This window comes from Bos mutus, chromosome 2 (assembly GCF_027580195.1).
Source record: "Bos mutus isolate GX-2022 chromosome 2, NWIPB_WYAK_1.1, whole genome shotgun sequence".
Taxonomy (NCBI): domain Eukaryota; kingdom Metazoa; phylum Chordata; class Mammalia; order Artiodactyla; family Bovidae; genus Bos; species Bos mutus.
This window is the reverse complement of record NC_091618.1, coordinates 105,380,838-105,443,330: the sequence shown is the minus strand read 5'-3', so window position 1 is coordinate 105,443,330 and position 62,493 is coordinate 105,380,838. Positions and strand designations below refer to the sequence as shown.

At 38.2% G+C, this 62,493-nt stretch overlaps 1 protein-coding gene across 2 annotated transcripts; it reads left to right on the top strand.

Moving 5' to 3' along the window:
- Window positions 1-9,882: 9,882 nt before the first annotated feature.
- Window positions 9,883-61,891, top strand: GALNT3 (polypeptide N-acetylgalactosaminyltransferase 3). Of its 2 annotated transcripts, none has more exons than XM_070357841.1 (11): window positions 9,883-10,300; window positions 38,469-39,091; window positions 42,885-43,057; window positions 47,677-47,826; window positions 49,528-49,762; window positions 50,235-50,352; window positions 51,780-51,980; window positions 54,034-54,165; window positions 54,364-54,465; window positions 59,454-59,606; window positions 60,332-61,891. In XM_070357841.1, the coding sequence occupies exons 2-11, from the start codon at window positions 38,577-38,579 to the stop codon at window positions 60,452-60,454; spliced, it is 1,902 nt and encodes a 633-aa protein (XP_070213942.1). In that variant the 5' UTR covers window positions 9,883-10,300; window positions 38,469-38,576; the 3' UTR covers window positions 60,455-61,891. The 2 variants fall into 2 exon arrangements, with proteins under 2 accessions (XP_070213942.1, XP_070213939.1); XM_070357838.1 differs by lacking the exon at window positions 9,883-10,300 and adding an exon at window positions 10,336-10,620.
- Window positions 61,892-62,493: the final 602 nt, after the last annotated feature.

Genomic DNA, 62,493 nt, shown 5'->3' with positions numbered 1-62,493 from the left:
GAAGAGATAGATTGAGCTAAGAATCATTGGTCCAAAAGTATAAGTATTTCACTTGCAACTGAAGTATATGTATCACTTAAAAGTAAGAGAGACTCTTATCTTTAATGTGAAAATAGAAACTGTCAATGAATGCTTAAAGACAAGCTAAAGATACTGAGTTATTCACCCTCGGATTCAAGGCAAAATGATTTTATAACTTCTCTCATATGATGTAGTTTATAGAACACAGGTATTTGGGTCTGACGGACCTGCTTTTAAATCCAGCTCTCTCAACTGTGCATCTTTGAGCTATTTCCCAAGATCTCCTCACCTGAAAGACAACAGGGATTTTATGGAGACTCAATTAGATGATGTAGGAACAATTCCTGGTACAAAACTATTACTGAGTAAATGTTATCCTTTCCCCACATTGCAGGTCAAAATAGGAGATAAAATGTTTTCAGTACAAGAACATCAAGTCATTGCAACGGATTATAAGCAAATTCCTTATCATCCAAAGCACTTACCAGTGTTTTTTTTGTGTGTGTGTGACATAAACCACAGACTTATGGATTCCTGCCCCATTATCTCCTCCCACTCGCTTCACACATGGTTTCCTATCCATCATTCTCTTTTATTTGGGGGAGTCGGGGTAAGAGAGAGAAATGCCATCTCAGGAAATGGAAAAACTTACTGCGAAGGGATGTACATCATCATCATCATGACCGCTGAATAAAGTTTATAAAAGACATGAGTTGTGAATAACATACTTTTTGACATAAATTGGCAATGACAGCATGCAGTTTTGTAAAATAAGAGACCAGAGAAAATCCCATGGAGGCTGAACATTCAATATAGATTTCTTTTGCATCATTTTATGCTTATTACTATGAAGGCTTTGTAGTGGATGCTAGTTCTGAAGAGAGATTCAGATACATAACAAGCAACATAAAATTATTTTTCCATGTCTGTTGTTGTTGTTGAGTTGCTAAGTCATGTCTCTTTTTTTCACCCTGTGAACTATAGCCCTCCAGGCTCCTCTGTCCGTGAGATTTTCCAGGCAGGAATACTGGAATGGGTTTCCGTTTCCTTCTCCAGGGGATCTTCCTGACTCAGGGACAGAACCTGTGCCTCCTGCATTGGCAGGCAGATTCTTTACCACTAAGCCACCTGGAAATCCCTTTCCATGTCTATACCTAAGTAAGGATAATTTCTTTCTCACATCCATTCTTACTTACACTGAAAAATGTTTTGTGGCCTCTCTGAATCTTTCTGGGGCACTAGAGGGCTTGGGGGCTGTCCTACATCTGACTGCCTCAAGAAGGCTTTTGGAAACGTTTTCTGTTCTAACTCAACATTAGGTAAGGAATAAACTTAGGGTCTTTCTGCTCTCCACGTTAGAGCCTATGAGGCCAGCTTCTTTTCTGCTCTCAGAGTTCCCTCAGCAGGCTGGCTCTTAGCATCAAGTCTGCGTTCCTGCACATCTTATTCTGCACACCATTCTGTGAATGGTGGCCCATGCAGTTGAGCAATATGGCATTCCTGCACAATGAGGTTACAGGACTTCTTCTCAAGCATCCTTTTAATGCCCTTATCCCCACCCCACCTTGATTCTCTTCTCTTTCCTCACTCTTAACACATTTTATTAAGATTTGGGGTGGGGAAGAGAAAACTGTCTCTGACTGAGCACATATTCTTTAAAATATATAGTTTATGGTGTATGTTTTGTGCAGTCATTTTAAGCTTAGACTTCAAAATTCCAATAAATCCAAACTTTGCATGTCAGAAGTTTTCTCTGTACGATCAGGGAGAGTACAAAGGGAGCACAAACATAAAACAAAAGGTGCTTGCTCTTGTTGAGAGACCAAATTTAGATGAACTTGTTAAATAAATTAAAAAACTCAAAAAAATAAAAAATAAAAAAACTCCCCCCGAAACTTAAAAGAACAAATTAATCCTTTTCATGATTTTGTGGTTGGTCAGGAGAGTAAAAAGGCTGACTTAAAACTCAACATTCAAAAAACTAAGATTGTGGCATTTGGTCTCATCACTTCACGGCAAGTAGATGGGGAGACAATGGAAACAGTGACAGACTTTATTTTGCTGGTCTTCAAAATCACTTCTGATGGTGACTGCAGCCATGAAATTAAAAGACACTTGCTCCTGGAAGAAAAGCTATGACAAAACTAGACAGCATTTTAAAAAGCAGAGACATTACTTTGCTGACAAAGGTCCTTCTAGTCAAAGCTATGGTTTTTCCAGTAATTATGTATGGATGTGAGAGTTGGACCAAAAGTAAGTTGAGTGAGGAAGAATTGATGCTTTTAAACTGTGGTGTTGGAGAAGACTCTTGAGAGCCCCTTGGACTGCCAGGAGGTCAAACCAGTCAATCCTAAAGGAAATCAGTCCTGAATGTTCATTGGAAGAACTGATGCTGAAGCTGACGCTCCAACACTTTGGTCACTTGATGTGAAGAACTGACTCATTGGAAAGACCCTGATGCTGGGAAAGATTGAAGGCGGGAGAAGAAGGGGGACGACAGAGGATGAGATGGTTGGGTGGCATCACTGACTCAATGGACATGAATTTGAGCAAGCTCCAGGAATTGGTGATGGACAGAGAAGACTCTCATGCTACAGTCCATGGCGTTGCAAAGAGTCAGACATGTCTGAGCAACTGAAATGACTGACTGACTGAGGTGATTCTTTAGCTGGTATCTACCTGGGCTCTGACACAGAGTTACATTTAGCTGATGGATGGCTGGAGTCTGAGCTCAGCTGGGCCTCTGGGACATTTGGGCCTCTCTCTCCCCCCATGGTTTTCCATTTCAGGCTTCTTCATGATATGAAGAAGCAACATTCCAAGAGACTAAACACAGAATGTGAAAAGTCTTCTAACGCCTAGTCTTAGAAGTCACAGAACACCACCTCCACCATATTCTGTTGGTCAACACAAGTGGCATAATACTCCATGTTTAAAAGGTGAGAAAACAGATTTTACCTGAGGGACACCAGGTTGTGTGAGCTGAGCCCTGCTTGCATCATGGAATCCTGTCAATAGACAAGTAGGGCTGAAATGCACCCTGAGCTCCCTTCAGCCACCTGGATAACCTGGAGTGAATTTACATCTACTGGGAGGATAGGCTCATCCCCTTGGCTCATCACAAGCCATGAGCCTGTGAACTCTCTCTGCCCATTAGTGACATTCTCTAATCCACACTCGCACACACACACACACAAGACACTGTTGAGGCTGGTAGAGGCCCAGTTGAATATCATCTGAGTTTGAATCGAATACACACTAGGTCTTGATGAAGGCTAAAGGCTTTCCCACATAATTAGGTGGTTATTCCAAGGCTGCATAGAGTTTGCAATCGGGGGAGAAAGGGAGAGGAAAAGAAGTTGGACATTGTTCCTGATTTACCTCCTCTGCTCCCTGTTCACTCCCAGGAGTGAAGCCACATTATTAGGCCTTGGGAGGAACGTGTCCCCAAGACTGTTCTTAAGCCTTCAGAGGATGTCCCACATGGATGAGTCCTTTGTCCTCTACTCCTTCTTTATCATGTCTATGCTATTTAATCCCTTTCTGCAGTATCTCCATCTCCGCTTGCCTTTTCTCTGTGGTCCATCAACTCTTCTAACAGAAATAAACACATTTCCTTCCCTAGCAGTGATTTTGTGTGTGTGTGGCCTCAAATGTCAGTTACTTGTCAGGGACTCCTGTTATTGAAGTTTTGCTGAGGGGAGGATCGGGCTGTTTTAGAGTTGGCTGACTCCCTCAGGAATAGAGAACAGGTGCATTCCAACTCTGTGATTGGACATATGTAAGGAGGAAATGACTTTTCTGTTAATCAACTAAAAACAAAGCCACTTAAAAATATAATTTCCTTCAAAGTTTTCCTTCTAGTATGCATGAAAAATCAATATTTCTCTCTTAAACTTAATTATAATGATGCTATTTCTTTTTGGTATAATACCTTAGACCTATTATGCTAAAAGAGCATCCCTATCTTCAATGATTAAAATTACTGGATAGATTTTATAACTATTTAGCAATAAATGATACCACACCTAGGTAGCATCTCTCAACAATTCTCCCTTTATGATACTGGAGTAAGGAGGAGGGAAGGACCAAGAGAGGAGGGAGGTTTATTTTATGCCATTGCAAGGAATGGAAAAATATCAAGGTGATTTGGATTGATTTTGGAGGCTTGCTAGTAGACCAGGGTCTTCAGCTGTGTTAAAGAGTCTTTGGAGAGATGGAGGGAAGAATACTGTATCAAAAGATGTACAAATTTTCAAAAGTGGGAAGCTAAGTGTGGTATGATCAGGAGACCCTAAAAGATTTAATTTATTTAAAATAAGGGGGCACATCCATATTTCTAAAGTAATAAGGTTTTAATTACAATGATCATCCTTTACATAAAGGCTTGGTAACTAAGATTCTTACAAATAGAAAATGCTAATTTGTTTCTATATTTTACTGTTTGGGATAAGATTCTTCTAGTGATATCATCATTGTTTAGGATCTTGAATGGCTGATATAAAAGTCAGAAGGAAATCATTACAAATGTTTCAACAGATGAAGACAGTAGTGACTAGATGAAGAGCCTGATCATCATAGTACTGTTTGCAATGACAAAATTTGGAGACAGTCTTCACTATCCAGTAATAAATGACCGATTAAGTACATCTACACAAAAAGAAACAATGCTGTAATTTGTTGCAAATTACAAATACAAAATAATGTTGTAGAGAAGTGAATTAATTGATGTGGAAGTATATGTTAAGCAGAAAACTTTACAGAACAAGATCCCAAAATGACCTAGATTTTATTTTAAAGACATGTCTCTATCTCCCTTCACATCTCACATTCCTCTCCCCCAACTTTTTCCAATAAAATACCTTTGGAAAGATATACAATGAAAACAGGTCTGGTAATTAGTACTGATTTATCCTCATGGCAGAAATTCTGGATTTTTCAAAATTCATCTGCATTTTCTGATATTTCTATAGTGAACATGAATTGCTTTATAATTTATTCAATCATTTTAAAGAAAACAGAGAGATAAATTGTGGGGAAAAACAGATCAAGGATACTTGGAGAACTTCTCTGAGGTTAACGTCATGCAGGACTATCACCATCTTTTCCCACAAAACATCCTTTGGTGCCACTGTCAGAATTTAAAATCAGCTCGATTGAATTTAGCCTGACTCAGCATAGCATTTGTTTTTTTTGTCTTATGCTAATGCTGGAAAGCTTGAAACTCTGCACTCTATTCAATCCATTTCATCAAATATTTATTGAGCACCTACTATGTGCCAAGCATTAAGGATACAAGATTAACAAGACATAATTCTGTTGCAACTTAAGTCAATAAGTGCCCTCATAGAAATCTGTATGTCTTAGAAAGTCCCAGATGGTTGTTCTGATGATATTCTTCAAGGGAAAAATCATAAACAATCCTCATACAAGACAATGTCCAAGAGACTTCATACTAAAAATAATCTATCCATGTTTTCACTCATAATATTTTAAGCACAATGTGGAATTATGCTGAATCACTATTTTTAAAAAAACACTCACATATTTGTGGCTCTTCACTATGATACCAGCACCATTCTCCTTTTAAATCAATAGCTTTTCAATTCTTTTAGTAGAAATTATTTCAATCTTTTTAGTCTTTGAGTCAAAACTCTCAGTTTGACTTTGATCCTGAACTGGAGACTCCAGTTTCCACACAAGGAAAAACTGTTTTTAAAGTTTAAATCAGGCAGTATGTTTCAAACTAAAGTTGTTAAGTCCAGGAAAACTAAAAATTAAACAGTTAGCAAATCCAAAACACTTAAAGTTGGACTTGGTGAATCTGAACAATTTCACTAGTTATATTACATAATTAATTTTTGAATTAAAATTTCAGTCTCAGTTAAGTAATTTATGTGTTTTCATTTTTGTTTTCTTTTAGAGGGTTTTTTTTTTTCCCCCTGACAATTTTCATGGCATTTACATGAATCAGTGTGTAAAGGAACTTGGAAATCACATTATACCATTGTCTTATTTTGTGGAAAAGAAAATGTAATCCCAGAAACAAGTAACTCATAGGAGTGTAAGTTTCTTTGCATCAGTTCAGTTCAGTCGCTCAGTCGTGTCCGATTCTTTGCGACCCCATGAATCGCGGCACGTCAGGCCTCCCTGTCCATTACCAACTCCCGGAGTTGACTCAAACTCATGTCCATCGAGTCAGTGATGCCATCCAGCCATCTCATCCTCTGTCGTCCCCTTCTCCTCCTGCCCTCAATCCCTCCCAGGATCAGAGTTTTTTCCAATGAGTCAGCTCTTCACATCAAGTGGCCAAAGTATTGGAGTTTCAGCTTTAGCATCAGTCCTTCCAATGAATACCCAAGACTGATCTCCTTTAGGATGGACTGGTTGGATCTCCTTGCAGTCCAAGGGACTCTCAAGAGTCTTCTCCAACAGTGCCTTTGAAATATAAGTATGTGATAACTGGTAACTACTGTTATTAGAAACTTGTCCCTCAGATTCCTAGTCCATTACTCTTACTTGCCTAAATTATTTCTCCAAACTGTTTGGTTAAAGCATTCTTTTGGGCTTGTACCCAGCTCAAGACACTCTGATTATTGTTTTTTTCATGATATTTAGTGGATCTATTTATTAATTTAACAAATATTTATTGAGTACCTATTAAATTTCAGATACTGGTCTTGCCACTACTTTATATATTAACAGAAATTATTAAATAGTGAGTATTATTTTGGGAGTGGTTTAGTTGCTAAGTGCTGTTCGACTCTTGCAACCCACGGACTGTTGCCCACCAGGCTCCTCTATCCATGGGATTCCCCAGGCAAGAATACTGGAGTGAGTTGCCATTTCCTTCTCCAGGGGATCTTTCTAATCTAGGGATTGAACCTGCATCTCCTGTTCTGCAGGCAGTCTTCTGCATTGCAGGTGGATTCTTTACAGATGAACCACCAGAGAGGCCCAAGTATTATTTTAAACCCATATAAATGAGCATTTTGTGGTTAGTCTTGTGTGTGTGTGTGTGTTTTCCTGTGGCAGAGGGGAGTGGAGGTGAGAGAATGTCTGTCTTCCTTCCTGTGTAAAATCTGCTTGGTTTTCTATCTTAACTGACATTTTATACCAAATATGTAGTGTTAAGATAAGCTTGTTTCAGGAACTTCCCTGGTGGTCCAGTGGTTAGGACTCAGCATTTCTGGTTCAGGAGATGCAGGTTCAATCCCTGGTCTGGGAACTGGGGTCTGCCTGCTTCATATAGTAGCCAAAAAAAAAATAAAAAAATAAAGCTTATGTATGTATATATAAAATATGCTTGTTTCTGAGAAGCATGTCTACACTAAGTCTCCTGGGTTTTATTTTATGATGAAATACTGATTTCCTCTTTATAAAACAAATTCTTTATTCCATAATTTTGAATAACATGATACTTTCAAAAACCCTTTGTCTGATTAGATTTAGGACATTAAACATTTCAGCATAACAGTATTTTCCTCTGGGCCTGCGGCATTTTAATTTTATTGTTAAGGAATAACTTTCATTAATTTTAAGACTTTGCTTCAGAATGAAATGCAACAGTATGTGTAATGCAAATAGTAATGCCAGACAAAGAAATACTGTTTTTCTTATTTAAATGATTTGTCTTCATTGTAAAAGTGACCATCAATTTTTAGCTCTTTCTGATTTTTCCTGGTCTTTTTTCACTCATGCAGCATTTTGGTCCTATTTACTTGTTCTCCCCTAGCTTCTCTTTCGGCTTCCCAGGTGGCTCAGTCAATGGAGGAGACTGTCTGGAGTACAGGAGACAAGTGTTCAATCCCTGGGTTGGGAAATTCCCCTGGAGTAGGAAATGGAAACCCACTCCAGTTTTCTTGCCTGAAAAATCCATGAACAGAGTAGCCTGGCAGTTATTATTTGACTTAGAATTGCCGTCAAAGAATTTCAGTTCTTGGATTCCAGGTTGCTTTTCTATATTCATCTGCTCTATCCTGCCCTGTTAGTGAAAATTGCTTGTTGCTTGGTGGGACATCAAAAATCTGATAGTCTTTGGCTCCTGCCTCATTTAGGGATGAGGAGTACCAGATAAGAAACATAGACTCCTTGGTTTAGGATTTCTTAGTTTATTAATTTCTCGGTTCAAGTTTATTGCCTTCGTATTTCTCCCCAATTTCGCAAAGGCTGACACTCTAATATCTGCTTAAAAGCAAACAACAAAGAAAGTAGCGGAATTTTTTAAAAAGGAACTGGGGGATGTGGAATTTAGGTAGTGTTTTTAGCTCTGGATCTAACAACAAATATGATCAAGTTGGTATGGTAATACACATAAGTAGCTCCTGAACTTTTGTGGGAAGAAAGGGAGAGCTTAAAAAATTGCAGGCAAGTACTGATATAAAAGGGGCTTTTCAGGTGGTGATAGTGGTACAGAACCTGCCTGCTAACCCAGAAGACATAAAGAAACAAGGGTTTGATCCCTGGGCAGGGAAGATCCACTGAAAGAGGACACAGCAACCCAACTCTAGTATTCTTGCCTGGAGAATCCTTTGGACAGAGGAGCCTGGCAGGCTGCAGTCCATAGGGTCACTAAGAGTCAGACATGGCTGAAGCAACTTAGCACACACACACACACACACACACACACACATATTAAAATGTCATAAACATAAAATGGTTTCTTGATGCTTGCAGTTCAGTTCAGCCGCTCAGTTGTGTCCAACTCTTTGCGACCCCATGGACTGCGGCACGCCAGGCCTCCTTGTCCATCAACAACTCCTGGAGTTTACTTAAACTCACGACCATTGAGTCAGTGACGCCATCCGACCATCTCATCCTCTGTTGTCACCTTCTTCTCCTGCCTTCAATCTTTCCCAGCATCAGGGTCTCTTCCAGTGAGTCAGTTCTTCACATCAGCTGGCCAAAGTATTGGAGTTTCAGCTTCAGGTAACCACAATATACAAAATAAACAACTAACTAAAGTTTTAAACCCGATTTATGACTGTAATATAAAATAGTACTGTGGATGCTAAAACCAATGTTAGATGAACCAAGTCCTAAAACTACACCTGTTGATACTGTACTGACCAGTATTTCTAAGCCTTTACTTTTCAGTTCAGTTCAGCCACTCAGTCGTGTCTGACTCTTTGTGAACAAACCTTTACTTTAGTAAAGTAAAACTAGTAAAGTACTTTAGGTTAAGAGTATGTACCAAAATGCTGGAGGAAGGCCACAGGTAAACTTTATGGAAAAACCTGCCACCAGGTAATTAAGCATGCCACTGAAACATTTTCAGCTATTTTTCTCTTAATAGTCCCATGTACATTCAAGATACAGCTAAATAAACGAGTAAGTTCATAGGAAGGTAGAAAGGTCATTTTAAGTCCTGGTTTCGGGTGTGTCAATGCTTGTCAGAACAGCAGCAGGAAGACTGAAACAGAAAGTTGTATCTATCATAGAAAGATTTAAAATTTGTCTTTCTTTCTTTTTTTGGTTTTGGGAAGAACAGCAAATCCCACCAGTTCCTTAGAGACTGCGTTCTCACTTCCCGATAGACGTTGGGTTTAAGCAAAACTGCGGAGAAGCAAGCCCTCTCTAGGAAACCTCAGCGTCTTTGCAAACAAGGACAGCGGGTTGTTCTCTACTGTCGCTGCTTTCCCTCTCATCTGGCAATTGGTTTGCCTTTCGATAGCAACCCAGGAAGGAGTGGCGCGCCCCAAATTCGCGAGGCTCTGCCAAATACCAGAAGCTCTTCTTTGGAAGACAGAGGCTCCTCCTTTGGACGTGAGGCGCCCCTACCAGAGCGCGCGCTTGCAGAAACGGAAACCACTAGCTGCGCTGAAGTGAGTCAAGTGATGAAATCAAGACTGCATGGGAAGGAAGCTCACCCAATAGCTCACGAACCTAAGTGGTGACAGACGCTGCTGAACTCTGCTCGTGGAAACCCTACGAGCCAACCGTCGCTACTGTCATGAGGTGGTCCTCGGAGGCACGGGGCACCCCGATCTCCGGACAGCCCACCCCTTCATTTTGGCAAAACGCAGAGGAAGACAAGTGTGTCTGAGGGATATCTAGATCCTCTGGTTCCCTAAGGACTCAGACTGTGTCCCGGTTACAAGGTGACCCCTGACATCAGGTCAGCGCAGGACTCCTCAGGGTAGACAGGCTGAGACTCGCCCGGAACGGAGAACCAGCCTCGCCTCTCGCGCGGACAGAGGAGCCGCGCGGCGGCTGCGCGCGGACAGGGACTGCGCCCTCGCCCCGAGCGCGGACCTCGGTCCTCACCTGGAGCGCTCAGGTAGGGCTTGGGCGGGGCGGGAGGCTGGCGCGCAGGCGCGGGGCGGGGGCCTCGCCCTTGCCGACGTCGCAGGCTGGAGCTCACCTGGGAGACTCCGAGAGGAAGCGGAGCCTCGGTTCGGCCTCTCCTGGCAACGCCGGAGGCCCAGCGGGAAGGCAGGAGGCGGCGGCGGAGGAGGAGCTGGACTAAGCGGCAACTGTAGCGACAGCAACCGGAGCCGTCGCCGCCGCCACCTGCACCTGGCGCCCGGCCCACGTCCAGCGCCCGCCGTGCCGCCGCTTCCCGCCGCCCTGCCCTGCCCTGCCCTGCCCACCCGCCAGGTGAGTCGGCGGGCCGGCGCTGGTGTCGGGGCTGGGGACCCGTTGTCCCAGGGCAGCATCGGAGGTGGGGAGGGGGTCGGATGGACGCGGAGGCTCACGTGGCGGGGAGACCGGGACGGTCCTGGTGGCCGGTTGGAAATGGTCTCGAGAGCGGTGTTTCAGTTGCCCTTCGGGAGAGGCCGAAAGAGGTGCCCGAGGCCGGGGGAGGTGACGCCCCGGGGGTCACTCTGTCACCCGCGGTGCCCTCTGTAAGGAGGCTCCAGAAGATCCAGCCCCGGGCCGAAGTCCCGGGGGCCCGGAGCCTGTCCCTTTGAGGGTCGCGGACTGGGGGTGGGGTGGGGAGGTGGGAAGGGCAGGGACCCGGGCGGCCGCGCTTCCTCTCGGGCTAACAGGTTGTAGATCTCCTCCCTCCCCGGTGTGGGTGCCGGAGCGGCGAGCCCGCGGCGGGAAGGGCCGAGCTTGGCAGACAACTTTCCCAGCCGGACCCCAGACAGTCCTAACTGGAAACCGCGGCCGCCGAGCCATTCGAATGGTTTCCGAGTGGTTTGGAAGGCGCTCTGTGGTCGGGACGCGGACATCCTTCTCTCTCTGTCTGTTTGGTCTCTGCACTTTTCCGGGTGCGCTCCCTAAGCCAGAGCTGCGCCCACTTTCCGGTTTGATCAAGAAGCTATTTTCTTCGTGTCAGGAGGAAATCCAACTGCCACTCACCGACCGCACACCATCTCGTTAAAGGACCTGTTGACTTAACAACCTGCATATCGCGGGTTTGGTCTGCCTGTGGCATATGACTCAAAGGTTCAAAAAAACTTTGTTTCAGGAACCTGCCACGTCTGAACCTGGGTGTGCCAGGCCCAAATTCCTTTCCCTGCCTAATTAGGCTTTTCTGAAGCCCAAGAAATGAGGGTAAAACCGGTGCTTACCTTAGATTTTTATTTTCTTTTCTTTCAAAGTCCATCGAACACCTTATTTTAAAATTGATCAAATAACTGTTTCTGTTTTAAGAACTCCATGGAGTTACCAATTCTTCTGGTTTTCAAAATACCTTATCAAGTGAACAGTGAACATAATTTGCTATAGAAGTTATGCTGCAATATTGAAGACATTTTAATTCAATTTGTATTATTAAAAATCAAAGTTGCTGCCTTTATTTGAGAGTTTCTGGTTGTGGGGAAATCTATTGCTTTTTTTACTATGCAAATTTTTCCTTGAATTTGTGGCTAAACTATGTAAGGTTAGAATCATGCCCTACAAATAAATTTCTTTAAATTTAACTTTTAATATCTGTAGTCTAGCATACATATTAGTTGAAACATTCTGAACAGTTTGTACCAAGCATCTTTCTTTTTGCATTGCTTTGACTAACATTTTTACATAGAAATTTTAATAATATACAGTCTCACTGTCTAGATTTTTTTAGTTCTATCTTTGCTAATTTTTTTTAACATAGTTTAAATTGAACACTTAAAATGCCTTACGAAACACAAAAATATTTTAAGGTGCAATTAAAGTTAAAAATTCAATCACAGCACAATAGGAGATTATTATTAATGACAGCTTTAACCAGTGCGTTTTGCTTTTCATAAAAGAGCCTCACCTTCCCTCTTCTCGCCATACAGAGAAATATATGTGCTAAATACTGTTTAAAAATTAGATATGGGTATTGCTCTCTCTTCTGAGGGGCTTCACAGGTGGGTCAGTGGTAAAGAATCTATCTGCCAGAGCAGGAGATGAGAGTTCGATCCCTGGGTGGGAAAGATCACCTGGAGAACGAAAGGGCAACCCATTCAAGTATTCTTGCCTGGGAATCCCATGGATAGAGGAGCCTGGCAGACTACAGTCTGCAGGGTCATAGTCAGACAGGACTGAGCAACTGAGCGCACACACATTGCTCTCTTGAGTGTATGGTATTAATTTAATCTTATTGATTATTGGGCCAGATGTTATTAGATTATCTTTGCTTTTAATTCTAGAGAGAAATGTAACATATCTGCATTATCTAGAGTAACAGTGTGTCTCATTTAAACTATCTGTAAAATAGAAAAAAATAATACTTCCCTAGATTAAGATAATGAGGACTTAAGTCAGGACTCCCTTCTAGCCCTACCATTCTTAGGATCCCCTTCTCACATTGGATATCCAGTCAACCCATCCATTTTGTGATGAACCAAGCTGAGAAGAGATTCTAACTTCAGTTCACCTAGCAAATTAATAGTAGACATGGCCTTATTTGAGTGACTTGACTCAAGACCCATGTTATTCACCACCCACCTTCTCATTTATCTTAAGATGTTTATCTTTCTGTCTTTCATATAGTTTGTAAGTCCTTTGTAATTACAGAACAGTCAATTGTTCTTTGTCCAGCTCTGATTTACTCTAATTTCTACTGCCCAGATGATGCCTGACTCCAGGGAGACTGAGTGAGGCTGTCAGTCTTTTCTCTCACTGTGAGCACATGTGTATTGATGATGATATGTGGCTTGAGATTTTTAATCCTTCCTTGGTATTTCAGAGCCACATTTAATTTTTTGACTCAACTTGGACGACATAATTTAGTCTTCTGATCTTTTATTATATTGGCTTAAAATGTATTTTATTTTAAGCCAATAAAACATCAATGTTTTTAAAACTTTTTTTTTTTTTTTTTGGACTGCAGTCCTCGGAATTGCATTCTATTCTTCAATACAATAGCCTGAAGTATGTGTGTATATAAATGAAGCAAGGTTTACAAGGCAGTACTAACCTTACAACTGGATGTTCTCTATTATTTACTGTAAAAAATATTGGTCCTAAAACACTGCATTGATTTTATGGGCCCAGATGGGCTGGAACCTACAATAAAAATGGTGATGTCCTATTGAATTTACATTTTTTTAAGGCTGATTTTTCTAGCAGTTTATGTCTCTCTCTCACACACATATTCACGGGAAGAAAATCAAACTGTACTTTTAAAAATGTATAAAATTATACTGTAATCCTTATGAAACATTTATTGGATGGCTAGAGGCTCTAGGACCTGGTGCTAGACCAATCTCTCAAACATTAGGAACTGCATGAAACCTTATTGTACATCATTGTTATCTTAAATGAGTTCTCAGTATATTGTGGTATGTTTGGGGATAGGAAAAATTGGAAAGGTTTTTCTGAAGGGATTTCAGTGGTAACTATTATCAAATGAAAGCTTGAGAGAGAAAGAATTATGTCCAGCTCTAAGTGCTAACTTTTATGGCTGAGTTATATGGTGGGTAGAGGGTGAAAAATATTATTATAGTAAACTGGCAAGTTTATTCTTTGGTTTGTCGTTTGTTAATGTATGTTTTCCTTTTACTATGAAACAAACATAAGACATATTGTAGAAATCATACCATTTACCCACCCCCTGCAAAAACTAGATTGGGAAATTGAGAAATTTGACTGGATCCCTAAAGGACCTGTAGGGATGTACGCTTGGAAACTCTGATTGGATGATTAAGCCTTCCATAGAAGCTTTTAATTTTAACCTGCCTTCTGATTCCTGGTAAAAGGAATCTTTCTCCAAAAAGCAAATATTACTGTTTTAATATTTTGGAAATGATTAATGCCCAGATCATCTTCAGACGTATTTAACTTTTTGGTCCATAGAATATAAAAATACATTTGTTATGCTAGATCTTTTATGACTGTAAAATCTTATTGAGAAAGAAATATTTTTAATCACCTATCTAATTACGCATCTAGTTAGGATCAGAATGATTAGTTTGTTATAATTTGAGTAATCAAAACGCAATTACTATGGGGCCAATGCTGCTGCTGCTAAGTCGCTTCACTCATGTCCGACTCTGTGCTACCCCATAGACGGCAGCCCACCAGGCTCCCCCGTCCCTGGGATTCTCCAGGCAAGAACACTGGAGTGGGTTGCCATTTCCTGCTCCAATGCATGAAAGGGAAAAGTGAAAGTGAAGTCGCTCAGTCGTGTCCGACTCTAACAACCCCAGCGACCCCATGGACTGCAGCCTACCAGGCTCCTCTGTCCATGGGATTTTCCAGGCAAAAGTACTGGAGCAGCAATGAATTCAAATAGTGCCAGTAAAGACAAAAGACCAACATGCATTAACTTATGGCAAAGCAGAGACAAGTAGGACTCTGAATTCTAGGTCATTAGTGACTACTGGCAATTAGATGAAATCTTCTTCAGTCATTCTCTGGGTTGGCCTCATATTTTTGGCGCTAAACAGAGATTATTTTCCCAAGTACACATTTTTCCCCTATAATTGTTACAGTTTCAAACTGTCCAAACTAGTTTTTTCATCTCATCTATCCCATTGCCTGCTGGACATCTTTAAGATGTCATAATTACCTGAGATTATACATGTGTAAACCAGAACCTTCATCCCATCAAAATAGCAGCAGCAACAGCAAAAGACAACCTCTTTTACTTCCTGTATCTTCTTTATGAGCATTAGTACATTTACTGTATCTTATCCACAAATCCAAAACCAAAAGAATCTCTGATAACAAAAATTTTTTTGGTTAACTCATTTTTCAGTAGAATTCAGTACATTTGCCATGAAACCTGAGTGAATTGTCAGGAAGCTGTTTATCATCTACTCTGCTTGGTGGATGTGTCTGGCTGAAGAAATAGTTCTGTGCTTGTTTGAGTGTGTGTGTGCCAAGTCACTTCAGTCATGTCCGACTCTGTGCGACCCTGTGGATTGTAGCCCTCCAGGCTCCTCTGTCCATGGGATTCTCCAGGAAAGAATACTGGAGTGGGTTGACATGCCCTTTTCCAGAGGATCTTCCTGACCCAGGGATTAAACCCTCCTTTCTTACATCTCCTGCATTGGCAGGCGGGTTCTTTACCACTAGCTCCACCTGGGAAACCCCTCTGTGTGTGTTTGCTGCTGCTGCTGCTAAATCGCTTCAGTCGTGTCCGACTCTGTGTGACCCCACAGACAGCAGCCCACCAGGCTCCCCCGTCCCTGGGATTCTCCAGGCAAGAACACTGGAATGGGATGCCATTTCCTTTTCCAGTGCATAAAAGTGAAAAGTGAAAGTGAAATTGCTCAGTTGTGTCCGACTCTTAGTGACCCCATGGACTGCAGCCCACCAGGGTCCTCCGTCCATGGGATTTTCCAGGCAAGAGTACTGGAGTGGGGTGCCATTGCCTTCTCCGGTGTTTGACTACATGGTACCATCCAAGTGCTGCTGGGGGATACTCTGTTATATTGGCTATGTAAACCATATCTCCTTTATAACATCCAAAATATCTCAATTTTTGAAACATATTAGGCTCCTGGGATTTTGGAGAAGGGGTTATTGATCTGTATCACCATTCAGGTGTCATGCCAGAAATCCAGAGGTCATTTTTTACTCTCATTTTAGCTTCTAGAACTATCAGAATACTGAATCTCTTTAAGGTTTTCCACCTTTTTTTTTTTTTTTTTTTTTCACAAATTCCTCTCCTACTTCTACTGCTCTAGTTCAGGGTCTCGTCACCTTTTGTCTTGGGTACCATAGTCCCCTGCCACCTGATATCTCAACGGATAGTGTTAAGCTCAAATCCATCCTCAGAAGAACCCCTGAGGTGCTAATCTCTTTAAAAATATAAACCTGAACTTCTTTCTCCTCTGCTTCAAATCATGTAATGACTTTTCATAGCTCACAGGATAGAGAATCTATGGCCCTTAATATGGCCCCACCAGGTATGACCCTCATTTAACTATGGATTTATACTCAGAATTTTTTATTTCAGCAACAGATGTCATCTGTTTGGTTTGTTTTTGTTGTTCCTCTGCACTGCTCAGAGCACCTTCCCTCTTATGTTTACTTCTATAACTTTTTCTGATTCTTAAGAGTCAACTGAGATCTCACATCATTTAGGATACTGCCACCCCAAGCAACATACACTCTACATACACCTGAGCTGGGTGAGGTGTCTTTTTATCATGTGACTTACATATGTGATATAATATAGTCTGCTGGCTCACCTGTGAACTCACACACAATTTTTATTAATAAATTATTTGCAAAACATGTAAAATTTCTCTTTCCACTTAAACTATTATGGAATAAAAATATTGGAGTAAAAATGGCACAGAAAGGAGAGAGAGGCATTGGGCAGGAAGAATATTTGCTTTTTTTTATAGACATTGCAGAAATTGGGAAGTAGGAAACATACTTAATTAGGCTATTTAATTTATATTGCTATTATTTCCATCTGATTTCTGTGAATTCAGTGTTATTTTTGTGCCTTTTGGTTCTGTTCCAAGATCTGGGTTTTACCATTTAGAAGTGAAAAGTTAATTTTGTGATTGAAATGCCTTGCAGCTTTTGTTTGCAAATATTCTACAATTGAGTACATATGTATTGGTGAGAAGTTTAGGAGATCAGCTTTCACGTAAAGAATATAATGTAGTTAGACTAGACCAGAAAAAAAAGATGAAAGATTCCTTCCTGGAAGTCTCCCTTCACCAAGTTCTGTCAATTTTACCTCTTAAATAAATATTTCTCAAATCCATCTACTTTTCTCTATTCCTAGCACTAGCATCTCTTGCCTGAACTTTGGCAATGTGTCCTCCCTGTTGCCTCTCTGAACTTCTTTCTAGTTGCTTCGCAGGGTACCTAGAGGGATCTTCTCAGAATATTGGTCTTCTTACCCAGCTGCTTAAAGCCTTTCATTGCCTCAGGGTAAGTCAAACTCCTTAAGATAGCCTAAAGGCATGGCTTGATTTAGTTCCTGCCCAGAACACATCTCTCTCATCATCACTCTCTTTTCTAGCTCTCAGTTCGGTTTAGTCACTCAGTCCTGTCTGACTCTTTGTGACCCCATGGACTGCAACACACCAGGCCTCCCTGTCCATCAACAACTCCCAGAGCTTGCTCAAACTCATGTCCATCGAGTCAATGATGCCATCCAACCATCTCATCCTCTGTCATCCCCTTCTCCCACCTTCAATCTTTCCCAGCATCAGGGTCTTTTCAAATGAGTCAGCTCTTCGCATGAGGTGGCCGAAGTATTGGAGCTTCAGCATCAGTCCTTCCAATGAATATTCAGGGTTGATTTCCTTTAGGATGGACTGGTTTGATCTCTTTGCAGTTCAAGGGACTCTCAAGAGTCTTCTCCAACACCACAGTTCAAAAGCATCAATTCTTTGGCGCTCAGCTTTCTTTATTGTCCAACTCTCACATCCATACATGACTACCGGAAAAACCATAGCTTTGACTAGATTGATCTTTGTTGGCAAGTAATGTCTCTGCTTTTTAATATGCTGTCCAGGTTGGTCATAATTTTCCTTCCAAGGAGCAAGCGTCTTTTAATTTCATGGCTACAGTCACCATCTGCAGTGATTTTGGAGCCTAAGAAAATAAAGTCAGCTACTGTTTCTACTGTTTCCCCATCTATTTGCCATGAAGTGCTGGGACTGGATGCCATGATCTTAGTTTTTTTAATGTTGAGTTTTAAGCCAGCTTTTTTGTTCTCTCTTTCACCTTCATCAAAGGGCTCTTTAGTCCCTCTTGGCTTTCTGTCATAAGGGTGGTGTCATTTTCTGCATATCTGAGGTTATTGATATTTCTCCCAGAAAACTTGATTCCAACTTTAGCTTCATCCCACCCAGCGTTTTGCATGATGTACTCTGCATATAAGTTAAATAAGCAGGGTGACAATCTACAGCCTTGATATACTCCTTTCCCAATTTTAAACCAGTCCATTGTTCCATATCCGGTTCTAATTGTTGCTTCTTGACCTGCATGCAGATTTCTCAGGAGGCAGGTAAGATGGTCTGGTATTCCCAACTCTTTAAGAATTTTCCAGTTTGTTGTGATCCACACAGTCAAAGGCTTTGGTGTAGTCAGTAAAGCAGAAGTAGATGTGTTTCTGGAACTCTCTTGCTTTTTTGATGATTCAGCACATACTGGCAATTTGATCTCTGGTTCCTCTGCCTTTTCTAAATCCAGCTTGAACATTTGGAGGTTCATGGTTCATGTACTGTTGAAGCCTGGCTTGGAGAATTTTGAGCATTACTTTGCTAGCATGTGAGATGAATGCAATTGTGCAGTAGTTTGAACATTCTTTGGTATTGCCTTCCTTTGGGATTGGAACTGACCTTTTCCAGTCCTGTGGCCATTGCTGAGTTTTCCAAATTTGCTGGCATATTGAGTGCAGCATTTTAACAGCATCATCTTTGAGGATTTGAAATAGTTCAACTGGAATGCCATCACTTCCTCTAGCTTTGTTTATAGTGATGCTTCCTAAGGCCCACTTGACTTCCAGGATGTCTGGCTCTAGGTGAGTTATCACATCATTGTGATTATCTGGGTCATGAAGATCTTTTTTGTATAGTTCTTCTGTGTATTCTTGCCACCTCTTAATATCTTCTGCTTCTGCTAAGTCCATACCATTTCTGTCCTTTATTGTGCGTGTCCTTTATTCTAGCTCTACTAGCTTTTTTTCTTTCCTTTTCTTTTACCAAGTCCCTCCTGCCTTTAGGTCTTTGTGTCATTCTTTCTGCCTGGAACTCTCCTTCCCCTTTCACCCTATCTAGCTAAGACTTACCTTCTGATTCCAATTTAAGCTCTTACTGTAACTGGAATTTTTCATGGGTCTTTTTCCCCACCTCCAGCTATGGATTAAAGTGAAGACTGAAGCCCAAAGAGGTGAAGTCCTACTTAATACCTGGGAATATTACCTTAAATAAAATTAAAGTTTCCTCTGCTCCTAAAAGGAGCAGACTTTCGTATGTGACTCGTATGTATAAAAAATAGATTTTAGTTATTAATGCCTTTATATTTTTACCAAATAACAGTAGTTAATATTTATTGTCTTAATAATTTTTGTCCTCAGTTACTACTTTACTACTAAACAGTTATGTGCTAGGCATATTTTAGGAACTTACGTGAATTAGTTATTTAATTTTCAAAGCTGCTCTGTGAAGTGCATGTTTTTGCCCCTAATTTAGAGATAGGAAAATTGAAAAATAAGTAATTTTCCTCTATCTACAAGGCTAGTGAAATGTCAGAGCCAAGATTCAAATCTAAGTTGTCTCATTCCAAATCCTATACTTCTCCTGACTTACATGTAAATAAAATTAAGTAGGATTTAAAAGATTCTGCAATAGCAACAGAAATCCTCTCAACCCTCATCTCTCCCAATCGTGCTATGAGAAGGCAATCGCTTTCACCTCTTTTAGATGTTTCTTCCCATTTTTACCTTTTGAAATAATATGCTTATACTGCTATTTCTTAATGTATTATTTTGACATTACCTACTGACTGCCCACATGGTAGATAAATCTTAAGCTTTTTCACACACATACTCACTGCACTCCCTACCTTGATTTGCCAATAGATGTCACAGTATAGTCTCACATTTTGTTGGCATTTTAGTATGTATTTATTGTTGTGAAATCTTGTTCACCAGTGAGCCGAGCAAGTCTATTATGAACATGCTTCCTTGTAGAATTTTAAAAAATCTTTGAGTTAAGCATAAACTCACTTAAGAAAAAAGAACGTGTTTAGCTTTTCCATATATGGTTTTCTATATAACCCAACACTGTCTCAGTAAGATATTTTTCACCTAATCAAACCTATCAAATTCATGGGTCCCTTCCTAGAGCTCTCTGTCTTCTTGTTTCTGTTTGGACTATTGCTTTCTAGTCCTGTTCCATAGCAATTGTTTGGGCTCTTTCTTTGCTGACTTCTGACAGAGTTTGTATTTATTAGATATCATGACTTCTGTTGTTTTTGCGCTCCCTAATTTGGATGGAACACCCCCAAATCCAGTAGCCCTTTTCCTTTCACTGTGTCCTTTAATACCCAGTTTTCCTCTCTGGAGGCAATTAATACTTTTTCTTTAAAAAAAAAAAAAAAGATGTGTATATTTTCTCTGTTTTTGAAATGCAAATAAATTTTGCTTTTTTTCCCCATTTAACTGTATTGTGGAACTAACATCATATCAGCATATAAAGTTGCTTCTTCGTTTTTAACTTTGCTTACTATTCCATCATATGACTCTATCATTATTTATCTAGTTCCCTTTTGGTAGAGTTGTAGGCTGTTTCAACATTTCAATATTAAAAAGAATGCTTTACCCTGGAGAAGAAAATGGCGACCCACTCCAGTATTCTTGCCTGGAAAATCCAATGGACAGGAGCCTGGTGGGCTACGGTTCATGGGGTCGCAAAGAGTCGGACATGACTTGGCAACTAAACAACAACGACAAACATGGAAGCTGTTCTTTTTTCTTTTTACTTTTATATGTTTTAGAATTTTCCATAATAGAAACTTTAATAGAAATTTTAAAAAAAGAATGCTTTAATGTAAAAACTTTACAGGTTGTCATTTCACTTGAATACTAACATGTGTGGGATAAATTTCTAGAAATTATTCTCATACTTGGTTGATACTTTGATGGAGATCTGGGTAGTATAAGACCTTGCATGTTGGATGATTCTGCATCAAATGGGGTAAGAATAAAGGGTAAAAGAATAAGTGGGTAATACTGGTGATAAGTGGGCCCTTCTGGACAGCCATTAATAGTGCAGAGAGGGTTTCTAATGCAAATTGTTTTCTTTGAGCTTTTGACCATGACATTTGTTTTTTCAGATATGACCCATCTTTTTGAACTTTGTCATCACCTCCTTTAGGGTTCATGGCTTCTTGCTCCATTACTTTAGCTCCAGGTCTACCCCTGAAGTAATCCAGAGCGGAGATTATGCTGTTATTTTTCAGTCACTTAGTCGTGTCCAACTTTTTTGTGACCCCCACGGACTGTAGCCTGCCAGGTTCCTCTGTCTGTGGGATTTCTCTGGCAGGAATACTGAAGTGGATTGCCATCTGCTTCCCCAGAGGATCTTCCTGACCCAGGGATTGAATCTGCATCTCCTGAATTGCAGGCAGATTCTTTACCACTGAACCACCAGGGAAGCCCAAGCATGTCATTACGTGGTCTTTTTCAGCAGGCCAAGAACCTATCTTTAACACACTTAACAGCTCAACAACCTTCCCAGCCTCCACACTGATTTATTTGTTGAGTTCAGCTAACTCTTTATTTCCAAATCATATCCTGAGCCGCCACACCTCTTCTGCTCTCACCTGGATTACTTTTACTAGTTTCCTAATTGCCTTCAGCCTCCTCTCTGGCTTTCCCAACCATCTCCCCTCAGGGGGAAAAAAATCTATATTCATCACAGCTTCAAGAGCAATCATTTTAAATTTCAGTTCTGATTAGTTTATCACCCTGCTTAAAATCCAATAAAACCTCTTCCCTTTGCCTGAAGGTTTAAGTGTAAATACAGATCCCACAGAATTAGGTACCTCTCCCTTCTCTACATGGAGCTTGGCATTCAACATGTGTGTCACAGGCCTCAGTGTGTGGTATTGTCCTGACAAAAATTGCCCTACTTGAGGTCATCTGTTGAAAGAAGAATTAAAGTTTAGGCTGACATTGTTTTATTTCCAACTGAAACATACATTAAAAGGGTTTTTTCATACTTTAACCATAGGATGCAGAAATTTCAAATGATTACTGAATCAGTGGAGGGATATCATGTGCTTCAAATCAGGCACATGTCTGGCCTAATCTTAAAGAAAGACATTGCTTTTATGCATAATTAAAATAAATAATGTTATGGATTTATGGAGAATTTATTTTGTTCTTTTATATCTGGGGATGTGTTAGCTAATGGAAATGGGGTAAGTAAGGGAAATATATAAATGCTGAGGTGGAAGTTTTTTTTTTAATTTCTAGGCTAGAGGGTTGGCAAACAGGCCTTGGGCCAAATTCATTCTACCACCTGTTTTTGTAGAGAAAATTTTATGAGGACCAGCTATGCCCTTTTATTTATATATTGTCTATAGCTGTTTCTACACCATAAAAATAGAGTTGAGGAGTTGCAATACGGATGATTTCTGCCCACAGAGCAAAAAATATTTATTGTTTTGCCCTTTCCAGAGAGTTTGCTGACACTTTCTAGAGAGGAATGGAAGTTGAGAGCTTGAGAGCAAGTATTTACTAAATGAGTTGTACATAAACCTGTAGAAAGATGAATGCAAAGGGATAAAGGTTTGAGCAAGCAATCTTCACTTCTCCCCTGTTTCTTAATACTCTGAGACCTCAAAAGAAGAGTGCATGGACAGGCATATATCTGCAACTTGTGAGTTTTGGACCCCAAAAGGAATGTTTGATTGGATTTATTGTGTGCAACTTGCACACCCATCTTCCAACTGTATTCCATGACAAGGCCCCATGCACACTTCCTTCATGAAGATATTGAGAAAAAAACAATGAAGGGGCCCCTGCATTGTTGAAAAAATCTATAGTTGCTATCTTTAGTAACCCATGAGATTGGCTCCCTAATTTCAGTGGAGATGGTGGAATCCTATAGCAGCAGAAACCAAGTGGCAACATTTAACCACCAAGGATGAATCGGGTTACCTGTGCAATAAAGGAAAGCAGGGACATAGGTGTAATCAGAAGGCATTGGCCCTCAGATGGGGCCAAAACCCCAAATGGTTTTGTGGGTGAAGTCATCAACAGACTTCTGGCACTTTGTGTATTTCACAGGAGAAGCTCTAGATCAGGTAGCAAAAAGCTTTAGTGGCCACAGTTGAGTGTCATGACCTTTCATCCAGTTTCCAAACCTAAGTCAGTTTCCAAGTCGAGAGTGATTTGATTGATGTGCCGCCCTGTTCCCCTAGAGGAAGAGCACTGTGTCACTGCCTCAAGCGTATACCATAAACCTTCCTCTAAGCCTTTCCCAAAGGAACCTGTAGCCATTTGTTAAACTGCAGTTTGAGGAAAAGGAAATAATCATAGCTTTCACACTTAATTCCTGAGGACCAAAAATATCCTTGTGGTCCACCAGTGAAAATGGGGATGTGGAGTATATGGAGTCTTAGCTCAAGCCTGACTCACGGTATGCTCAGATGAAGGTCAGAAGATCCCCCAGTTTCTCAAAGTATAATTGGAATAGATATACAATATAACTATATTAGCTTTCTAAATCACAGGTCCAGAACCACTATGGTAGGGGACCTAAGTGGAAGACCTTAGGACTTTTCCTTTGTAAGACAGTAGATCAGAAGCAATGCCATATCCCAGAGGAAATTGTTGAGATTAATGCCACCATCAAAGGCTTGAAATAAGACTAGTGATATTTGTCACATCTCCATTTACGTCACTTATTTGGCCTGTGCAAAAGTTGGATAAATCTTAGAGAATGACTGGACTACCATAAATTTGGCTGATTCCACATTACAGCTGACCTTTGAACAATATGCAGGTAGGGGCACCAACCCTCCAAATAGTTAAAAATCTGAGTATAATTTATAGTCAGCCTTCCAACTGTGTAGTTTCTCTGTATTGGCAGTTCTGCATCCGCAGATTCAAAAAACCTCAGATCGCATAATGCTATAGTATTTACTATTGAAAACATACACGTGTAAGTGGACTCATTTATTTCGAACCCATGTTGTCCAAGGGGCAGCTGTAGTTGCTGACCCAGATATAGTATCTTTACTTGATCAAATCAGCACAGCCCCTGGCTTTTGGTGTGTACCTACTGATATGATGAATTTACCAGGACTACCAAAAGCAATTTGCTTTTATTTAGCAGGGCCAACCATATATTGTCACAGTTTTGCCTCAGGGTCAGGTTAGTCCTTCTGTTCTAGAAATCTTAATCATCCCAACATTCCACAAAACATCACACTGGCCTACTCTTGATGCTATTTTATTGATTGTATCCAATGAGCAGGAAGTACTTGGTACTTTAGATGTCTTAGTAAAGTATATGAGAACCAGAGGGTAATATTGATAATTGATAACCAGAGGGTAATATAATATTGATAATCAGAGGGTATATTACCAGAGGGTAATATTGATAATTCAGCCCCACAAAAATTCTAGGACACTTAAGTAACATTTCTGGATATTCAGTAGTCACTGTGCCCAAAAGGCCCTTCTGGATTTTGAAGCAACATGTACTACCTTTGAACATGCCACTTCAGCTTGTCTACAGAGTAACCCCTAAGGTTGCTAGTTTTGAAAGACTATCAGAGCAATAAAAGGCTGTGCAGCAAGTCCAGGACACATGCATACTGTGCTCCCAATCTGGCTATGTGACCTAGCAGAGTCAATGATTTTCTGAGTGTCTACAGGAAATGGAAAGTCTGTACAGAGCCTCTGACAAGCACCAAGAGCAGAATCACAGTGCAGATTTCTGAGATGTTGAAGTAAACCTCTGACCTCTTTAGCTAACTCTTCACACTTTGACACACAGCCTTTGAAACATTTTTTGGTTTGCTACCAGGTAGATCCTGAATACATGAATGTAGGGTGTCAGTTTATCATGTGGGCCAGACTTCTCATCATTGAGTGTTGTCTGAGCTACCTTGCCATGAAGTTGGCCATTCTCAGCAACAATCTGTCATCAAGTGGAAATGGTATTGTCAGGAAGAGGAAAATGTCCTCCTCTGCTCCTCCCGAGTCCCTGTGACTGGACTAATAATAAAATTGACACGAGAGACTAACAGAAATAAAAGAAACAACTTTTAATGCATGCACACAGAGTTCTCATAGAAGATGGGACCTAAGAGGTAGCCAGAGTAGACATCTTTTACACTTTTTACACAAAGAAACAATACAATTTGTGAGGAATTGATAGGACAAAGAAACTTAGGCTTTGAGTGCTCAATTGGTCAAGAATCTAAACAATTTGGGCTGTAGTATTAAATTAAAGAAGTAACAAAGTGTGTGTGTATGTTTAATACAGGTTTCTTGGCCCCAGATTCCTTGTCTCTGGCAATAGGGTGTCCTCTACCTACACAAGGAGAGCATGCCCCCATTTACATGAGAGATTTATTTCCTGCTTCCTCGTATACAGGAGGGCTGAAGGGTCCCTCTTTCATTCAATATTTTTTTTTTTTTTAGTTAGTCAGTCATGTTTGACTCTTTGAGACCCCATGTATTATAGCCCCCTCCAGGGTCCTCTGTCTATGGAATTTTCCAGGCAAGAATACTGGAGTGGGTGGCCATTCTCTTCTCCTGGGGATCTTCCTGACCCAGGGATCAAACCTGGGTCTCCTGCATTGCAGGCAGGTTCTTTACCATCTGAGCCACCAGAGTAGCCCAGATGTTTCATAAGTAACTTTAATTCAAAATAATATGCCATTGAGGCATATTTGGTGGGGAGGCCTAGCCCTCAGCTCCAGTAGTATGTAAGGGACAGAGCTTGTGCAAATTTGGAAAGTATGAGCAAATGACTCAGACTCCTTTGATGGCAGCTCCTATTGTATTTCTCAAGCCTGGGTTACAGGGGAGTCTGCAGAATATGCTGGTACCATTCAAGAGCTGGTACCCAGCAAGAAAACTCCAGAAAAACATCTACTTCTGCTTTATTGGCTATGCTAGGGCCTTGGACTGTGTGGATCACAACAAACTGTGGAAAATTCTTAAAGAGTTGGGAATACCAGACCATCTTCCCTGCCTCCTCAGAAAGCTGTATGCAGGTCAAGAAGCAATAGTTAGAACTGGACATGGAAAAATGGACTGGTTTAAAATTGGGAAAGGAGTATGTCAAGGCTGTATATTGTCACCCTGCTTATTTAACTTATATGCAGAGTACATCATGTGAAATGCTGGGCTGGATAAAGCTAAAGTTGGAATCAAGTTTTCTGGGAGAAATATCAATAACCTCAGATATGCAGATGACACCACCCTTATGACAGAAAGCCAAGAGGGACTAAAGAGCCCCTTGATGAAGGTGAAAGAGAGAATAAAAAAGCTGGCTTAAAACTCGACATTCAAAAAACTAAGATCGTGGCATCCAGTCCCATCACTTCATGGCAAATAGATGGGGAAACAATGGAAATAGAGAGTTTATTTTCTTAGGCTCCAAAATCACTGCAGATGGTAACTGCAGCCATGAAATTAAAAGACGCTTACTCCTTGGAAGAAAAGTTATGACCAACCTAGACAGCATATTAAAAAGCAGAGACGTTACTTGCCAACAAAGGTCCATCTAGTCAAAGGTCCAGTAGTCATGTATGGATGTGAGAGTTGGACCTAAAGAAGGTTGAGTGCTGAAGAATTGATGCTTTTGAACTGTGGTGTTGGAGAAGACTCTTGAGAGTCCCTTGGACTGCAAAGAGATCCAGCCAGTCCATCCTAAAGGAAATCAGTCCTGAATATTCATTGGAAGGACTGATTCTGAAGCTGAAGCTCAAATACTTTGACCACCTCATGTGATGAGCTGACTCATTAGAAAAGACCTTGATGCTGGGAAAGACTGAGAGCAAGAAGAGAAGGAGGTGGCAGAGGATGAGGTGGTTGGATGGCATCATAGACTCAATGGACATGAGTTTGAGCAAACTGGGAGACAGTGAAGGACAGAGAAGTCTAGCATACTGCAGTCCGTGGGGTCACAGAGGTCAGACACGACTGAGCGACTAAACAACAAATTCAAGAGTGGATAGCTATAGCACTACAAGTCTCCTCATTGTAAAGTGCAGTGGAGAAGGAAAATTCTCCCAGTCGGCAGAATTTTGAATGCTGCTGCTGCTGCTGCTAAGTCGCTTCAGTCGTGTCCGACTCTGTGCTACCCCATAAATGGCAGCCCACCAGGCTCCTCCATCCATGGGATTTTCCAGGCAAGAGTACTGGAGTGGGTTGCCATTGCCTGCTCCAATGCATGAAAGTGAAAAGTCAAAGTGAAGTCGCTCAGTCGTGTTCGACTCTTTGCGACCCCATGGCCTGCAGCCCACCAGGCTCCTCCATCCATGGGATTTTCCAGGCAAGAGTACTGGAGTGGGTTGCCATTGCCTTCTCCAAGAATTTTGAATAGTAGATATAATTTGTATAGTGTATCTGAAATGAGGGATGCCAGCAGTAAAGGTGTATAATGAGCCATGGGCAGTTGCTCATGGTTCAACTGTATGGTCAGGGATTTAGGAGAAACAAGATTGGAAGATTGGTGACAAGGAATTTTGAGGGAGTGGTATAAGGATGGACTTTTCAAAAAGGAGAGATCCTGAAGAAATTCATGTCCCATCTGAATGCCCACCATAGAGCACCTATTTCTCTTAATAATGAAGTGGACAGAATTACACACTCTATGGATGCCAGTTAGCCTTTCTCCTGTCTCCCCCAGTGCATATGCAGAGGGCCCATGCATAGTAGCCATGGTGGCAGAAACTGAGGCTTTGTGGGCACAACATGGACTTCTTTCTAAAGTTGCCTGGCTAGTGCTATTGCTGTGCCGGGAGCCAGCACGGGAGTTCCCACCCATGACAAAGGTCATGCAGAGAGGATCTGACATGCAAAGGCGAATCAGAACTCAAGAGGCCCCCTGGACCTGCCCGAGCATTTACCCCAAAACCAAAATCTGTCTGTTTCACTATTTCACGACTTTCACCAACTCTTCTGACATTAATGGGGGGGCTATCCCCGACCACCTTTCTCTGTAAGAAAATCAACTTAAAACTCTAGGTAATAAGTCTCCTGGGCATAATAGGTGTGTTTCAATTCAAACCCCTCTGATGACTTTTTCTGGCCTGCCTGACAGGTTTGTTTGGACTCCTGCAGCTACGCATGTGATTGTTCACAGCCTCCCAACCACAAGATGCATGGGATGCTTAAGATATTCTAACAGTGCAGAGCTTCTCAGAGAGTTAAAATTGTTAGAATAGAACTAGTAGAGGATTTCTTTGTTGAGCTAATGCTTGCTGCCAAGTTTCCATATCCCTTACCTACTGTGTCCCTGGGAGTGTATTGATTAATATAGTTGGTGTATAGAAATGTAAGTAGTAGCTTTAATGTTTGTAACCTTGGACCCTTGATTTAATTCTTTTCTTGATATAGCCCACCACACTTTTGCCCTACAGGAATGCAATTTTATCTAATGCTTTCGGAGGGTGGCGCCTGACTTTAGAATAATCACCTTTAGAGAAAAACAAGTTTTCTGAAGAAAGGGTCATAAAATGTTAACAGGCCTCCTGGCCAGAAGATGATGTAAATCACCTAAAGCTTTTGCATATGATAAGTTTGCAGAAAAAAAGCTTGGCTTCGATAAGGATCAAGGACTGCTGACCTTGCATGACTTTACCGCCCCCGCCCCATTATCCTCTATGCACAACTTAAAGTATAAAAACTACTTTGGAAAATAAAGTGTGGGCCTTGCTCATCAGACTTGGTCTCCCCTTGTCGTTCTTTCTCTTTCCTTTTCCTTTTCATGCTGATCCCCTGAAGCGCAGGGGCCCTCTGTGTTCACTTTCCTGCCTGGGCTTCTAAGACCCACTCGAGAAGGTGCCTAAGGTGGGGCACCTTCCGCGATTTGAAAGGGCGCCTGAGGCCTACGTGAACAGAGTGAGTCCTGTGCTGGGGCTTTATTGGCTTTCTGCATAAACCAAGGAATATCAGCTTCTTTTCTCTCCTCTATTTTCCTAACTGCAAAATTCTTTCCTTATCTCTTTATCCTCTTAATCGAAGACGCAGTCCTCTGCTGAGTTCTTAGTCAATGAGAAATCAACATTGAGTGCCTAGGGGCACCAGCCAGCCACTGGGTGACAGGTTGATTATATCTGACTTTCCGTCATTGAGGGAGCAGAGATTTATCCTCATTAAAACAGACAAATATTCAGGATATGGATTTGTTTTATCTGCCAGCATTAACAGCACAGAAGGCTTGCAGACAGAGTTCACTCAGAATGAATAGTGGAAGAAGGAAGCCGTGAGTATCAGTTATGGTCTCCTGGCCAATGAGATAAATGAGGATCGCAGTAGCTTCGCACGCTTTTCCGTTGCCTTTTGTATGTATATGTGTATTTGTATCTGCTACCAGTTTTCTTCTTTCCTTCCCATTTTTTTTTCTAATATTACACCGGAAGTTGTTAAAAGTTAACGTTATAATTCAGTCTTTAGGTGACAGAATATTAGGTGGGACTGTGACAGAATTGGAGAAGTAATTCACATAGTCCTAACAGTGGATACAATGGCTGTTGGCACTCTGTGTCTCCCCATTTTGAGGTTTCCCCTTCACTTGTGAGAAGGGTGCATCTTGTTTGGTGGAATATAGTTATTTTGCTATTGGGATATACTTTTCAATAGCCCTACCATGAACACTGGGAACGCACAAGAGAGCTGGCTGTTCAACTTTTATCTCAGGCACTAGCTTGGAGCTACACTGGCCCAAGGTGCCCATGAAAGTTTTACAGTAGACTCCTGCCGAGGACAGCTTTTCAGCTCCATTGGCAGCCAGAAGTTTTCCTGAGCACCTAGCAAATTCCGGGGTTTGATACCTTACTAGGAATGACTTCTTTCAGGACCCCAGAGGGAGTGTCTCCACTAAGGCACCCCATGACTCACTATTAGGGAGCCAGTGCTCTCCCATCTCCATTAAGATCTCTGGATCTCAGCCCTTGTGATGGGATAGTTCTTGGGCCTTCAGCTCAGCTTAGGGGTAGTGGTTGCCCCTTACAATTCTTGTTAACTCCTACTAGCCAATTCTCTGTTACTCCAGTTCTCTCTTAATAATAGATTAACCTTTCCTTGTTCAAATCAGTATCTACTTTCTGTCTCCTTGCTAATCCCAAAGCCATCATCTGTGGTGGTTCACTAGCTAAGTCGTGTCCCACTTTTGCAACCGCATGGACTGTAGCCCACCAGACTCCTCTGTCCATGGGATTTCCCAGGCAAGAATAATGGAGTGAGTTGCCATTTCCTTCTCCAGGGGATCTTCCTGCCCCAGGGGTCGAACATGGGTCGCCTGCATTGCAGGCGGATTCTTATGCCATTTATCTTTCATGTGTTATGTGAAATTCATTCATAGGTGCAGGTGTGGCAGGAGGTAGTATTTGAGCCTCCCTCCCTACCTACCTGGTTACCCCCATGGGTAAGTGTAACTCCGTAATTACTTTTTTGTTCCAAACTATAAAGATAGGTTGGCTGGTCCACAAATCAAGATCTACAACCTTTCACCTAAGATACGTTAATGAGGGTGTTTATCTGACCAGATATGGTTTAGAAGTTGAATGTCTGACCACCCTCTTTTCCTTACTAAAGCCTATGCTTCACAGTCACTGGAAGTCAAACCTATCACTAGGCTTTTGCCTCAGCCTGAAGATACCTTGGTTCAGAAGCCATCCTACTTTATGACAAAAGTCATCCTACTTTATGACAGTTTCATGCATTTTGTTGTCTGCGGGTGGCATTTTCCAGTCACCCAGCACAATTTTACTTAGTGTTGAAGTGGGGTCTTTGGGGTTTGTCTGCTGTGTGTGGCTGTCTCAATGTAGTTTGCTTTGTTTTAGTGTCTGTCACTTGTCATACATCCGGAAGTTACTTCCTGCTCAGAATTGTTGACAAGGATGTGCATGTGGACTTAAACAATCAGAACTAAGAAACTATAAGTAGCAAATCATCATGAAATTTTATTCCACCAATAAAGACAAACAGAAATGACTTCCTATCACTCCTCTGTTCATTAACATTTTCAACAGCAGATGACAGGCACTTAAAATTTCTGCCCAAGACTTAAGTGAAAGTCGCTCAGTTGTTTCCGACTCTTTGCAGCCCCATGGACTATACAGTCCATGGATTTCTCCAGGCCAGAATGCTGGAGTGGGTAGCCGTTCCCTTCTCCAGGGGATCTTCCCAACCAGGAATTGAACCCAGGTCTCCCACATTGCACACGGATTCTAACTGAGCTATAAGGGATGCCCAAGAATATTGGAGTGGGCAGCCTATCACTTCTCCAGCAGATCTTCCCAACCCAGGAATAGAAGCGGGGTCTCCTGCATTTGCCAACTGAGCTATCAGGGCTTAAGGCTTTATTATCAGGGCAAGTTTTGTGTTTAAATTCAGTGAGGAAATCCAGATATGATGCACGGAAAAGCTCCAATGAGTATTAATTCACAATAGTGTACTTTTGCTAGTCTACAATCTAGGCTATGATTTGAAGATGTAGTTTTGTAATTTCTTGCTTTGTGTAGTTATTCTTAACTCTTTGTAGCATGCTTTAACTCAAGTTGTAAGCAAGTTTCGTATACCAATTAGGCTTTGTGCCAGCTAAGTTCAACTGAAACCAGACCTTGAATCCCTAAAATTGTAAAGGTTTATTGTGACAAATACAGAAACAAGATATGGAAAGAACCACTGTTTGCTTATTTTATTAAATGTTACTCTTATGTACAGTTATGAAGTTCTGCATTGCACTGCTTTAGAAGATTGTTTTACTTGAAATTTTAAAATGAAACTAATGACTAATATTCTTGCAATGTATGCTTTTTCACCTGGAGGGACAATAATGACTATAATGATGGATCTTATTTTGATATTTTCCCATCTGAATCTGCACTTAAACAACAGCCCCAGATGATTTATTGTCACGTTATAGTTGAAGCCATGGTCTAAATACTTGGAAGCACAACTTTGTAGTTAGATGATTTTAACTTATGAGATTTTGTTTTCTTTTCTGTTCAGATGGAAGCATATTTTTACTCTTGAGAAAAATTCATTGATTTTAAGCCAGTCTCACAAACTGTTAGAATTGTGAATATTATTTTAACCTTTCAAAGTATCATTTATAGGTATCTTTATTTATTATTAATACCTTTTTATAATGTTTACATATATACTAAGATATAGATTAATTTTTTAAGAGCAGTACTTCTCTGAATTTTATTTTTTTTCTAACGTTAGACATTTGTAAGGATTTAGAATTTAGAAAATCTGAATTTTAATTACTTTTTTCTAGTTTTGAAAAACTATTTTATGGTATTCCCTTCTCTTCTGTGAATGTGATCTTTTATAATTAGCAAGTGACCATTTTGGATAGGTATGTTTAAAGATTTTAGAAAGAGAACAAGAACAAAGCCTTTGTCTGCTAATCATTTCTAATGTACAAATATCCTTAGCTTGCTGTTGTGCTGAGTTTTTGTTTTTAATTCTCAAACTTAATAATCCAATTGGAAGTTGTTTCTAGGAGAGATTTGTTTTGGTTCATTGGCTGTTTTTACACTGATCATCAAGGTTGGCAGGTAGTATGGTCTAAGAACATGGTATTATTCCCAGGAATAGGAATTAAGACCCCTCCCCCCCAGTTTCATCTTACCCATTAATTAGTTAGGATTGTGTCTTTTATTGTTCACAGTCTCAGTTTTTCCATCTTTATTATGGGAATAAAATATTATTTTAAAAATGGTTTTACAGCATCATAATTTGGAATATAACCTCAATGCCTCATTTATATCAGCAATTAATCCTTTAACCTTTTCAGGAAACTTTGGGTCATTCTTGCTTTGGATTTTATCTTATCTCTCTGTGTCAAAATACCTTGCTTAATTTATATCAAGAGTCTATTTTGAAAACCTGTCTTTGGAGTATTAGCAATTAATAATGTGGTTGTCTTTGGTTAGGTGCAGTCCCTTCCTTATCAGGTGCTAGTTTTGCCCAAAGTCTTGTTACCTAAGTGAGTGATTCTTAACCTTTGCTGCCTTTTAGAATTATCTGGAAAGTTTAAAATAACAACAAAAACAGGGCCTAGGCTCCACCACTAGAACAATAAAAAATTATATACTTTAAATATGTACAACATATTGTACATCGTGTACATTTCAATAAAGCTATAAAAAGTTCTTAAAAGTCTCTTTTTAATAATGCACAGTGATCCAAACAGCTAGAGTTCCTCTCCATAAAAGCCACAATGTCAAAAATAAATGAATAAATAATAAAAATAAGTAAAATAAAATCAGACTCTGTAGAGATGGGGCCTAAGGCACTGCAGTTTTAAAGAGCTTTCTGCTCACGTGTGTCCAGAGTTGAAAATCAGTGGTGGAGATGCTTCATGTCGAGTGTAATTTATCATTAATGGAAGCTTGATACTGTACATTAGCAGCAAAGAAGATCACAGTATACACAGTCCTGAGGGAACTATGTTGGAATCTTCAGCTGATCACCAATCGATAAAAAAAATCTATTCCCTTAGAAATAATCTGAGAAAAGCAAACCATCATCTTCCTACTTTAGTAGACTCTACCACTAAGCAGTCTCAGTTTCTTAACCCTCTGTTGTCAAAATCTACAGTCTCATCCTCCTCAATCTTTATTTCCAAAAATATGCTCTGAAAATAGTTTTTTCTTTAAAACTTCATTTGTCCAGAAAACCTCACTTGAGTTGTTAAGAGACTATTTGTAGTTTTTCCCCCTAGATTTTCCCCTTATTTCCTTACACTTATAACATCAATTCTTGACCCTAGCGGCCTTATTTCAGACAATTCAATGAAAATCTCAGGCTTTTACATCAGTTGGGGAAATGCTGCTGGAATGACCTTGGCCAAGCCACTTAATCTATTTGACTCTCAATGTTTGTCAGTGAAATGAAAGTATGTACACTCGGGTAGGAAGTGTCAAAGTATGTGGGACTTAACGTTTAACAAAAGCTATTTCTATTGTTTATGATAATAAATGAAATCTTGGTCTACTTTCATCCCTTCTCTAGTCAATGAACACTTATTGGGTACCCAATATGTCGCCAATATCGGGTAAGTGTCAGAAAAACAACCATGAGTAAAGGAGTAAATGCTTGTCCTTTATGTGCTTTTCTCGACTCTCCTAGTAGAGATATCCTATACTAAATCCTAACTGAGTGACTCCCTTGGGTAGATAAACATATGGACTGGAGAGGATTACTGCACTATTGATGAACTCCTCTAGTTTATAGTTTATCCTTAAAAAAGAACTCACTTCCAATGGCCTCAATAATTCTATCCTTTTTTCTAATTCCCCACCCTATCCACAGATACAACTTCTGGCATAAAATGTTTTAGAAAAACCATCACTATTATAGAAAGAGCTAATAATGTCATCTCCCTCTACTCTGTACTTTCCCAGGACTCTTTCTTGTTCTGCATTGTGTTAAAACGTTCTAAGGAATGAGACCAGCTCATTCCTTCTCAAATTCCTAATCGAGCCTACTCTGGCTATGGAAGAAATCTAGGATCACTCTGTAGCACTAGAGAAAGGGGTTTTTGGTGATTGTCTCAGACAGAAAGGAGGATGAACACAGGTTGATTTACATCTGTTGTCAAGCATGAACACTATGCCAGAAAACATGTTTATGGGTAGGATGGGGAATTAGAAGAATGGAACTAGTGAGGCCATTAGAAGAGAGAAGGGTGATCAGGTTGTATTTTGTAGGTTGGAGACCATTATCCTGTGAAAACTCAGTATTTTTTCTATCCTTATCTCCCTGGAACATCTTAGATCATTGTTGCCCTGTTGTTTGAATGTGTCCTAGATCCTAAGCCCAAAGATGTTAAGGGCTTGACTATAACTCAACCATTGGATTCTCTGTGAAAAGTTCATTTCTGATTTTGCACTGAAGTCCGTTAGACCAGGTCTCATGACATTTACTTTTAAAGATCAACCACTGTCAAACAATTAACATCTCTCAAGGGTAGTATGCAGATTGTATCCACTTGATTTGGACACATTATCTGTCAGTCTGTTCTCCCTTGTTTCTCCTTTTTTCATATTCCTTTGCTCTTTCCTTCCAGTTTCTCCTTTTCCTCCCCCAACCCTTCAGTTTAGTTCAGTCGCTCAGTCGTGTCCGACTCTTTGTGACCCCATGAACCACAACACGCCAGGCCTCCCTGTCCATCACCAACTCCCAGAGTCCACCCAAACCCATGTCCATTGAGTTGGTGATGCCATCCAACCATCTCATCCTCTGTCATCCCCTTCTCCTCCTGCCCTCAATCTTTCCCAGCATCAGGGTCTGTTCAAATGAGTCAACTCTTCACGTCAGGTGGCCAAAGTATTGGAGATTCAGCTTCAACATCAGTCCTGGGTGTTCATCTCCTTTAGGATGGACTGATTGGATCTCCTTGCAGTCCAAGGGACTCTCAAGAGTCTTCTCCAACACCACAGTTCAAAAGCATCAATTCTTCTGCGCTCAGCTTTCTTTATAGTCCAACTCTCACATCCATACATGACCACTGGAAAAACCATAGCCTTGACTAGACTGACCCTGTTGACAAAGTAATGTCTCTGCTTTTTAATATGCTGTCTAGGTTGGTCATAACTTTCCTTCCAAGGAGTAAACGTCTTTTAATTTCATGGCTGCAGTCACCATCTGCAGTGATTTTGGAGCCCAGAAAAATAAAGTCAGCCACTATTTCCACTGTTTCCCCCAACCCTTAAATGTAGCTTTTTCTCTGGCCTTCTTTATTTCACTATTGGTGAATTCTTTTGTAACACAAGACTGTCAAACGTTCATCTCTAGCATAGAGCTTTCCCTAATTTTCAGTCCTATATATCTTTTTCCCTGGAGAAGGAAATGGCAACCCTCTCCAGTATTCTTGACTGAAGAATCCCATGGTTAGGGGAGCCAGGCAGGCTACAGTCCACAGGGTCCCAAAGTAGGACACAACTTAGCAACTAAACCACCATATATCTTTTTACTCATGAGAACTCACCTTGGAAATCCTTCCAGCATCTCAAATTTGTCATGGCCAAAATGGAACATCCCATCTCCAATCTATCTTTCTTTCTATATTTCCTGCTTTTGTTATAGGCATCACTTTACCCATCCACCTCCTCTTTTTCCCTTTCGTTCACAAAGTCTTATTTGATCTCAATTCCTTGAGTCTCTTGAGTCAGCTCTCTTCATTCTTCCTGTTTCCTTCAATGATTTGGTACACATTACCTTTGCTGGTGCTGAGGAATTTGTGATTTTTCAAAAATATAAATATGATTATGGGCCTTCCTTAAAGTCATTCAGTACTTTCCATTCCATTCATTCAGGACAAAATTGGTAGAGTCCAAGTTTACTGTGTGAGCTGATCTTTAACTGACCTTCTGGCCTTACCTCCTGCCCTTTCCTGCTTGTGGCTTCCATTTCTGCTGTACTCAAGGACTGGTCACATCTTTTCTTGCTCTTAGGCCTTTGCCCCTCCATTCCCTGTCTCTCCTCTCTCTTTTGTCCACCAGCCTAAAAATTGCTTATGGCTGGATGATATCTCTGGGAAATTCTCCCTAACATTTCTCCTCATCTTCCACGTGCTTTCATAGTCTCCATCATATCACACTGCTTCAGTGCCTGTTGAAGTGCCATCATTCTTATTGGCCTCTGCTCCTTGAAGCTTACCTTTAAGGTATCTTTCCTTTCATAGCCGTAGCCCAGCACAACATTTGATAGAGTCAAAATGACATAACCACAATTGGGTGGTTCTGAAACTCCTTATATCTTAAAGTGATGTTAAAAGCTTAAGAGATCATTTTAATTTTTACATGATACCATTGAAGCAACCAAGCTGAGAAATATTGGAATCTCAGTTTTATTGGCAGTAAACATCATAACCCCCACTCCAGTACTCTTGCCTGGAAAACCCCATGGACCGACGAGCCTGGTAGGCTGCAGTCCATGGGGTCGCTGAGGGTAGGACACGACTGAGCGACTTCACTTTCACTTTTCACTTTCATGCATTGGAGAAGGAGATGGCAACCCACTCCAGTGTTCTTGCCTGGAGAATCCCAGGGATGGGGGAGCCTGGTGGGCTGCCGTCTATGGGATCACACAGAGTTGGACATGACTGAAGTGACTTAGCAGCAGCAGCAAACATCATAACTGAGGTATCTTTTGGATCCGAAGTGTCCATTCTATACTGAAAACATATAGAGCAGTCCAGTTAGAAACTATATCAAACTAAGTTTGCAGGTTCTGCCTATTTTCTTTATCCAACTTAAAATTTCTTGTTAAAGACTGGAAAATCCATCTTAGAACTTGGTTTTCTTATTTTAAATCTAGCGATAACTTTGGAAAAGAATTTAATTAAATAAAGTGCTAGCTTTTACTTCTATAAATGGCATTTTCCTTAAAATATGTTTAGGATTAGGGAGCACAGGCATTTTCCTTGCCCCTTTGCCCCTGCTAATTACTTGCTGACTATAATGGTGCATGGTGTATAATCACGTACTGAACCCTTCACATTACATTTTTTTAAGCATTGTGAAGAAAGTCCATCTTCACTGTGATTCAGGCTGTAGTCAATTTCTTCTATTACATTTTGTTTCTTCTGCTTCTGGTGGCCTGTATTAGAATTTGGTAAACATACTGCTTTGTTCTTAGGGTCATCTACAAGCAGGATTTTATCACACCAAATACTGGTTGTATAATTCAATGATCTCTATCGCCTCTTTAGAGACACTTCAAATGAAACTTACTGCCTTTTTTTTTTTTTGCTACTAGATTTTATGTTTGCGTGAGCTATGAAAATAGCCTTTATATAACATTATCTTAATTTTCCAGTCTTTATTGGTTATGTCAAATTCACAAGTACTATCAGGTGTGCAGATTTGGGGGGATGCCGGTTTACTTGGTGGTGAAGCTGCTTTATCATTTTAATTGATTTATATGAAGTTCAGATTGTTGATGAACTTCTTAAAAACCATGATTTTAGATGTGTCTCTGACAGTACCTGTCAGTGTACTTTTGTTTTCTTCTGGATTACCCCTTTCTTTACAATCAGTTTAATGAAGTCCTTTGGCCTCATGGTTATTGAACTAAAATTCTTTTTAAACTCAAAATATATTTATAAAACCTATGCATGTTATATGGTAGATAGTAGCCAGAGTTAACACATAATGTATTTTTTACTGGAGAGAAATCTCTAATATTTTATAAACCCAATAGATTATAGTTAACGATAGCAATTGTCTCCCAAAAGTGTAATTTTTTGAGGCCAAGATAGCTTTGACTGTTATTAACCATAAGAGTGTGTTGTTTACAGCTTTTGTTCAGTTGTTGTCTGAGTGAGTGAAGTGAACCATGCCTATAGGGATGAATAGCTACTAATACCATCTATCATTTCTGTTTACAGGGATTACAATTTAAGGAACCTTCTTGCCAGCAAATCTATGATAAAAAATATACATAACAGAGGAAACTGTAACTATTATTTGTCAAGTGACAAGCTTTTAATGTCAGAATGGCTCACCTAAAACGATTAGTAAAACTGCATCTTAAAAGACATTACCATAAAAAATTCTGGAAGCTTGGTGCAGTAGTTTTTTTCTTTATAATATTTTTGATTTTAATGCAAAGAGAAGTAAGTGTTCAGTATTCCAAAGAGGAATCAAGGATGGAAAGGAACATGAAAAACAAAAACAAGATGTTTGATTTAATGATAGAAGCTGTAAACAATATTAAAGATGCAATGCCAAAAATGCAAATAGGAGCACCTGTCAGGCAAAACATTGATGCTGGTGAGAGACCCTGTTTGCAAGGATATTATACAGCAGCAGAATTGAAACCTGTTCTTGACCGCCCACCTCAGGATTCTAACGCACCTGGTGCTTCTGGTAAAGCATTCAAAACAACCAATTTAAGTGCTGAAGAGCAGAAGGAAAAAGAACGTGGAGAAGCAAAACACTGTTTTAACGCTTTTGCAAGTGACAGGATTTCTTTACACCGAGATCTTGGACCAGACACTCGACCTCCTGAGTATGTTGAAGCATATTAATTGTTTAGTATTTATCTCGAGGGTTTGCCTGGAAGGGGCGTTAGTTAAGGTGATACTTGTTCTTTAGCCACTTTGAAGCAAAGAATTCGCAAATACCAATTGTTTAATCTGTTTCAGTGATTTTTTGCTTATTATTATTGAGGGTAGATTTCTGTATCTATGATTGGTGAGGCATTGCATATATGAAAAATTACCATCTTAGAAATTAGGAAACAGAATTCTAGATCTGACCTCTATAGAAACACAAGGAAATCCTTTATTCTTAAAAGCTTTAGTTTTCTCATCTATTAAGCAGGAAATATGGGGTGGATTTTATGGGAAATGTGGGAGGTGGAAGAGTTATTTCTGTTCTTCTCTGTGTTGCTATAGAATAGAAATATTAAAAATGTGCCAAGATTTTGGAGCTATTAGATAATGATACTTTATGAGCTAAATCCCCGACTCTGTGGCTACTTTTAGTGCTATAATTATATTTCAGAATGCCCTGTGTTTTGTAACCTTTCTTTTAAGAGCCAATATTGTCATAATTACTAATTCAACTGCAATTCTTTCTCTGGCATATTGTTGAACAAGTTCTTGTATTTATTGAGTTTTCTCCCTTTAGCTTCTGAAAGGCCAGAATTCCTTTTTATTGTTACTTTGTTTACATGTTTATCTCAAATATATTTTGCGTAACATTCTCCCACCCCAGATTCTTCTGTGCTGACTCTTTGTTCTTAGTTAACTGTTTTGTTATCTTTGAGGTAGTATTCAAATACTCTGTTTGGACTGAAATGGTGAAAACGAATTTCAGCACTTTCAGGCAATCTGTAGGTTTGTTAAAAGTACAAGCTAGACAAACTGTAAACAGTGCCTGCATATTTTGCTTTCTAGTTAAAAGAGAATTAAATTTATAAGTGTGGCTGAAGAAATGTACTTTGGTAGACTTAGGTCTATTGCTGTCTTCATATTTTTCTGGATCTGTTATCATGAATACCTGGTCCTACTATGAGTCCCTCAATACTGAAGCTGTGTAAATTAGATTTCTGTTGCTCTATTCTAATGCATATTATTCAGGGTTAAATTGCTTATTATTTTAAATGAATGTGTGAAAAAACAAATAAGTGGAAAATATTCTAGCTGTTCTAACAGGGCACCTAATAGTTCCTTTTTTATGCTGATAGGTTAAAATGCAGTATGGCACTTTACTGATTTTGGAAGAAGTGTTGATTGAAAAGTAATCCCCATCACAAATCAAGAAGCATGCTTTTTGTTCTTTGACATGACAAAATGAGCTTAAGATAAGCCTTTTCCCCAGTATAGCATTGAGAATCTATAGAAATATTCGATAATGTTAATCAATAAGTAAGTGCAAAATAGCTAAACAGACAAACTTTTTTTGGACAGTAATGCATACTTAGAACTGTGAAGGGTTGAAGATTTAATATTTCCATAGTTTTAACTTATATCAGCAATAAAAACATTTTCTGAAGAATTGCTAATCTTTTACATGCTCATTAGAAATATGGATCTTGTTTCTCCCAAAGCCAGATGGTCTTGTGCCTGATAACTTAAGCACATTTCTATATGCCAACTTTTTCAAATGGTTTGACTGGGAATCTGTAATTACTTTGGCAAGTCATTTTAATTTCACTACTTTAAATGACATGTGAAACAACTTTTAAAGCATAAATTGAGCATGCTAATTGTTTCAAAATAAATGAGGTTTATGAAATCATATTGTGAAATTTTATTATCATTTGCATTAACAATACTTTTACTTGATATTAGTACTTATCAGTTAGGTAAATAAACCCTAGTTTAAACTGAAAGTCTTATGAGATTAAAGAGATAACATTTCACTAGTGTGAATTTTTGTAGTTTCCTACTTTAAATCTTCAAAAACTTTTTATATTTCTTAACTAATACTATATTAGTTAGTCACATGGCAAATAAATATAGGGAATTTTTTTTTTTTTAATCTCAAAGCTTCCTCCCCCAAATGCTTATAAGACAAAAAATAAGGTTTTCTCTTTTCTTAAAAAAAATACTACAGTATGAAGTTTTTCATAATTTTTACTTATACTTTGTTGTTTTATAAAACTTCATGTATTAAAAATACAAACTTACATTTCGCTATTTGTTTCTGTGTGATTTTAACTCAAGGATAGATAAATTGGTTGGTTGTGTTTGGACTTTATTTTCATGAGTAGATGAGTAGTTTATCCAAAATTCACTTTAGAACAAGTCGTTTGTTTTCATCTACCAGTGCGGATGAATGCGATTATTTTCTTCTGGCTATACATATATGTCACACTTTAAAATCACGACAGTCCTAGAGAGCAAAATCACTTTCGTGCAGAACCTTCCTCCTCTTTTCCTACTCAGTGGTACTGACACCCTCTCAATAGTTTACCCCTAATCTAATTCCTTCATCACTACAAATATTTCAACCTAAAGATCTCTCAGAAAAGGATCTGAAACACATTCATACTGATGTATGGCTATAAAAGTAGTAGTTAGCGAGAGTTTGTAGAGTATGTCTTTTAGGGTGGCTGCTTCCCCAGGCCTCTAGTACCATCGTGGGGGCTCTGGTTTTCCCATCGGCCCTGGCAGAGCAATGGAAGTGTGCTGGGCTCTTATCTCCACGAGTGACAATGATTTCCTTCCCTATCTTTGGATTTGACCAGCACTGTTTGATAGTTCACACACTATTTATAGTGGTATTTGACTGTGTGGGAGGATTTCGTAGCCCGTATTCTAAAAGTGTACAACCTTTTATGGTTATCAAAGATCCAGTTGTTTTATCTTTACCATAAACCACACATATTTTATGTCCCAGGTTCACTCTGTCTGATTTTACTGTGTTTTGAGGCCTCTCCTATGTGTTATTTCATTTGATCCTCACCTCACCTCAGCTGGGGAAGGACTGTGGTCATCTCTAGTCTCAAAGGCTGGAGATTGTATAGACCCACCCACATCCCAATGGGTTCATGTGAAGATTATTTTCCTTGAGGGTGACATTGCTATAAAAATGAATTCAAGATCTATTTATAACTAATGTTTTTTAGCAAATGAGTAGGATCACTCATCAGTCATAAGCCACCTAGGGTCTCTCTCCTTACTGGAGCAAAATCTTTAACACAGCAAGTCATGTGATATATGGTAGGTACTTAACAACTTTTTGCTTCTGATGATCATTATAAGAAAATAGGCTTTGTCGAAAGCGAATTTTTTTTCCCTTTTGGTTCAGGTACAGGTTAAGGAAATTGATTAAACAGAAAATACTACATACTTAACAAATATCTAATTTAAGATAATCTCTACAAAGATGAGTATTAATTTAATAAAGCTGCACTGTTAAAAATTGCAAATATAAAGAGAAAGGCATCATTTCTACAATGAAAGAAAAAAACTTTTTTTTTTTTTTTTTTTGAGCAGTTAACACTTATTTGCCATTTTACAGTTTGGCTCACTTCTAGGTTATTTTTCTTATCTAAAATGTTATTTATATTTAAAGTTATATTGTTGAGAAAGCTTACAAGAGCATGTTTTAATCCATGACATGTGATCAATATCAGCAGACATGATCTCTAGGTGAGTGGTCTATTTGTAAAACTTTTGTTTCAATCTGTTTGCCTTTATATAGCATTAAGATCATCTTACATAGAAATAAACTATGCACCAGCATTTCTACTGTGTTAAAGATTAAAACAATGATAATTTTAGCAATGGTATAGCTGTGAAATAATGTAATAAAATTCATTATCGTTCTTCTACTTTGACTTTTTCTAGATGTATTGAACAAAAATTTAAGCGCTGTCCTCCCCTGCCCACCACCAGTGTCATAATAGTTTTTCATAATGAAGCGTGGTCCACGCTGCTTAGAACTGTCTACAGCGTGCTGTACTCTTCACCTGCCATACTGCTGAAGGAGATCATCTTGGTGGATGATGCTAGTGTAGATGGTAAGAAAGCACACGCAAATTAGATTATTTCCTGAGTAAATCCATGTGGTGTTGTCCAAAGTCTTTTTGGTTGTATTTACTCTCTGTATGCCACCTCAGAGCCTAAATAGAGTGTCTTGGATGCTGTATATGATGGGTAGAAGGAGAACCCAAGGATGTCCATACTCAGATATTTTGGAGTTTATAAATGTGTGAAACACCATTATTTATATTTTTGTAGTCCTCAGTGTGAGATTTTTTTCTTTTAAAGACATGATTAGGAGCACATACTTGTGCCTTGAGTTAGGCTGCCTTGGTTTGAATCCCATTTCTGGTCCTAACAAGGTATGCAACTTGGGCAAGTTACTTAACCCCCTTATACTCAGTTTTTCTGTCTGTAAAATGGGGAAAATGTTATATTTCATCAAATTTATTGTAAGATACATTATTAGTGTATGTATCATTAGAAAAAAAGACCCTTACAGTCAATTAAACTAACATACCATTGATTATAAAAAGTATATAATTTTATGGTTTAGAATTGAAGAAATATATTAGTATACAACTCCTAGGGTTGTTTTAAACATTAGATGAATTAATATAAATAATATATTAATAAATAATATAAAAGAGTAGTTAAAAATTACTGAGGAGTTACCACATCCTGTTTTATTTTTGGTTCTTTTAAATATTCTAATACCACTTACAAAGCTAGCTAAAATCATTAATGAATTTTCACTTCAGTTTACAAGTCAATAGTCAGTTGCTAAGTTACACGTTGTCAGTTGGACTCACAGGATAATTGGACAAATACTCTAATTTGCTGAATTTTCAAATATTACAAATATTTTAGGTATCAAACAGGTACAGATTATTTCAACGAATGCAAAGTTTATTCCTGAATGAGCCCAAGTTTGGAACTAGATTTCTTAAACTCAAATTCCAGCTTTTTGAAAACACTAGTGAGCAGTTTCCTTATTCGTAAAATGATGATGACATTCTTCCATCAAATTCAAGCACCATCTATTATTAGGTAAATCATTACTTTATGGGGCTTACTCTGGTGGCGAAGATGGTAAAGAATCTGCCTGCAATTCAGGAGGCCTGGGTTTGACCCCTGGGTTGGAAAGATCCCCTGGAGAGAGGAATGGTTACCCACCCACTCCAGTATTCTTGCCTGGAGAATCCCAGGGAAGGGGGAGCCTGGTGGGCTGCCATCTATGGGGTCGCACAGAGTCGGACATGACTGAAGTGACTTAGCAGCAGCAGCAGAGCCACAAACACTTTCACTTTTTTTTCCATTGCTATAGACCATGAGGAGGAAAAAAGTTGCCTATTATGTCATAAGTCATCAATTAATTATAAGATATATCCAGATTTTAGACATGGTAGTAAGTGGATAAAGCACAAAATTATTAACTTGGTTTATTTAAATATTTCTACATACAAGTCTAGACATCCCTATGGTTTCAAAATAAAACTAAACTAAAATAGCCCAAGTGAATAGAGGTTATATTATTGAGCTAAATTAACATCCAGATGGAATAGGATTGCTCATCATCAGAGATCTTTGACTTAGCTATAAAACCTATCCACCAAATAGAGAAGCTTTATTATTCAACTTCCCTGGATTCAAGTTACATTATATCCAGATTTCTGATTTGAATCTTTAATCCTCTGAGCCAGGTTGCTTCACCATCTGATTGTAATCAGTTGGTTTATTTATTGCTTGATTTGTTCTGTATTTTTTAATTCTTTGTATCTATTGGGACCAAAGTCCATGGATTTTTAAGTGATATCTGATTAAGTTCTCTTGTGTGTTTTATGTAAAAAAAAAGAAAAATCCAGAACTTTATTTTAGAAATCTTTTGCTTTGGTTTCTTGAACTTTTTTCTCAGATAATTTTTATTTTGTTGATTTTTGAAGAAGTTGGACAACAGGGACACAGTAAGGCTACGTCTAGTAAGCCTTCAGTTGAAAGTAACTTATATTATTTAATTGCACAGCAAGATTAATAGTGAAAGGAAATCAGAATAAAGGATGATATCCATTTATAATCTTTCTGTTTCAACCATTTTAATCTTTTCTTTCCTAATCACTATCTAAATAAATATATAATGTTTATATAATTATACCCATGAAAGAAATCCAGTTTTGAAATCTGACATTTTCACGTCACATTGTTATTAGCCTGTTTCTGTTACCTTCAAAACTTACTTTTAATGACAGTAATGAACCAGATATGTTTTGCTTAACCATACAATTTGTTTACCTCTTAGTCTTACTATAACATGATATTGCAATAGGTACCCTTGTGCTTATGTTATTTTCCTTTTTTTGAATTATATCTTTAGATTAGTCTGGAACGGCAGGGCTATTTGGTTAAAGTGTCTGAATTTTTTTTTTTTTGTAATTCTTTATAGCAATCAACAATAGATTTGGAAATATTTTCTTGACAAAGCGCTATCTTTGCATAGTAGTGTAATTGTCTTATTGGATTCAGTCAGAGAACTATCCAAGGAGTACCCACTGTAGAAAATGTATTCCTAGTTACTGTAAAGGAGCTTGTGAAGTAGAAACCATAGTCCCTGACTTCAATTTGCTCGATGGGAAAGCATGAATATGTGGGTTATCAATTAACAGATAGCTAAAACCCAGTGACACCAAACAAAATATAATGAGCATTTCCAAAGCATAGACCATGTGCTAGTTTTGTTGTTATTTAGTTGCTAAGTTGTGTCCAACTCTTTGTGACCCCTGTGGGCTATAGGCTACCAGGCTTCTCTCTGTTCATAGGATGTCCCAGGCAAGAATACTGAAGTGGATCGCCATTTCCTTCTCTAGGGGATCTTCCTGACCCAGGCATAAAACCTGGGTCTTCTTCATTGTAGGTGAATTCCTTACTGTCTGAGCCACCAGGAAAGCCCAATGTGCTAGTTAGTCCCTGTCTTAAATATTTTATTTGTATAACTGATCTTTCATTGTATCCTCCCAACAGTCCCCTATGAGGGTAAATCCTATTATTCTCATTTTATAGGTAAAGAAAGTGAGGTACAGAAAGGTAAAATAACTTGCCTAAGTTCACGTAGCTAAAAGTAATGGTGCTGTAAATCAGACCCAGGAAATTTGACTTCATGGTTTTGTGTTTTTAAATTCATAAAATTAGGAGTGTGGATGGGGGTTAAATTTAAAAGGCAGGTAAGAATTTACAGGAAATTCAAAAGTTGTGGGTGAATAAAATTTCTTAACTTGTGAACAGTGAGAGGGTTTATTGAAGGAATCTGTAGTGACTCCATTTAAAAAATCGATTCCTGTAAAGATATTTGAAATGTTTCTATTTTATGAGTTTCTGCTTTGAGAATTTATCATTAAAGCAGAAATATCTATGGTTATATTTTTTTAAGACAAATTACAATCCTACTTGTCTTTCAGAGAATTAATTTTGAGGTACTTAGAAGGTGTTAAAAAAGTTAATCTGTTACTCTGAGATAGTAATGTTTAGATAACACTTACTTTTCCCCAAATGTTATTCCTAGACTCTTACCTCTTTCATGAATGTTTAAGCTTTAAATAAGCAACTATCCTTTCTGAACCACAGGAGAATTAAAAAAAATGTGCATAATTACAGATAAAGTCAAAGTCACCTCCAATTGCTTCTGAAATCTGGCAGAAGCAAACATCTACCCAGGAGGCTTCCGGGCATTCTCAATATTCAAGTCTTTTTGAGTCTGTGTGATGGCCCAAGAAGGCCACGTGAAGAACTACATGATATATTCAACAAAAAATCGAGCATTTAATGTGAAAAAAACAGGCCTAAGGAGTTGTTTAAAAATATGGACAACACTTGAGTAACTTGACTGACATTTGTTTCTTTTACCTATTATTTTAACTCTTGCTTAGTATGTATGTCATCCAAATAGGAATACTGAGATCTTAAATTACACACCCATAACTCAGATTTTCCCTGCTTATAACCTCATTACTGATTTGCATGCCCTTTTCTTCCTTCATATTTTTATTGGAAAAAATCTGTGTCAGGAGACTCTAGAGCTTTCAAAATTTTTTTGCTGACTCTTTGTAGAAATATTCACAAACTACTGTAGCCCTGCATTTTTCTACTTGTATTTTTCTCAAGATTTTGGTCTTAAAGTTATTTTGACCACTGACTAAATGTCAGAGAATTTTTTTGAGACTTCACATTTTTCTATAAATTTCCAGATTTAAATACCAATTTTAAAAAGAATTTAAAAAGAGAATCAAATATCTTTTTGGCCAAATTCAGTTTCTTTCTTTCCTTTGTCTCTCTTCTCTGGCCTCTAAATGAGTGTTCTTAACTCCTGGGGTCTATTCCATTTGAAGTCTCTCACTCCTCCCAAACACATTGTATTTATTGACATGACACGAACAGGATGCCTATGTATTATAATGTCATGCATTATAATCATCCAAAAGTTAAGGTTTGTATATGTAGTTTTTTCAGTAGAGTTAAGGATGTAATATTTTTTATCTTAAGGGGTGGATGTGTACAACTGTTAAGATTATACACACAGAGGAATCATTGCCTTGTGCTTTCTTTAGCTTTCATGTTACATGTGAAATAAACTTAGAAATGAGTTAATCTTGATTTTTTTCTCTTACAGAGTACTTGCATGATAAACTAGAGGAATATATAAAACAATTTTCTATTGTAAAAATAGTCAGACAAAAAGAGAGAAAAGGTCTGATCACTGCAAGGTTGCTAGGAGCAACAGTAGCAACAGCTGAAACGCTCACATTTTTAGATGCTCACTGTAAGTATGCACAGAGAAACACAGTTGTACCGTTTTCCCTCTCCCTCCCTCTAATTCAAAAGGTAAGGAAAGCTTTTCTTTAAATGCCCAATAGCATTTTCTTCAACATGGCTTCCAACTGGTGAGTATAGCAGTGATAGCACTAGCAGATTATAGCTCTGGGTAGGAAATTCCTTTCACTTATTTAAAGATCTTACCTCCTTTGTATTTGAGGTTCTTTAACTTTATGTCTCCCAGTGACCACCTTCCCCAGTGAGTTATCCATGCCTGGAACAGTTTTTCAGATGCTTGTTTTGTATTTAAAAAAAAAAAAAAAAAAAAAAAAGTGTTTTTCCTTATCATTCTTGATTATTACACTTTAAAGTGAGTGAAAGTTTTGTTTCTTTTCTTTCCCCTTCAAAGATTCATAAAGTCCTTCTTGTGCCAAATGAGAGGTGTCCCTTCATAGCTTCCTGTGTGTTTCCCATGAATGTTGTTAGTTTTTGTTTGTTTTTGTTGCTGCTGGGGTTTTTTTTCTTTGTATTTTAATTTTTTCTCCAGCATCAATGATTGTAAATACAGTAGTTGAAGACTATTTTTAGAGTCAATGTTTAATGTTCACCATAGATATCACTTAAATGTCACATAGTCCCTGGACTCCAAGCTTCCTGAGTTTTACTCTGTGTATGAGTGTTTAGCTTTGGATTGGCCAGCCCTCAGGTGCTGTTTGACCAAGCAAATGGTTTTGAGCACACACTAATTGTTACAGAAGGGCTTTTGGATTTGCTTGAGTCTCTTTAGAGCTTTCACATCCGGTATTCTCTCAATACCAGGCATTTAAGAAAAGTCTAAAGGTAATCCAAGAGAGGTGTTTTCAAAAGGAAATGGCCCCTTCTCCAGTATTCCTTCTCCTGTTCCAAAATTACAGTAATATCAGACTGGGCATTCTTCCCCTCCAGGCAGATTTGTCTGAGGGTCCTCCTGGGCCATGACTGCAGATGGCTGGATGATGAAAAGTCCTGAGTAGGACTGCACATGCCATATCCCCTGAAGTCTGTGTGCAATGTGAGAGCCTGGCCTGGGGCCAGAATCCGACCTTTTGTGCCACACCTTCATCCCCTGTGAAGTGCTGAGTTGGTTTGAATGGTTCTTTTCCAATTGCTAAAATCAGAATATTCTGATTCCTTTACTTATTTTCTCCTACAACCCTGTCAGAGAAATGAAGATTTCCATTTCTATACCTTACTCAAGGAGACAAGTTTAAGTAAATCAGAATATTTTTGGAGCTGCTGCTGCTGCTAAGTCACTTCAGTCGTGTCCGACTCTGTGTGACCCCATAGACGGCAGCCCACCAGGCTCCCCCGTCCCTGGGATAGCAAAAAGTCACCCTTGATTCATAGTCCATTTTAAAGAGAAATACACAGTGTGAAACTTAAATATATCAGTATCATTTTACTTCCATTCTAAGGTTCAAAAAATGTCACTCCCTCCCCATCAAAGTCACTCCTTAGCTATGCTTAATCTTGCCTGCTTTTTTTTTTTTTCATCCTACCCTTATCTCATTACAAGAAACCTTTAAGAAATCTCCCTTATATAAATGTTCAAAATAATAATAATGACTTAGATATTCTCATTTCTCTGCAAACTCTCTTCCAAAATACAAAAAAAAAAAAAAAAACCTGGAGTGTTTTGTTGAATTGATTAAAGCTGTATTCTTTCCAGGTGAGTGTTTCTACGGTTGGTTAGAACCTTTGTTGGCCAGAATAGCTGAGAACTACACTGCTGTCGTGAGCCCAGATATTGCATCCATAGATTTGAACACGTTTGAATTCAACAAACCTTCTCCTTATGGAAGTAACCATAACCGTGGGAATTTTGACTGGAGCCTTTCATTTGGCTGGGAAACACTTCCCGATCATGAGAAGCAAAGAAGGAAGGATGAGACATATCCAATCAAGTAAGACGATTGCTCTCAAAGTCTTATATATAGTCAGTTGTTTGAATGTCTATGCATTCTTTGTTTTTTACAGTAATTTCCACCAAGGTGATTCACACTAACAAAAATAAAGAATATTCTGTATGCAAGGAATAAAAAAGTACTTTATTTATGGACTTGCTTATACACAATTTACCTAGTAGGAAGTAGAATTAAGTGAGCTCTATGTCTTCCTTATAATCATTACTTAAGAATCTTTAAGTTTAGTTAAAAGACAAAATAATTTTGCTCTGCTAGGGAAGGATACTTACCAGTTCCTCCCCATCCCCCAGAACTTGACTTTGAAGATTGCATTTTTAGTTTTTATTAATCTGTATAAAGCCTTGAAATTGTGATCTCTCTTTATTTGTAAATTTGATTCAGTTGCTCTTAAAATAGTTCTTTTTTTCTTATTTGGTTGTGTAACAAAGTTTGACAATGGATTATTTTTCAGAACACCCACTTTTGCAGGAGGCCTTTTTTCCATATCAAAAGACTATTTTGAATATATTGGAACTTATGATGAAGAAATGGAAATTTGGGGAGGTGAAAATATAGAAATGTCTTTCAGAGTAAGTTTATAAATATAGCTCACATACAACAATGAAACATATATTTCTAGTTGGCTGATACAGATTATCATAGATGTATGTAGTCTTTACTTTTTGTGCTTTCTTAAATTGTTAGAAATTTTAGAATCAATATATTTTCTTTTAAAATGTAGCTTATTATATTTATTCATATTTATTCATTGCTGCCAGTGTAACAAGAGGAATCAGTTAAATGATTGTGTCCAGGCACTAACACCAATTAATGCACTTGTAGCTACTGAATTCCAGCCAAGATAAATATAATTAAATCTAGTGCTTCAGGAAATTGGTTGACTATCAAGGGAGTCAGAATGGAAAAACATTTACATATAATTTTAAAGAACATTGAATTTAACTCTTTGGATTAAATGAGCTTTTTTTCTATACATATTAAAAGTTAATATGAGAAATAAAACAAAGGTTTTAGATCTCTACATGTATGTATTTGATTTCATAAGTTCATTTTTTTCAATAGCTTTGTCATTCATTTCTCATCACTTAGGCTGGAATGTAGTAGAAAAAGAACTGAACTAACAGTTGAAAGTTTTGAGTTTTGGCTCTGGTTTCATCATATAATGGCAATGATTATCTTAGCCAAGTTTGAGTGGCCTAAGGGCAGGGGTCTTATTTTATTCATTTGAGTATTCCCAGCTCCCAGCACATGTTGAATCTCAAGCACAGTTGAACTGAACACATCACTAAGCTTTCTCACTTGCTTAAAAGAGAGAATGTGATCACAGCCCTAATGTTAGCACCTACTATTAAACATGATGTTTAGATTTCTCATTTATGGCAGAACAGATTGTCAAGACATCTAAGTGAGCAGGTACTGACTTAGCGATTTGCCATTTTATTTAGAGTTAAAGCAAATAAGGTTTTTTGACCCTCTTAAATGGCATGATATTTTTTAATATATATAATGACAAAGTTTAATAGGTTGTGTTTTGGAAAAATGAGTGTCTGGAATCGTTTTCTTGATCACAAAATTGAATGTTCAAGAGGTAGAGTTTGGGCCCACTTACTCCAAATCTTCTGTGGAAGTCAAATGCAGAAGAGCCATTGGTCTTCTGTGAATACTAGAGAACTTGCATATTTTTTGACCAAAAAAAAAGAAATTTCAGAATTTATTTTTATGAGTGATCTGAAATCACTATTCTGTTAACGTAATTTCTGAAAATATGTTTACTTTTTTGGTCTCTAGTGTCTGTACTGCCTAATGCTAGTTCTTTAAGAACTTAAGTTGAATTGGCAGGGAACAAAGAAAGCTGTAAAGAGAGATAAAAGAGAAAGCTGTTTGTAAAGCTGTAATAAATCTCTTGTTTTTATTAGTATCTTAAAGGTGAACTTAAAAGCAACACTTTGATTTTCCTAAAATACTGTAAATTTAAACAAATATCATTAATTATCAGGTATGGCAATGTGGTGGGCAGTTGGAGATTATGCCTTGCTCTGTTGTTGGACATGTTTTTCGCAGCAAAAGCCCTCATACCTTCCCAAAAGGCACTCAGGTGATTGCTCGCAACCAAGTTCGCCTTGCAGAAGTCTGGATGGATGAATACAAGGAAATATTCTATAGGAGAAACACGGATGCAGCAAAAATTGTTAAACAAGTAAGTTAGAACTAACAATTAACAATAAAAATCCACAGCAAGTTCACATGTCCTTGGATTTGTTTGAGTCAACTCAAGTATAAAACATTTTTTAAGGAATTATTTTTGAAGCTGGTCTTTTTAACTCAAAAATGTATAACTAACTGATGCCAGTTTTCTCTCTCTACACTCTCTCTCTTTTTTTTTTTAAGTCAAATAAACTGCATTTAAAACCTGAGGCAATATATAGCAGAAACCAATGCAATATTGTAAAGCAATTTCTTCCAATTAAAAAAATAATTTTTTAAATTGAGGTATTCTACTTGATGTTACTTTTTTTTAACGTGAAAGATATTTAGTTTTTGTGACTGCTTTGGTTCAATATTTTACTTAATGAAAATAAGATTAAGTGGAACTGCTTTCAACTGGTTTTAGGTGATGTGATTAACTCCTGAATCAAGGTGCTAAGTGGCATTTTGAATTAGAGAGACAGTGTCAGATGTGGCAGAATGAACCAAGATATCAAGCTTTTTTGTTTCCAGTTCTGGCTCCACTTTCTGGAAGGGTGACTTTGGCAAAGCCCCTTGACACTATAAAATGGTCATGGTACTTTATAGGGTGATTGGCAGGTTGACCAGACATGGAGTGTATGCTCCACCACATTTCTTCTCTCTCCTTCCCTGTCTTGATATAAAATACTTACCTGTCTCCCAAAACAGCTGTGAAATAAGGAAATAAGTACTAACAAAGGCATGGCACTATGGTTATTATTGACCTGTCCTAGATAAAAGCTCTGTAGAATCATCATGCCTAATACATTTAGAATTGAGTCCCAACAGTTTCAATATTGGATGTGGTAACTAAACTAGACAGTTTAAGGACATGCTTTGGTAAATGGCATCCAATTCTTTGTAAGAAACCGTGCCAGTTCGTAAGGAAGTGTATATTGGGATTAAAGGGCATCAGCACCTCGGATGTCATAAAGATCTGGTCCCCTCATTTGTCTTTTTCTCTGGTCTCTGGTATCTCCCTATAACATGTCAGTACCAAGCAATATCAGAGCAGTACTGGACTGGATTGCTAGCCCTTCACCCGTGGCCACCGACACAAGTGGGGTAGTTTGTATACTGTATAAGGTACTTGGCTAAGCAGGCGAGTGGATACTACATACCGCTTATGATTTGTCACCCACAAAATGGCAAGTGACCCAGAAAACCCATTTTTACCTAGGGCAAATAGACCTACATGATAAAATATATAAGCTACCCAGAAGTCCTTTAGAGTTTCCTACCTTTTGCTAAGACCCCTCCCTGGGTTCAAAACATTGAAGTTGGCACAGAAAATATTTTTGTTAGTTGAACTGATAAGCTTGAGTATTTACTTTTACACATATCTAGGTACTCATAATTTTTCTTTAAAATTTTGCCTATATCAAATACCTTTTCAATTTAGAAGTGCTTTTAAAAAATATTTTCTTATTCCTTTTTAAATAAGATAAAGGGAAATAAAATACAGTTGATTAAAAACTTGACTTTTTCTACTAAAACATTGTTATTGTTAGGATATAATTAGGAGATATTATTAGGAGTAAGCAGCACCCTTAAAACTAGAAAAAAATATTCCTAAAGTATAAAAATTATTATTATCTTTGTGGTCTTGACTGGAGAAGAGATATAAATTACATGGTACATTGGCGCTGTTTCTCACACCTCACTTATAGACCACTTTAGTGTATAAAACTGGGATACATTTCGAATGTCCCACTACCATTTTTTGCTTTCAGCATTTCATTTAGGATCTCTGTCCCATGAAAGAGGTTTGTGGCACAAAGGAAGAATAAAATAGCACAAGGCCAGCACTGCAGTGGCCCTTGATTCTCTTTGAAGCCAGAAGTGAGCGGCCAGGCGTACTTGTTGCCCGAATGAATGGTGACTGTAGTTAAACTGCATATTACATTTTGACCCAGAATTTCTTTTTTTTAAAGACCTAATGTAAATACAAATAATAGCATTTGAAGTACTTCATCAGTGCTGTTTTAATTATGCATTCCCCTTCACTTCTCATCTTCCTCCAGAAATCATTTGGTGATCTTTCAAAAAGATTTGAAATAAAGCACCGCCTTCAGTGTAAAAATTTTACGTGGTATCTGAACAATATTTATCCAGAAGTGTATGTGCCAGACCTTAATCCTGTTATATCTGGATATGTGAGTATTTTCCTGTTCCTTTTTATTTGGTATACTCTTTGCCACCAATATTTATGTGGTTCAAGGAAAAATGCTGTAATACTTTCTGGTTTATTGCTTTTGAGAGTTTTACATTAACACCACTTTCAGAAATTAGTTGAGAAAATATATAAACCACGTAGATTTTTTAAAATTTATAACTTGAAAATTTCCCTTTAGATTAAAAGTGTTGGTCGGCCTCTATGTCTGGATGTTGGAGAGAATAACCAAGGAGGCAAACCATTGATTCTGTACACGTGTCATGGACTTGGGGGAAATCAGGTGAGCATTGCACGAAAAATCCTGCCTTCTGTTTAGTACCTGCAACCACAAGTAAGTTCTTGCATGTCTTTCAGAACCCATATATCAATTTCATGTTCAGGTAAACTGGTATGTGAAATACTTTTAGAGTAAGTTGGGCAATTAATATTGAAGTTGCAGAGTACTTTATTTTGATTTTCACTCTACCTCTGAAAACAGTTTGAGGTTGCTTACCCATTCAGTAGAAAGGCAAATGAGAATATAATAGAATAATGCCATCTGAAATAAAAACAAAAACAAAAACAGGATCTTCTGTGTGAACCTTTAAGGTTGCATGACTATTAGCATGGTGATTTTGCTAAATTATACATAAAGGCTATATTTTACTGGATTAGACAGCAAATAACATCATGTTCATACTGTACTTTTGTGGGCTACAATATTATCTCAACAGATTTTTTAAAAAATATGTATGTTCTTGATTCTTCTTGATTGGTGACATCTTTGCTTGTTACTACCCTTTTCTCTGTTTTACTAATTAAGACTAAAATGTCATATGTCACTATGGATAGAGAACATATTAAAATATTATTTCTAGGTTTTAGCTTCCTTTTCTAGCCTTTTACAAGTTAATTCCTGGAAGATTAGACTCTCTCTCCGTTGTTAATTCAACAAATTCACTAAGTGACCCCTGCATACCAGGTACACTGCTGGGTTCAAGCAATTTAGATTCCAGCTCCTTCAGGAAACAGCTGTTTCAAAACTGGCATTTACAGTCAGGATGGTAAGGTCTGGGATAAAGCTTTGAGTGCTCTGAGGGTATGGAGGAGGGCATCAGAATTAGGGTGTCCATACATTTGCCTGGGAAAGGTGACATTTGGGAACATTTTTTGAAAGGTACACGTAAGGGTTAGTGAAATAGCTGGTGGGAGTGAGAACAGATTGTCCTCAGGAGAGGAGCTGGTATATCTTTTGGGGGAGGGCAGGATTGCAAGTGTTTTGGTATAGAGTCCAAGATGTACATAGAGGATTTTCATGGTATTATTAATGAATACTCATGATGCCCTGTGTTAACAGGATGGAACTTTGATGATATCAGTTTTAAGAAGAAAGGGCCAGTTTATCTCCCAGTCCATATACTTCCATGTTTTTTTCTACTCAGCTTCAGTTTAATTCAGTTCCAATGCTTACTCATCCAAACCAATCAGTCTACTTACTGAAGGTAGATGATGCTGATGCCCAAAAGCTATAGGTAGGGAATAAGATCCATTGCTTGATGGTTAGATATAATTATGAAATAGGATGGAGATACACATAGATATATACAGACTTACATGTATATACATATACATAGATGTATGAGTATATATCTTCCTATTTTGAAATTTCCCTACACACCATATTTTAAAAGAAAAAAATAATTATACAAATAGTTGCCTTTTTTTGAAAATAACACAGGACTATCCAAGTAAAAATTAAGGTTTGGAGCAATGAGAAATATTTCCTCATTTGTAAAAATCTTACCATTAAATGTGTGTGTGTGTGCTCAGTTGTGTCTGACTGCTTTGTGACCCCATGGACTGCAGCTGCCAACCTCCTCTATCCATGGAATTTTCCAGGCGAGAATACTGAAGTGGGTTGCCATTTCCTTCTTCAGGGTACCTTCCCAGTCTGGTGATCAACCCGCGTCTCTTAAGTCTCCTGCATTGGTAGGCAGGTTCTTTACCACTAAGTGTAAATATTTATAAATTTATTTCAGGGTTCCTATAGCATTACATCTATTTACCATAAAAATTGAAGATATATTTTATACACTGTTCTGTTTTTCTCCTATCATTGCCATAAAGATATTTTTATAGTTCTGTCTCTAAAATAATTTTTAAATTATGAATATCATGGGGCATCTTTTAGAAATTTTGGAATGGTTAAATAATTCACATATTCTTTCAACAAGTATTTGTTTGACAGTCTATAAAGTAAGTCACATCCTTATAGTAGTGAAGAAGACCAAGTCTCTGTCTTGTGAAGTTTGTATTCTAAAAGGAAAGGAAAAAATAGATATGTAATTTTAGGTATAAATAAAAATAGGGTAGGGAAATAATGTGTGTGTGGGGTTAGTTATTTTTGGAGATTCAGGAAGACCACTTTGAGAAGGTGACCTTAGCCTGGAGGCCTGTAGGAGTTAGGAGAGGAACCATGTCCTAGGAAGAGAGCATCTCGGCAGAGGGACCCAAAGCCAGCGGCCCAGTGGCAGGTAAATGGAGCGGGCACAAAGCCAGTGTGGCTGGAGTAGAGTTAGAGTGGTCTAGGAAAAGAGGGTGGAAAATGAGGTCAGAGACATGGATTAGGGGCCTGGTCATACAGGACTTCACTGGCCATGTTAAGATCATGGATTTAATCCCAGTGTGACAGAAGCCATCTGAGGGATTAGGGGCCTGGTCATACAGGACTTCACTGGCCTTGTTAAGATCATGGATTTAATCCCAGTGTCACAGAAGCCATCTGAGGGTTTTGAGTGGAAGAATAATATTTTCTGGTTTATATTTTAAGATAACTGGTTTCTATTGCCCTGACATGGCCATTGATTTTATTTTGATTTATTTCCTTTAAATGTTATTTTCAGTCAAGCACTGCATTTAAACTAGTTTAGGAATTGTGGTTCCTTAAGTGGTAGATGTTTCTGAGATATCATCTAACTTAGTCATTTCCTCAGGCTTCCTTCTACTCTCTTGACAGATAATGATGTTTTTTGTAGCAGAAAACTCCATTGTAGTGGTATTTAACTATGCCAAATGAAAAACAAGTATTTTGATTATGTGAATAAATCGACTAAATACTGTTGTAGTGCAGAGTGCAGTTTAATCCCTTACCACTTTGTTACACAAGCCCTTGCTTCTTCCCCTTTCTCTTCCGGTGCTTTTGTCCTGGTTCTAAGATAAAGTCTCTCCAGTGTTCTCAGCTAGCTAATTGCATACTCTTTGGCTAAGTATCTTCAACTATTTTCCATTCCTTATAACTTCCCTTTTAATGTTTTTTTAAAAACATTATGAGTGAAGTAAAGTACTGGTCAGCCCTTCTCATCATCTTTGAGGTCCTAAAGTTTATCTTTTTTAAAGCACAGACAGAATGTTGTTTTCCTGATCTAAACCCATTTTCTTTCAATCTGAAGAAAGAAAGTCTTCCTTCTTTCCATCTGAAGAGCTTTCAGTCTCCATCTGAAGAGCTATCAGTTATAAAAATGACTGATACTATATTTGTGGAAGGAGATAAATTAAGCATGAGGCTAAGGCCAGGGGAACTCAAGATTAATTCAGCTAATGTTTGTGGAGTGCCTACTCTAATACACATAAAGGGTTTAGAACAGTCCCTGCCTAGCACATAATAAGGGCTCAATAAATATTAGTGCTAAGACTAATTACTTCCCTATTGAAAATCAATTATGTTCACTCATTTTCTCTTTGGAATGTCAACATTATGAAATATTTGATTTATAATGGATGTCATTACTAGATACACTGCCTGACTTTGGTCTACAGTGAAGTCAGCTAGCTACACCATAATTCTAATAGAGTGCTGTGGAAGTTGTCTCTGATGACTCTGGGAACCCTGAGGAGAGTGTAAGTTTGTGCATAGGACAAGTTCAGGGAAAACTAAAGAAGGAAGGTAATATTGGAGTTGACTTTTGAAGCATCAAAGGGAGTTAGCTAGGCAGAAAAGCATCCAGGGAGGTATTCCAGGGAGAGCACTGTAAAGCAGTCTTGGAGTTGTGGATACACACGTCCTGCCTTGGTAGGATTATGTGAAAGGAGCAGTGCATAACTGGGACCGTGGTTGATGTAAGATTGAAAGTGGAAGATTTCACAGACCAGTTAAGAAGTATGGGCTTTATCTTAGCAACAGTAGTGATTCACTTAAGCAGGGAACGTAAGGGATCAAATCTATGTTACAAAAGACAAACCGGCAGCAGATTGGATTGTGTTATAGGAGTGGAAGTTGGAGGCACATGTGGAGGTGTTGCAGTAGAGATTTTGAGTGCCTGAACAAGAGAAATGAGGGTGTGGAAGTAAGGATGGGTAGGATGGTAGCATCTGAGAGGAAGATTTAGGAAGACTAAGGAGCCAATTAATTGGATATGTGGAGAGAGAGAAGCATCAATAATAGTAACAACAGCTAAAAATGAATTGAATGCTTACCACATCCAGTTACTGGTCTAAACGTTTTACACATATTAACCTATTTATAGTCATAACCCTATGTGTGCACTTGTGTGCTAAGCAGTTTTAGTCGTGCCCAACTATTTATGACCCTATGGACTGTAGCCCACCAGACTCCTCTGTCCGTGGGATTCTCCAGGCAAGAATACTTGCCATGCCCTTTCCAGACCCAGAGATAGAACCATGTCTCTTACCTCTCCTGCATTGGAAGGTAAGTTCTTTGCCATTAGCGCCACCTAGGAGCTATTAAATTACCTTTTACAGGCAAAGGAACTGAGGTATGAAAAACTGCCTCCCCCCTTTTTTTTTGGTCCATGGAATGAGGGTTGCAGGATCTTAATTCCCCAGCCAGGGACTTAACCTGGGCCACTGCAGTGAAAGTGCCTAACCACTGGACCATCAGGGAATTCCCAAGAGTATGTTTAAATACTACTAGTTTAAATGAAAGTACTATTAATTGAGATGAATAAGAGGGAAGGAACACTTGGGGGGAGAAAAAGGAATGATGGGCTTGCTAAAAGTTTCCAGGCTCTTTTCTATGGCATACCTGTTCTAGTCTCCATCCTACCTAGAATCCAATTTCTGACATGGGGAGGAAGATAGTACCTTCTTAATTAAGTAACTATTGGTGATAGGCTGGAGAAAGGACATAATCTTTTCTGTTCCCCAAACTCAGTTTGTAATTATGATACCTATTTTTCAGTGAGTTGCTGATTTTTTTTTTTTTTTTACTGACAGTTTTGCAACTGAGGATATAGGGTGCTTTTGTCAATAACAGCATTCTTCCTTTCACAGTACTTTGAATATTCTGCCCAACATGAAATTCGGCATAACATCCAGAAGGAATTATGTCTTCATGCTGCGCTAGGTGCTGTTCAGCTGAAGGCATGTGCCTACAAAGGTCACAAAACAGTTGCCACTGGAGAACAGATATGGGAGATCCAGAAGGTACCTCCTTGCAGTTAATTCACCCCTCTATATAGTTATTCTGAGTAGCTCTATTGCTTATCTGGGAAAATATATGAAACAGTACATTAATGTCATCCATCAGAATTTCTTTGTCTTTGTTAACTTTGTCATTATGTATCTCTACCTTATGTTAAGAAAGAAGGTATCAATGAATTAAATACTCTTAGAGCAGAATGGTTGTAAAATGTCTTAGAGCATGATTTATGCAGATCAGCTTTCTGTGGATTATTAATAATAGTTGTTCATATTTGTTTTTCTGGAGTTTCTTATAATGCCTGTGACAGTCATACTTTTCTTACCTAAACTGATACTTTCCTTCCCATTTTTTGTACTTTTTCATGAATCTAGATTTGAGGGGATACGTGAAAGGTGGTTTTTTTCCCCCCTGTTTTTAAGCATATGTTTTAAAGCTTAGCTGGAATCTTCCAATTCTTACCTGCACATTGTTTTGTGTAATGTTAGAACATTTATATAGCACCTTCTTTGAATTGAACATCGGTGGCATAAATTGCGTTGCCTACACCAAAAACCAACAAGATTTAATTAAACATAGTAGATCTTAGAAAGATTAAAAGTTAAGAATGGTATATATTTATTCTGTTAAGTCTACCTTAAGCTTCCATGAGACCTTGAAGTGTTTTTATATTTCTCAGTTAACCCTGAGTCTTGAAACTTAATGTCTGTTTTCTTTCTTTTTATTCTAGGACCAACTTCTGTATAATCCATTCTTTAAAATGTGCCTTTCAGCAAGTGGAGAGCATCCAAGCTTAGTGTCATGCAATCCATCAGACTCACTCCAAAAATGGATTTTTAACCAAAATGATTAAGTGTTCCTTAAAATTAAGGAGTTGAAAAAGGAGATATTCTTTCTCATAAAACTGTGACTAGGCATACACTGTAGTTTTTGAAAATTATGCAAAAGCAGCTAATTGTAACTTATTCCAAGTGCATTTTTTTCTTATTTATATCTTAAAATGTCTATGTAGCACTGCTACAGAAATCCCTTAAGTTTCCATTTCAAAGCACAATAACTAGTAATACCAAAGACTATTTTGAAATGTCCAGATGTAGAGGAAGAGAAGTTTATAGTATGATGAAAATAATTTTTCCAGAAAAGTGATGTTTGTGTGCTTTGTACACTTGAGAATATGCATAGTTACATTCACACACTCACAATTTAAAATATTTCTTCTAGTTTTTTGGGGGGGAGGGAGAAAGATTTGATACTATATTTTTTTAACATAGAAATGGATCAATGAAGGTCAAAGCTGGCCTTTGTGTAAAACCAGGAAATTTTTTATAGATCTAGAATTTATTATATAAAAATGCAGGTAAACTTTTTTTTTTTTGCATTTTGTTAACTTACCTGTCAAATGTTTCCTTAAATATGAAATTAAATAAATAATGAGAAGACTATTTTTAACACTTCGATTTCTTCGCAAATTTAAAAATATATTTTAGTCTGAAGTCTACTTGATTTGAAACACTGAAGTCTTCCTTAAAAGACTTTTTAAAAAGTAACTATACTGTGTGTTTTCCCAAAGAAATTAAAAAAAAAAACAAAAAACCTCTAAGTTGCTCTATGTTAAAAAGGTGTCTTTTTCCTTTCTGTTAGTCTTTTCTTCCTACCAAAATTCACTAATCTTGAATGTTTATGAAATTGAGTTTCAGATGTCATACTTGACTCCTTTAAAGTTAAATTTTGTTTGTTACCGATTCAGTTGTAGATTATCTTTGCAATGAAAATTTTCACCAAAAACCTTCTTTCTATCTATGGAAAATACAATAAAACCAATTTTTATCACTATTATAAAGGATTTGATTTCAGTTTATTTTTTGGATAAAATATATAATTGATAATAGGAGAAGCATGAATTTTGTATACTGAATTTCTAAGCATCAATTGCAGAGTCATCAGATATTCTTAAGGGAAAATTAATAATAAAAAAAAACTTAATAATAGCAATGGCATAAAAATGGGAAATAGAGAAGATTCTGTGTTAGATATTTAGAGAAATTTCTACTAATTTCTGATAACTTTCCTTGAGTATATGACAACTATTTGGTGTGTGATGCTTACTTGGAAGACTTAACGATTTTTCTTTTTGGTAATTTTATATATAGATCCTTCTATTTTTATTGAAGAAGTAAAATATGATTGGGTTCATTTTTTAACCTGGCTTCAATTGTGTGTAAGAGAATATTTTAAAATTATTAGCCCCGTCTTCTCATTGTACTTTGAACCTACATTAAAAATAAAAAAAAAACCCTGCAGTCTTTATTACAATGCCAACATTATTTTAATTCAACTGATACTTATTGTGGGTCTAACTTTGTGTCAGAAGTTATGGTAGGCATATTGCCTTTAAGCCTAGGTCTTATACAGCAGAAACACAGATAATTTTGAAATAGCACAGTGCGTGACATTATGATGTTATATGTTATGATGCAAATGACAGCTCACTATTCATAGTGAATATTTCTTTACTTTAATAAGTACTTTACTTTAAAATATTACTTTATTTTACTTTAAAATAGTTCTTTAATACTTTAAAAAGTATGACTTTAAGTAATAAAAAGTAATACTTTAATAAAAGTAATACTTTAATAAGTACTTTAGTACTTGAAAAACGATGACTTTTTCTAATACTAATATGTATTGTGAAATATACACTAGAGCCCACATACGTGTGCTATTTCTGTTTCTCAGTCTGTTAACTCCAGAGTAAACATCCAGGAGCACAGATTGTTCTTGGAGCTCATTGTATCTCACAAAACCAAACAAATCCCCAAAGGGACTTTATAAATTATGAGCTTAGTAAAACACATTAAAAAAAACAAATCTGAGCTCCCTCTGTGTATCAGT

What these genes read in the sequence shown, in the direction of transcription:
- GALNT3 (XM_070357841.1), top strand. Translation starts at nt 38,577, where the DNA reads ATGGCTCACCTAAAACGATTAGTAAAACTGCATCTTAAAAGACATTAC. An exon ending in CACATTTTTAGATGCTCACT is followed by an intron (nt 47,827 to 49,527) that starts GTAAGTATGCAC and finishes TATTCTTTCCAG; the next exon opens with GTGAGTGTTTCTACGGTTGG. An exon ending in ATGGACTTGGGGGAAATCAG is followed by an intron (nt 54,466 to 59,453) that starts GTGAGCATTGCA and finishes TTCCTTTCACAG; the next exon opens with TACTTTGAATATTCTGCCCA.